The 72,089-nt window shown below is 38.4% G+C and overlaps 5 protein-coding genes across 10 annotated transcripts; 2 read left to right on the top strand and 3 right to left on the bottom strand.

Annotated features, from left to right (window-relative positions):
• Positions 1–7,771: 7,771 nt before the first annotated feature.
• Positions 7,772–14,580, bottom strand: LOC121996722 (expansin-like A2). Its single transcript, XM_042550797.1, has 8 exons — positions 14,451–14,580; positions 14,105–14,333; positions 13,945–13,998; positions 8,943–9,293; positions 8,730–8,839; positions 8,455–8,633; positions 8,239–8,371; positions 7,772–8,157 (listed from the first exon to the last, which is right to left on the bottom strand). Exons 4-8 carry the CDS (start codon positions 9,061–9,063, stop codon positions 7,927–7,929), a joined length of 774 nt encoding a protein of 257 aa, XP_042406731.1. The 5' UTR covers positions 9,064–9,293; positions 13,945–13,998; positions 14,105–14,333; positions 14,451–14,580; the 3' UTR covers positions 7,772–7,926.
• On the top strand, positions 9,808–17,271 carry LOC121996720 (stachyose synthase-like). Of its 6 annotated transcripts, none has more exons than XM_042550794.1 (7): positions 9,808–10,391; positions 11,763–11,822; positions 12,919–12,998; positions 14,353–15,795; positions 15,883–16,060; positions 16,156–16,523; positions 16,592–17,271. In XM_042550794.1, the coding sequence occupies exons 4-7, from the start codon at positions 14,356–14,358 to the stop codon at positions 17,156–17,158; spliced, it is 2,553 nt and encodes an 850-aa protein (XP_042406728.1). In that variant the 5' UTR covers positions 9,808–10,391; positions 11,763–11,822; positions 12,919–12,998; positions 14,353–14,355; the 3' UTR covers positions 17,159–17,271. The 6 variants fall into 6 exon arrangements, with proteins under 6 accessions (XP_042406728.1, XP_042406729.1, XP_042406727.1 ...); XM_042550795.1 differs by lacking the exon at positions 11,763–11,822 and having other exon boundaries at positions 9,808–10,145; positions 10,254–10,391; XM_042550793.1 differs by lacking the exon at positions 11,763–11,822 and having other exon boundaries at positions 12,911–12,998.
• Positions 17,272–17,620: 349 nt separating this feature from the next.
• On the top strand, positions 17,621–17,902 carry LOC121994977 (auxin-responsive protein SAUR64-like). Its single transcript, XM_042548845.1, has one exon. It carries the CDS (start codon positions 17,621–17,623, stop codon positions 17,900–17,902), a length of 282 nt encoding a protein of 93 aa, XP_042404779.1.
• Positions 17,903–54,667: 36,765 nt separating this feature from the next.
• On the bottom strand, positions 54,668–58,889 carry LOC121994979 (GTP cyclohydrolase 1-like). The gene is made up of 4 exons (XM_042548846.1): positions 58,834–58,889; positions 56,022–56,223; positions 55,794–55,965; positions 54,668–55,230 (listed from the first exon to the last, which is right to left on the bottom strand). The coding sequence occupies exons 1-4, from the start codon at positions 58,887–58,889 to the stop codon at positions 54,668–54,670; spliced, it is 993 nt and encodes a 330-aa protein (XP_042404780.1).
• Positions 58,890–60,359: 1,470 nt separating this feature from the next.
• Positions 60,360–60,996, bottom strand: LOC121994121 (auxin-responsive protein SAUR64-like). The gene has a single exon (XM_042548273.1). It carries the CDS (start codon positions 60,922–60,924, stop codon positions 60,517–60,519), a length of 408 nt encoding a protein of 135 aa, XP_042404207.1. The 5' UTR covers positions 60,925–60,996; the 3' UTR covers positions 60,360–60,516.
• Between the last annotated feature and the right edge of the window lie 11,093 nt (positions 60,997–72,089).

Below are 72,089 nucleotides of genomic sequence, written 5' to 3' on the forward strand. Positions count from 1 at the left end.
TAGAAGGAATAAAAGTTTAGCATGCACGACTTTTTAAATTTTTTATTTTCTTTTTCAATTTTTTATTTTTTATTTTTTACTTTGTCGAAATCTTTTAATCGACAAGAATCAACTAAGGTTAATTTTAACTCTTTATTTTCTTTTTCTAACTTACAGCAATTTTTCGATAATAGTTTTATAAACTGAAATGACTTGCTAGGAGGAAGAGACTGTACTCGACTTACCTTGTCGATCCCACAGTATGAAGCTTCTCCTGAAGTGTTACTTTCTTCCGATGTTGCTCCCCCTTCATCGATGCTCTCGATGTTCATTTCGGACGAACTTGCTTCGTCTTCATCTTCTTGGCGACTTGCCACTAGCGCAAGTACAACGAGGGCTTCTGATGTGCGTAGATTATATACTCTTTTATGCATGTTTTTACGCACATTTACATATTTTGAGCATGCTTGATCTATGCATTTTTATACTTCCAGCTTTCCTTTTAGCATATTTACTCTTTTGGTTCGGAGATCTGCTTTTTGTGCATTTTCTGTACACAGGAGTCGATTTGGTGAAGAATCTACATCTTTAGGCATGCATTGGAGGAAACAAAGGGAGAAAGCACCGGGCCGTGTACCTCACACGGCCCTACACTGGTATGGAGCTCGGGCCGTGTGGAGTTTGGCACCAACAGAAGAGGAAGATGACATGGTCGTGTGAACCTCGCACGACCGTGTCAAGATTTGAAGCCAACCAGAGCAGAAGCCTTACATGGCCGTGTGGATCTACACGTGTGAGGTTCTGAGACCAGCGGTGTGGCGTGTGCACCACACAGTGTGTAGTATTTCCAGAGGCGAAGGGTTATGGCGTGTGGAGTCACAGTGCAGCTGGAGAGGGATGGACATGGCCGTGTGAATCTCACACTGCCGTGTCACGGGACCGTGTGGCGCCCGATTCCCTCCTCTATTTAAACTCTTCTTCATGAATTGAAAGGGGATCTCTCCCCCTTTGGGAGAAGGCAAGATTTGGTGGTCTCCTCCCAATCTTGGGAGGATTTCTGGGTGATTCAAGGGGAGCTCTTGACGATTTCGGCTCCGGAGCGAGGATTGGATCCGAAGACGAAGCTTCTTCATAGATAAGTTTTCTCTTTCCCCCTTTTCTTGGTTTCTTGGATTGGGGATTTAAGAAATGCTTGTATACTTTATTTCTTCGGGTTTTCTTCCTCGATTCATGGGGTAGATCTTGTATTCTAGGATGAAGGGAGTATTTGTATGATGGATTGATGTAATCTCTTATGGATTTGTCATTTTCTTATTTCAATGACATTATCTTGCTTGTATCGATTAGATCTTGAATGATTAGTGGTGACTCGTGCTTAATCCTCATTCTTGATTAATTGTTTGGATTTCTTATGGACTTTGTAAAGATAAACTCTCACTCGATCATCCGAGGGATCCACGTGACAGGTGCAAGCCCGTGTAAGGACGTTTGAGAGATAATCTTGAAGAGGAAATAGGAATATTCAAGAGAGTAGGATGGATTTTGTGATTAGTTTATTGTATCTTGATAGATTAATAAGTCATGGGCTTCTACGTTGATATCCGAGGAAGGCATAGTAATAGGTGCACTTTTGTGTAAGGACAACATAGGTTCATGTCTAATTAATCCTATTTAGATACATTTCTCAGTCCTTAGCCGGTTGTCTATTGCAAGAGAGAACCGAAAACTTTCTACATGTTTGGCAATTGAGGGATATGAATTGGTGGACCATTTACATTCGAGAAATCCTACAAAGAAATCGAAACTCCTAGAACCTCCTTTATCATACCCAAAACACTAAATTCTTGTTTGTTGATCTTTAAGATTAGATTTGTTTACCTTACTTTGCTTTTGAAACGATTGGATAGTTGTTTAGCTAATTCGCATTGAGACATTTCTAGTGCTTATTCCAGTACCTGTGGATACGATAATCTTTTATATTACTTGCGACATTTCCGTACACTTGCGGAGACCGAACAGCTTCTATCTTCGATTCAGATGACGTGTCATCCCACGTCGCCTTCAGATTATACTTGGGTTGGGTTGGTTTCTTATTCTTTTCCTTGTCCTTGCACTTGTCCTTCAATTTTGGACAGTTATCTTTGACATGCGCTTCTTCATTGCAGTGGTGGCATTGTACTTTCCTTTTCTTTTTGTACCCTGCACTTGATTAACTTTTTTAGTTTTAAATAATTTTCTAAATTTACTTACCATGAGTGTCATTTCTTCGTCATCGAGAGAAGATTCAGAATCTCGTTCGTCCATCTTTGCTTTTAAGGTAATATTGTGCTTTGGCTCCTTTTTCAAATCTGCACATCTCATTTCATGAACTATAAAAGTTGAAAATATTTCTTCTAAAGTACTTGACTCTAGATCCTTAGATATATAATAACCATCTACTAATGATGCATATTCAGTAGTCCTAGGAAATGCATTAAGTGTGTATCTTAGCAAATCTCGATTGCTTACTTTTTCTCCGAGATTCATGATTCGGTGATGAGTTCCTTTATTCTTGCGTGGAGGTGTGCGACAGCTTTGACTTCTTCTGACCAGAGATTACTGATTTGGTTCTGGAGCAGGTCCCGTCTCGCTAGTTTTGCCTCCGAGGTCCCTTCATGTAGTTCTAAGAATTTTTTTCCAGAGCTCCTTGGTTGACTCATAGGCTATGATCTGGTTGACTTCCTATGGTGATAAGATGCTTAGCAGATGAAACTTTGTTTTGCCGTTTGCCATGAAGTCGGCTTACTCCTTCTTCGTCCATTGGTATTCTTCTTTACCCTCAGATGCTACAAAACCAAATTTCATTATTAAAAGCAAATCAAAATCTATTTTAAAGAATACCTACATCCTTTTCTTCCAGCTCACAAATTCGCTCTCAAACTTTGGTGGGTAGATGCTTGGTCCGTCCATCTCATGTGTTTCATTTGGCGGTTAGTCCTCCTGAAGTTGTTGGGCTCTAATACCACTTGTTGGTCCATTTGGCGATCGGTTGGAGAGGGTGAATAGCCTGCATAATAAAAAGACAACAAAACCTTTCTCGAACTTTTACAGCTTTATAAAATCAATACTTGCTTAAGAAAATAGGAAACTAAATGAAGAAAGGAAGAGGCATAAAGGATTTACTTGGTTACAATCGGAGAGAATCACCAAGAAAAATACAGAAGCCAGTGGTAGATTTGCGATCCATAGGATCACCAACTCAATCAGCATCAGAGTATGCACGCAACTCAAGAGATGAAATAGAAGGAAATAAAAGACTTTGAAATTGACTGCCCCGAAGATATATGAGAATATGAAGAAGAACAACCCAATGAACTGTAGTTGGTGCAGTAATAAATTGACTAACCACATGAACAGCATACGTAATATCTGGACGAGTCACGGTGAGATAAACCAAGTTTCCAACAATAGTTCTGTACAAACTAGGATCCGGCAAAGGTGAGCCATCAGATGAAGAATATCGAGCATTAGTCTCAATAGGAGTATTAACAACTCTATTATCAGTAAGACGAGCATGGTCACACAGATTAGATATATACTCACTGAGATAAAAGATAACCTTTTGGGAATAAGTAACCTCAATGCCTAAAAAATAGCATAGTATACCCAAATCTTTCATAGCAAACCAATGAGCCAACTCAAACTTTAAGGAAGCAATTCCATCAGAATCATCATCAATAATAATCATGTCATCAACATATAATGACAATAGAATACGACCTGCACTCGTACATCTAACAAACAATGCTGAATCATGATTAGTAGGATAAAAATCAAACGAAGTAATCACTGTAGGTAATTTCTCAAACCAAGTACGAGGTGCTTATTTGAGACCATAAAACGCTTTACGAAGCCTGCAAAATTCACCAGGTTTGTGTGAAAATACTAGGAGGAGGTGTCATATAAACTTTTTCGTGAAGATCACCATTCAGAAATGCATTCTTGACATCCATCTAAGATATTCTCCATCGACAAATAGAATCAACATCAATCATAGTATGAACAATTGTCATTTTTGCAACAGGAGCAAATATTTTTCATAATCTATGTTATACTTCTGAGAATAATCTTTAGTAACAAGATGAGCTTTGTATCGTTCGATAGATCCATCAGATTTAGTTTTGATCTTATATACCCAATGAGAACCAATAGTATGTTTTCCTGGTGGTAATGAAACCAAATCTCATATATGACTCTGATGCAAAGCAGTTAGTTTCTCAGCCATAGCACTCTGCCAAAGTGGGTTACAAACAACTTCTATATAGGATTCAGGCTCAGAAAGACAATGAATATATGCAACAAATGAAACAAAAAAATGAGAACAACAAAAGTAAGCAAAATCTAGTAGTTTAGTAGACTTATGAACATGAGTGGATTGACGACGATAGAGAAAAGGATGATCCGTAACCTCAGAAGATAATTGGGTAGTGGCAGAAGGAGGAGCATGTGGAGCGGATATCTCGGGAACCAAAGTACCAGATTCAATTGAACTACCAGTAGGATTTGTGGGTGAATCTTTCTCAATATCGGTATTGAAAGGATTAATGCAAAGTTCTAACTTTGTCATATTATGCAAACTAGTCGGAATAGAAAAAAATGGAATATGCTTAAGAAACACAACATGACGAGAGACATATAATTTTTTACTAACGGATCAAAGCAACAATATCCTTTTTGACTAACACCATAACCCAAAAATATATAAAGAGCAGACCTAGAGGCTAACTTATGACGCTCTGCATGTGGACGAAGGACAAAACAAGTACACCAAAAAACATGCAAAGAGGAATAGACAGGAGCATACCCATACAATTTTTCAAAAGGTGACAAACCTGAATTATGTGAGGTTGGAATTCTATTAATGACATGAGCAACAGTAAGGATTGCTTCCCCCCAAAAGGCACTATGAACACTAGCAGACAATAAAAAATGAACGAACTATTTCAACAAGATGTCTATGTTTCCGTTCAGCCATGTCATTTTGTTCAAGAGTATCTCTATACGAGATTTGATGAATAGTACTATCAGAAGCAAGTAAATGTGAGAATTGATTTGAAGTATATTCACCCCCCAAATTACAACGAAAACACTTTATGATACTAGAATGTTGAGTTTTCACAAGAACTCTAAAGTTATTGAAAATTGTAAGATAATCAGACTTGTGTTTCATAATATAGCCCTAAGAGTAATGTGTGCAATCATCAATAAACGAAACATAATACTTTGAACCCCCCCCCCCCCCCCCTTTTGTAGAAATAGGAGAGGACCCCCATACATCAGAATGGATAAGATCAAATGGAGCAAAAGAAAAAGAAAGACTTTTAAAAAAATAGTAAGACAGAAAATTTGATCAGTTTACAATCACTATAATCAGAAATATTAGAACTTTTTAAAGGTTCTAATGCTCTTGTAGAGGCTAAAAACTACAAACAAAGCGCTGAAACATGACCTAAGCGAGAGTGCTACAAATAAAAATCAGAAGATGAATGACTCAGATGAAAAGACGATAAATCCACACTCAAAGCTACAACTTCTAGTAATTTGAGTTGATCTAAAACATAGAGTCCTCCATGCTTATGACCTGCCCCAATCATCCTCTGAAATTGTGGGTCCTGAACATAACAATTGGATGAAGAAAAAGAGACTATTTATTCAGACTCACATAATTGACTAACAGAAACAAGATTTAAAGTTAAATCGGAATATAATAAACATTAGTAAGAGATAAAGAAAATGTAACAATTGAGCCACCACCTACTAATGACATAGGAATATCATCAACAGGCACAATAGATATAGATGAACTAGAGAAAAATAAACGAAAGATGACAAATTGGATGACATATGATGGAGGGGCACCAGAGTCCAAAATTCACAAGAATGAAGATATACCAGAAATACCAGACGATGACAAACCTATATGAGAGGAAACTGACATGGTAAAGAGCTGTGAAGCAAGGAACTGTTGAAACTGCTAAAACATATATGAATAAGATTTTCATGAAACATCTGCACGACCAGGTATGATGACAGAACGAATAATTCTCAGAATAATTAAATTGTAAGAAAACACATTTGTATGATCCGCAGAAACTGATGTCAGAACGATTCGTGGTCACACAAAGAATTTGAGACAGAAAAGGATGTTAAATGTAGAAAATAATAGCACAGAGCGTCAATGTCAAAATCAGTAGAAAATGACGTCAATACCAAAATCGGCAACATAGGGCTTTGGCACCGAAATCGGAAGAAAAGAGCATCAGCGCCAAAATTGACAGCACAGGACGTCAGTGCCGAAATCGACAGAAAATAGTGTCTGCGTCGAAATCGACAGAAAATAATGTCGGCGTTGAAATCAATAGCAACATAACAGAAAATGGATGTCAGTGCCGAAATCAATAGCAACAGTAGAAGACGACAATGACAATAGGAAATAATAACAGGAGGTGGTAGAAAAAATTAGGTCAAAGAAGAAAAACCACTCTATACTATGTAGAAATTAAAAGAAGAAAAAAATTAACCATATTAATGAATCTTAAAATTGATTCATAGTATAAAATCTTATATAGTTAAATTAAGAAATCCTAAACTCTATAAAAAAAAATAAAAAGTTCAAATTACTCTAACAGATATAAATAAATAAATATATAATCTAACACCATTAATGTGAAACTTTAAATGTAATATTATCTTCCTAAGCTTGTAGATTGCTTTGATCACTGAATTTTGTGAAGCTGCATCATCATGTGAGAGGCAAAGACCAAACATATTTCTCACCATCTTCTTATAAAACTGATTCCATCCGCAACTTCCTGCAATAAATACTTCTTCTCTTAGCTGTCTTTCATAAAGCATTAGATTATGCCTAAAAACACTACTCAAAACTTATGTGCAACAAAAGCTTGATATTGAACAGCATCAACATGTGATTTGTTTTTGAACAAGAGCATGGCAACACACACACACACAAAATCAGAAGGAATTACCAGGTAAACCCACAGGCTGTGAAACTCCACGAGATATACGTTGTAGCGTCTCCATTTGCAATGGTTGAGAAACCATCTATCATCCACCTAAATGGATTTGTTCTCTCGCCTGCCTTCTTCTCTCCACCTTCCTTCAGGTTGATAATAACATACTTGGGTGAAACCATAACTTCCAGTTATGGTAATTCTTTCACTGCGTTTTTTTTGAATTGGATACTAACAGCCTTTCTTCTTATATTCAACTAAACTTTATCATTCTTTAATTATAGCATTAACATCCTGTTGGAAATCTAAAAACCAAAGCGTACTTTGGTCAAAAGTTCCCAAGTCCAAGATTATGTTTTGGGAAGAAACAAAAGGTTTTGATTCAATTAAGTTAAATTTGATTCAATTAAGTAAGTTAGTGGTTAATTAAATTATCTAGAAAAATTGCATTGTTTTCTATGCCATTAATGAACTTTGGCCATGAGCTTTGGCCACTTAGTTATTAAATTTTAGTTTGATTTAAAAGGTTTAAATGTCGATTTGATTCGAGTAGAATTGAATAATAATTTGAAAAGGGGTGGAATTTAAATGCTCTAAATATTGAGTTTAATTTGACAACTTGTGAATAATTTATAAAAATTATAAATTTATTTTCAATTTAAAAAATTATTAAATATATTTGAGTTTAGTTCAAATTTAATAATTTGAACCTGTGCCCAACTGTTCTTTAACATAAGTCAAAATCAAGTTCACCAAGGGCGATCAAAAGCAAGGAGATTGATTTAACGCAAAAATAAAGGGACATTTTATCGACTCTTTAGTGACCCGTGGATCATTTAGCCCTTTTTTTAAGGCATCAAATCCATGTCCTGTTCAATGGCTTCGATCTTGTGCAATTTTACACATGTATACATCTAAAATGGCAATCGAGTCTGGTTTAGGAGCTTGAGCATCCATCTTCAGCAATGTCACTGATCTGAACCCCCAGATCATAAATCGAACCAGTCGTCCAGTCGACCGTCAATGTCTCCTTCCGAACCCAAACCCACTTTCCATCGTAACCGCCAGTCACCACCAATCTAATCTGCAACGGTCCGGTGGGCGCTCGGTAGGTGCTCCACATGGGTCCTTTTACTCGGCTCATGGACTGCCAATGTGCCGACCCAACCTGCGAACCCGAGACAAGGCATTTGAACGCTCGCAACAAATTCAGGCTAAAACTCAGGTTCAGGCTGAGGCTCAGACTCACCTTTGCTATATCCACTGCTACTATGTCAGTTTGACCTCCCTGGTACAGGAACTTGATGGCCAGATAATTAGGCTTCTGGCTCTTTTCCTCCACTCTGATGGACAAATTCTTGTTTCCAAACTCGCATGGAATTCTGCTCCAAGGAATCGATAGTACTGTTGATAAAATGTCAACAAGAAACACTACACGCCTTGGTGTTTGATGTATTGTTGTTACCTCATGTATTCCACATCCACAGTGCCAAGTTTCTTCAGCTCTTTGGCCATTCCGTGCTGCGCCATCGCCATGAACGCCGGTCGACTGAGAATCAACTCTGTGCCATTCCCCTCGTTGAGGTCCGTGAGGATCACTTTGACACCTTCGCTGTGGCAAATCTTCATGTTCTTGCACCTCACCTGTTTAAATCGAACAAGTACATGAATAGTTTTTTTTTTTTTTTTTTTTGGTTTGAATTATTTGTTTGTTTAGAAGTTGGACGAGTGAAATTGAACCTGGAAACAAGCTCCACAGGCAACGCCGCCTCTGTAAAGAGTAGACGTCGCAGCAGCAACGTAGCCACCATTGAAGCCCAAGGCCATGGGGCCATATCCACAAGCTCCAGCTACAGGGAGAAACCAACAAAATCCAACAGTGCCATTTGCCTTTCAGACGGAGCAGAGAATTAAAAGGGAAAAGAACAAGAAGAAGCAGAGGTTGAGAAATACCAGAGAAAACAGATAAAGAAGACAAGTATCCAGCTCTTGCTGGATGCACACAGCCACCGGAAGCCATGGCGGAGGAAGCAATGAGAAGGAAGAAGAAGAAGATGGAATCACCTGCGATCATGTCTGTGTCTTGTTAATGAAATTACGGATGTGGTGAGATAAATAGGAAGAGGAGGGGCAGTAAACTCCATGGTGCTGTGTCTCCCATGGAAAGAAGAGAGCAAGCAGTGCAGTGACGATGACTTCTCGACGCGCCCGCCAACTGTTCTTGCCTCCATTTGTAGGAAAAAACAAGCAAAACCGTGCTTCAAGTCTAAAGTTTTGGCATCTTTCCGTGGCCTCTGTTTGAATCTGCCAATCGATAAAGAACAAAGAGATCAAAGGTTTGAGTGGACTGTTGGATCTCGTTCTTGGTTGCTAGATTGGAGATGGAATATTTAACAATTTAAGATCTAGCTAGAAATGTATGCGTGCACGGTTTGGCAATTGGCAACTGGAGTTTGGACATCCCGCAGTTAGCAGCCTTTATTCTTTAAAAAAAATCAGGATATTTAAAACTGATTAATTAACCATTTTTCCCCTTAAAAGAAAATGTTAAGAAAATTGAATCTATATTTATATAATATATCGTTGCAATTTTCCGAGGAAATTAATACATGTGGAGCTTTCGAACTTCAACAGACAGTCAAACAATTTATTTTGAAGGATGAGACAAATGGAATAATTTGCTCGGAACTTATACATAAAAAAATAATGTCGTGTAAAGAAATTAATATAGTATTTAATACCAATAAATAATAAAAAAAAACAAATTTCTGGATAATTCCTTTTTCTCCCTTTCTTTTCTCCCCTTTTCCCCACAGCTTCTCCTCTCCTTCAACGGCAGAACAAGAGAAATCGCAGCAGCCCACTCTTTTCTCCAGCACGAGTCCTTCTCCTTTCTCTTCACCAACAAGTAAGAGGAACGCGAGCAACAGCCCCTCCCTTCCCTTTCTTTATCTTCTTCCTTGTTCTCCTGCATCTGGGCAAGCACCACCGGAGCTCGCTGGAGCTTGCTGGAAAAGGAGGGGAAGGAACCCTAGCTGTTGCCCTCTTTTGGAAACAAGAGCAGCAAGTTGTTGCTCTCTTTTCCAACCGATCACAACTGCTGTCGGAGCTCCGCCGGAGCTAGCTGTGGTCACGCCGAAATCGCCGAGGCTACTGGTAAAGAGAGAAAGATAATCTATTTCCGTATTCTTTTGTTTTCAGCCCTCCCTTCTTCTCCGATAGCTTCAACAGCAACACACTAGATGTTGCCTTTCTTTTTCCTAGCAAATACCCACTTTTGTTGTCCTTGCTTCTTGGCTGCAACTGTTGGAGCTCGTCGCAACTTGCTGGAGTTGCCAACAAAAAGAGGAGGAGAACCTAATTGCTGTCCTCATTTCCAGCAACCACAACAATCCTTAGAAGGTATACTTTATGTCTTCTATTAATCAATGTATAGTTAGGAGGATTATCTAGATTAGAATAGAGATTTCTTTTAGGAATGTGAAGTGGTATGAGCTAGCGAGATCAAAATAATTCACAGATTTTGAAATATAGACAATCATCCTGTCGGGAAGCTGAGAAGATGGACCTGTCGGCGTGACGTGTCTGGAAGGTTGACCGCATCCCCATGACCCAGTGATGAGCTGTCTCAGCATTGACCCAGTCGTCCTTAGTCCTCGCGTCAACAGTACTTGTATCCAATGACCGGGTCACCCCGGTCCCTAGTACCCCGATGCTCGAGGTGGATCTCACAGACGTATAAGCAGTTGAATAATAGTCGAATAATGAAATAAACACAAAAGGAATACGGCGACGTACCCTGGCCCGGAGGGGCCCTCGGATGGATAGGTAAGCTGATCGGTCGTCGCGACCCTGAATAGTAGATAAAGGTCCACCAGGTGAGTAGCTGGTTTCGGTGGCTCGAAGCCGGACGCGATATGGATCCGCAAGACAACGAATGGTCCGACCACAACCTCGACTCGCAGGCCGAAATGCAACAGCGGCATGAAGGCCGAACACTCTATCGGCTCGTAGGCCGAGATACAATAGCGGCACGAAGGTCGAACACACTCTCGGCTCACAGGCTGGAATATAGGCATAATACGATACTTGAGTCCTCAGACGGCGGATGTTCGGAGGGTGACGACGGCTGCCAGGAGTTGCCGGCGGTTGCGGCAGTGGCTGCCGGAGGTGGCGGCGCTGGTTGCTTGAGGCGGTTATGGCGTGCTTTACGCTGTGGCTCTGGCGCGAGGAGGTGTAGACGCCTGCTGGAAGCATCGTCGACGGCATCCGTTGCCATCGGGGGCGGCGGGAGCCACCAAGGTCGGAGGAGAAGGGAGGAGGTGGCCCTCCGTCGCCGGCAGATCTCTCCGGCGGTAATAGCGAGTGATCAAGAAGAAGCCTCTGCTTCTGTCCCTGATGGTGGCAGCAGACAACAAAAGCGCCCCCTGTGCGCGAGACGACAGAGAAGATCAGAGAGGAGAAGAGCGACGGCGACTTCGGCAGTGCCTGAGATCGTGGCCTCTGACGAGGGAGGAAAAGGGGAGAGCTTATGAGGATGCAGGCGGCGGAAGAGAAAAACACGAACCCCCTCCCCATGCTCCTCTGTGAACAGTGCTCTTTATGAGCACAAAACCCTCAACAAATGAAATGACGAAACTACCCTTCCCTTCTTCCCTAGTCACTCTTATGCCATAAACTATATCCGCATCAGACAATATTTAGATTTTAGGTCATTATTCTTATTAGATAGTATTTTGATTATTTGAGTTATGTTTGGTATTATGTTTGTAGACACGAGCTCGATTGGAGCACGGTGACCTGCCGACATTCGAATATTTTGCTGTATATAAGGTGGGTACATCTCTCTTTGACTCCTATATTTATCCTTGTGCATGAAAAAAGTACTAATGAAATTATATATATTTGTATAATTAATTTCAAAAGGGAATTAAAATGATATTACAATTAGCGAAATTGGTTAAAATAATAAAAATCATGGAGGGCAAATAATTGATATTATTTCTTGTTCACATATGTGTTCATATTGGAATTAATATGGGAAGGATTGTTTTAAAAATTAAATAAATATTCTGAATTATTCTTTTGTTGATACTTGTTTTTTTGACTTACTTGACCTTTCATACTCTATACTTTTGATGTTCTATCTGTTGATACTTGTAGTTTTTATCTGTGAATAATAGGATGATAAATTAATCGATTTGATATGAAGATGTTAACTTAATTGACCATTTGATATTAAAATAGAATAATTATGATAAATGGATAAAATGAAATTCTTAAAGTGAAATAATAAAGATGGTAAATGAAGAATTAAAAAGTGAAGACTATGAACCTAGCTTTATACCAGAGCTTTATATTGGAGTACTGGACCACCCACATATTATTGTGGTAGCGCAGCGGCTCACGGTCGAGAGTATCTGACCGTACACCCAAGGCGTAGTGGCATGATGTAGCTCTCGATAAGTGTTTATTATGTCTTCCACCGGTAAGGGTTGATAGCACGTATGTCAGATGACGTATGCGATATTTTTATACTCTGAGGAGACTTTTAGCCTATACATATTACATTACACTCTGATGATATTGGCTCCAGTGATTTACTTTTTAGTTAATCTATCAGATTTATCCATGTTAATATTATACCATAGATGACTTGTGCGGTTGTTGATTAAATAAATAAGATTTGAGAATTGATCTTAATTGATGATATATGAAGATGATTTTTAATTCTAACAAATAAATGTTAGGTGATCATAAATATGTAATTATGTATATTATCTGAGAACTCAAAGAAGAAATGAAAGTTAAAATAATAAATAATACCTTTTTGATTTCTTAAACAAGATTAAATTTACGCACATCTTTCATGATTATCCACTTAGCCATTTGGCTAACTTTCTACATTCCTTGACCTTAAGTTTTGCAGATACAGGGATTCTTTTGATATTGTAGTTGATTTTGGACTTCCATAGAGTTGTTCAGAGATCTCGACGTGCTGATTTTCTGGTTTGTTTTACTTTTGTTTCGTTGTATTTATATTTTATAATTTTATTTCAAATGTAGGTTATCTGTATAGTAGTTGTAATCTACGAATATTATGTATATATATATATATATATATATATATATATATATATATATATATATATTTTGATATATTTCTTGGTTATTCTATTTTGATAGTTCCTAATATTTCTTTTTATTATATTGTCATCGAGTGACACTCGATATATGAAATGTACCACTGGTTGGAACAAGGAGATACTCTAATTATATGAACCACACCATATACACCATATAAGAAAATTGTTGCATTAGCTCATCAATCCAGTAAAATAGAGGCCAAGGCCTTTTTCTCAAGTATTCTAGGAAAGTCACTGTTTCCAATTACTTTTATACAACTTTCTCGTGCATTATTTGTTGATTATTTGACTAAATATAATTCAACTATTTGCATTGTTAATTTTCATTTATAGAAACAAATAAAGTTATTTATTTTTTCTATGCCAAAATGGATATATATATATATATATATATATATATATATATATATAATTACATTAGGAAGAAAATTCTTTCAGAAATCAATGATACTATGGTAACTAGAAGATATATATAGAAGTATAGAACCAAATCGTTTTAAGATAGAAAATTAGATGAATTTGGGAACTAATTTGTCTTACATTTTCATGTTTTTTTTTATTTATTACCTTAATTTTTTACTTGTCAAATTGGACGTTGTTAGTTCACTAAATTGTGCATTAGCTCCAATTTTAGCGAATTACAAGTGCTAAAATCATAATATATATATATATATATATATATATATATATATATATATATATATATATGTATATATATATACACGGTTGTATAATTAGTAATCATTATAATAGTCATTCAGAGAACACTATTAAATGACAATAAAATTAAAACAAATCTGCATGCATACCAGGATCATCGCTCTTTAAACAATAACTTGATCTTTTGTTGATGTAATCGATACCTGGAAAGTTAGCAATTTAACAGTCAAAAAAGGAAAGAAATATGTTTCCTTCATCACCAACAATCAAATCTCTCAAAATTTGGAGGAAGAATTGTTTCCTAATCACCTTCGTGTTGGCTATATACAAACCACTTGGTGCCGGTTAATTCCTCATCTCCTCTTCGATTCCTGTCTTGTTATTTTCTGCGAGTGTTCTCGATCTTTTTCTTGGTTGAGGTCCGAATTGGAACTGCTTCCGAGGTTTCATTCAGTTCTCAGCTTTTCTACGAAGTTGTTGGATTGATCCTTGTTTAGTGAATTCAAACTTCTAATTTTTAGCTCTGCAACTGCTTCCCCTGTTTGAACATTTTGCAGTTAATGGCGTCACCAAGTGAACCCTGTGAACTCGTCTGTAACAACACTTTCTCTAATGGAGTCGCCGATCTCTTCTCACTCAGCGATGGAAATCTCACCATTAATGGAGTCACATTGCTCTCGGAGGTCCCTGAAAATGTCGCCTTTACGAGCTTTGGTGCAGTAAACCACGCTTCTTCCAATGCGCCACCGTCGCTCGTCAAGGAAGTCCAGTCTCGATCCCACAAGGGCGGCTTCCTCGGCTTCGCCCATCCGGAAGCTTCCCCCTGTCCGACGAATTCTCTCGGAAAATTCTCTGACCGGAGGTTCCTCAGCATCTTCCGGTTCAAGACATGGTGGTCGACCATGTGGGTGGGCAGCCGCGGCTCCGACCTGCAAGCGGAGACCCAATGGGTGCTCTTCGAGGTGCCCGAGGTGGGCTCCTACGTTCTCCTCCTCCCCTTGATCGAGGGTAAATTTCGATCTGCTATCTCCCACGGCGACAGCGACGGCGACAGCGACCACGTACTGCTCTGCGGCGAGAGCGGGTCTTCCCGAGTGCTAGCCGACTCCTTCAAAGCCCTAGCGTACGTTCATGTCGGCGACAACCCCTTCACCCTGATGCGGGAAGCCTACGCCGCCGCTAGGGTTCACCTCGGCACGTTCCGACTGAGGGAGGAGAAGCCGCTCCCGCCCATCGTCGACAAATTCGGGTGGTGCACCTGGGACGCTTTCTACTTGACGGTCGAGCCGATCGGGGTGTACCGCGGCGTCAAGGACTTCGCCGACGGCGGGATTCCGCTGCGGTTCCTCGTGATCGACGATGGGTGGCAAAGCATAAACTTGGATTGCGAAAACCCTAACGAGGACCGCAAAAATCTCGTCTTTGGCGGAGAGCAGATGACCGCCAGGCTTTACAGGTTCCAGGAGGGCGAGAAGTTCCGCAAGTACAGGGGAGGCAGCCTCCTCACCTCCGAAACCTTAACCTACGATAGGTACAAGCCAAAGAAGATCTTTTCCAAGGCGAAGGAGGCCAAAGAAGCGAGAAAGGCCGGAAACAAGGCCAAAGAACTCGAATTGAGAAGAGAAATCGACCAAATGCTCGAGCAAAAAGGTGAAATTTTAGCGGAAGGGAGAGGGGACAGCGGCGAGAGGGTTGGATTGAGCGGTTTGATTTTGGATTTGAAGTCGGAGTTCAAGGGTTTGGACGACATCTACGTGTGGCAAGCGCTCTGCGGAGCGTGGGGCGGAGTGCGACCTGGAAGCACTGACCTGGACTCCAAGCTAGTGCCGGTCAAGCTCTCTCCCGGCTTGGCGGGAACCATGAACGATCTCGCTGTCGACAAGATCGTCGAGGGCGGCATTGGCCTCGTCAATCCGGCGCAGTCAGGCGAGTTTTACGACTCCATGCACTCGTATCTCGCCGGCGCCGGAATCACCGGAGTCAAAGTGGACGTCATCCATGTAAGCCGCTGATGCACACACTACCTGTTCGATGCAATCCTTCTGTGAACTGCTATGCTAATGCTATTGGATTCGATGTTTTGGCAGACACTGGAATACGTGAGCGAAGAATACGGAGGCAGGGTTGAGCTCGCGAAAGCATACTACGACGGTTTGTCGAAGTCAATATCGAAGAACTTTGATGGTACGGGGATCATCTCCAGCATGCAGCAGTGCAATGACTTCTTCTTCCTTGGAACTTGGCAAGTCAACATGGGAAGAACCGGTGAGAACTCGATCAGCTAACTTTGAATAAAATTCTCTCTTCGAAATTTGTTTTTGAATCCAAAAAAATAATTAAAAAAAAAATCTCGATTCCAGGTGATGATTTCTGGTTCGAGGATCCTTACGGAGATCCCATGGGAGTTTACTGGCTGCAAGGCGCACACATGATCAACAACTCCTACAATAGCCTGTGGATGGGGCAGTTCATGCAGCCGGACTGGGACATGTTCCAGTCCGACCACGCCTGCGGCGAGTTCCACGCGGCGGCGCACGCCATCTGCGGCGGACCCATCTACGTCAGTGACGCCGTCGGCTTCCATAACTTCGATCTACTCAAAAAGCTCGTCTTCAACGACGGAAGCATCCCCATATGCCTGCACTATGCTTTGCCGACGAGGGACTGCTTGTTTGCCAATCCCCTATTCGACCAAACGACCGCTCTCAAGATTTGGAACCTCAACAAGGTAACTAAATTACAATTCATCTCCAAGATTTGACACGAAAATATTATAAATCGGTCTTATTTGTCTAGTTTGGCGGTGTGATCGGAGCTTTCAATTGCCAAGGCTGTGGATGGAACCCCGAGGAGAAGAGAGTGAAAGGCTACTCCCACTGCTACAAGGAAGTCACCGGAACAGTTCATGTGTCAGACATGGAATGGGATCAAGTGGAGACTTGCACCGAACTGGGTGAGGCAGGCGAGTACGCGGTGTATCAGCACAAGGCCAAGAAACTATTTCTCATGGCTAGAAACTCCGACGCGATCCGCTTCACCCTCCAGCCTTCCTCCTTCGAGCTTTTCAGCTTCGTGCCGGTGAAGAACATCGGGACTGACGTGAAGTTCGCTGCCATTGGGCTGGTGAACATGTTCAATTGCTGCGGGACTTTGATGGATGTGGAAGTCGATGGGGTTGCTGTTAGGATGATGGTGAAAGGGGGAGGTGAGCTCTTGGTGTACTCCAGCAGGAAGCCAAGTGGGTGCTTCTTGAATGGAGCTGCGGTTGGGTTCGATTACTGCGCGGAGGATGGGAAGATGAGGGTGGAGGTTCCATGGCAGGAGGAGAGTGGTGGTGTCTCTCAAGTCGCATTTGATTACTGATCTCTCAGGGGTGTCTTAATAATGCTCTTTTATATTTAACTAATAATGATAATAACTGGTCCTGTGCTTTTATAATAATGGGCTGAAAGCTCTAATTTTTCTCTTTTCCCATATATTTGGAACGAGAACGAGTTTTGCATGATTTTCTATTGTCTAATTGCTTAGATATGTTTAAGTTGCCTGTGAAATTACAAAATGCATGGGATTTAATTTTAATGTGGTTTGGCCTGACCTAAATAGCACAATCAGTATAGTAAAAATGGCATCCTTCAAAATAATGCTACCACATGATTAATCTGATCACGACGCTTGCCGAACACATGGCTTTGCTCCCTTTCCATTATGACGCATTGAAAGCCATTCTTCGGTATAAAGGATTGCATTGGTAGTTCCCAAGCACAACCAAAGTGTGATCATTCTTGTGATCAGAAGAAAAACTTTGCTTCTGTTCTGCAGTTGACGATGTTGAGCCCCAAGAGACTTGTTGTGAAGGCAAAGAAAGGGATCCCCTTAGCGTTGACGAGGTCCAGTGGCAGTAGTAGTGTGATTGCCGACAAGGGGCACTTTGTGGTGCACACTGTGGAGGATGTCAAGTTCGTGCTGCCTTTGCCATTTCTCAAGAACTCGATATTCCAGGAGCTGCTGAGAATATCAGAAGAGGAGTTTGGATTGCCTGGGAATGGGCCGATTAAATTGGCATGCAGTGCAGCTTTTATGAAGCACGTGTTGTCGCCGTTGTTCTAGAGGCGTGTATGTGGAGATGTGCCTTATGTGCTAGTCATTATTTCAAAGATTAGTAATCGTCCGTGATTTATCTTCTCCGTGTTGGCCCTGGGACGAATTGGCGGGGGCGTTGAGGACGAGCGTAATCACCTTTTGCCACTCGACAGAAAGAAGGTGCGAGTTCGACCAGAGTGACCACAGTCAGTGACGAGGATCAGTTTCATTCAGTAGTTCAAGTAGTCTGGGACCACTCCTATAGTTTGATAGTTCAAGTACTCGTATATAAGATAAGCATTTATTGTTCAAGTACTCGTATATAAGCATCATTTCTAGTGAACTTCGTCTGGCTCGATTCCTAATCTCCGGGGAAAAGGTCTGGGGTACGTTGGTGAGAGGGCTAGAATGAGAGGGAGGTGCAGGGACATAAGATAGGCTACAGTAGTAGATTACGTGGAGATGTGATCATGTGGAGAGAGTCTTAAAGACATAAAACAGAATTATAGAATATCTAATTAAATCATCAAATTAAATCAAATTAATATTTAAATTATTCTAATAATTTTATTATAATTATTAGAATAATTATTAAAATTATTCTTAAAATAATTCTATTATTTATTAATTGGTCAATTGACTAAGTACTTTTTGAACATTATATATTATAGTGTCCTTAAAACAAATATCAATGAATAATAGATTTTATTACTCCCATATTATTTCTTGCTCTCTCCGTATTCTTCTTCTTACATGGTATCAGAGTCATATCTTTTTATCTTCCCTCAACTTCTTGAGATGGAGATTCAATAAATGGTGAACCTTTTTAGTTTTCTTCCGCCGCCAACCCCTTTGTTTCTCTTTCCACTTCCTTAGTCTATGTGTTTCTCTTCCAAAAAAAAAAAAAGTTTCCTTAACGATTATGTCTCTATGATTTTTCTCCACGATCGTCAACCACAAGGTAGAAACTCTTTCTTGTGACGCCATCCAATAGCTGCCGTTGGACATGTTATTTTTACTTTAGATGTCAAATACTCAACGATATCAAAGAGGCCAAAAGTAAAGTTCAGATCGATGTCAAATTTGTCACATCGTTGGTTATACTGGAAATATATGCCCTAAAATACTTGATTGGTCTCGGGTAAAATGTAAAATTTATCTCGGAAATGGACATTTTGATATTCAATGTCCAAGTCCATTTGACTCAAATTTCATTAGTGGTCCTACAACCTCAAGACAACCATCTATTTCGCAAGTATATCCTAAAGTCCTCTCATCTGTGCTTACTTGTGGTAAAACCTCAGAGTTTTCATCTACTGATTGATATATTGACACTGTAGCAACTCATCATGTCACATCAAATTATAATATCCTTATAGACGTAATGTTATATTATGACTCTGATACCATGTAAGAAGAAGAATAGGGAGAGAGCAAGAAATAATATGAGAGAAATAAAATATATTGTTCATTGATATTTGCCCTATATAATATATAATGTTCAAAAAGTACTTGGTCAATTGATCAATTAATAAATAACAGAATTATTCTAAGAATAATTCTGAAAATTATTCTAATAATTATCAATCATCAATAGGTATGGTTTACCTACTTCCATTATCTCCTCTCCATCTCATTCATGTAGGGACTGTATGGAATCTAAAAGTCATAAACTACCTTTCTCTTCATCTGATTATGTTTATAATTTTCCACTTGAAATAATTCATTCTGATGTTTGGGGCCCTGCATCTATTTTGTCTAATCAAGGTTTCCAATATTATGTTACCTTCATTGATCATTTTAGTAAATATACTTGGTTCTATCATATGAGAATGAAATATGATTTATTTGATATATTCTGTAATTTTTAAATTTAAGTTGAACGATATTTTAATTATAAAAACTCTCTTTTCATTCTGATTGGGGAGTCGAATATCAAGCTCTCCATCGTCATCTTGCCTCTTGTGGAATTGTTCATCGTCATCTTCCGCCGCACGATCTTCTGGCTATCCATGCTCGGTGTTGGTGGCACCAACTCCCAAAAGAATGTCGCTAGATATCAGAGGGAGTATATTGCAAGGCCGAGTGGGTTGGCAGCTCTGGTGCCCCCCAATCAGCCAAGACCTCGGTACTTTTGTGTCTGTGTCCGTTCGGCCGTAGTTCCACTTTGTCACTATCGAGCCCTACTGCCGGACCGAGCAGAGTAGCCACTCGGTCGAAGTTGAACTCTGCCCATATGAAGCTCTGCTGACTGGCCGAGCGGGGTAGCCGCTCGGCTTGGCTTCTGCACCTCGTCTCCTCCTCCGTTCGGCATCTAATAATCCTTTGAGCGTCGGTCTTTTGACTACTCCCCACGTCAAAGGTGATGGCAGATCGGGCCTTCTTCCCAGGTAGGGGCATGCTTCGCCCGACCGGCCGATGCTATATGTGTGTTGATCGCCTTGACTTTGACCTCCACCGTGGTCACGGGGTGGGGCCCCTCATCATCACCGCATCAATAGGGAAAATTAATTAGAGTATTGGGAGCATCATCTTATAGAAAACTCCAAAAAATGTAAAGTATACTTCACCAGATATTCGGAAAGATATCTTAAATATTCTTGCCAACTAAATAAGAACCAAGATTTATAAAGAAATTGGTGATGTAAAATTTTACGTTTTAGTTTATGAAGCAAGAGATACATCTAACAAGAAGCAGATGACTATTGTATTGAGATTTGTGGATATTGATGGTTTTTACAAGAGTGATTTTTTGCCATTGTTCATGTGACTTATACAACTATTGCAACACTTAAGAAAGAAATATTTGATGCTCTTGGTAGTTATGACTTGCATATTCATAACATACAGGGACAAGGATATGATGGTGTTGGTGCATGGTTTTTGGAATGGATTATAAGCTCTTTTCTTGAAAGATTGTTCATGTGCATATTATGTACATTGTTTCGCTCATCAACTTCAACTAGCATTAATTGCAACTATTGAAAAAGAGGTATTCATTTGGTTATCTTTTCAAAATTGAATTGTAATCTCATTAATGCATCTCCTAAATGCCATGCTGAGTTACTTTTTGCTCTAAGAATAGAAGTTGCACATATGATAGCTACTGGTGAACGTGTTATCGGTAAATGATGTAATCAAATTGGCAACTTACTACAACCTAGAAAGACTCATCGGAATTCTAATTTTGACTCAATTTGTTGTATGATTGATATGTATGACTCTGTGATTACCGTGTTTGAAAATATTATGGTTGATGGGTCTTCTAACTCCATCTATGGTGAAGCTAGTGGTTTGTTGATTGTAATGAAGTGTTTGGATTTCATATTCATATTACACTTGATGTAAAAGATAATGGGCATAACAAATCTCCTTTTTGAGCATTGCAAGAGAAATCTCTAGATAGATATTTTAAATGCAATGGACTCTGTTTCAACTACTAAAACTTTGCTTTATACTTTAAGAGAAGAATGCTTTGTTATGCTACTTAGTTATGTGAAAGAAGTTTGTGTAGGATCGAAAATAATTTAGATATCTCCACAATTGGATGATATTGTCCACTTTGGGCTTAAGCCCTTATGGTTTTGCTCTTGGGCTCTATCCAAAAGGTCTCATATCAATGGAGATATCTTTTCTCTTATAAACCCATGATCTTTCCTATGTGTTTTCAATGTGAGACTATGTTTGTAACTTTGCAACCCCAACAGTTTGTACCAAGTATGACATTGAGATACCTCATATGGAAGCTTGTTATAAATCTACTACAAGTCATTTTGGTCTACAAATTGACTCAATTATAGTTGAATTCCACTATCGATTTAATATATTTGCAATAGATTTTCAGGTTGAAGAACTTAATAGTAGATTCAAGGATGAGACAGTCGAACTTCTTAAGCTTAGTTGTGCTTTGGAACCTAAAGAAAATCTTAAGCTTCTTAATGTTGATCACATTTATCAATTTGCTGATAAATTCTATCCTCTTGATTTTGATGCACAAGATTTTCACCACTTGAGAATGTAATTGGATCATTATAAGTTTGATGTTGTTGGTCATGAAAGATTTCAGAATTTATCAAATATTTCTGAATTATGTTGAAGATTAGTTAAAAACAAATAAGTCAGGAACCTACAATTTGATTGATAAATGATTTTTTTCTCATTTGTTATAATGTATACATTATAACTATATCATTTACTTATATATTAAATCTAATATATTTATTTAATTGACAGCTTAATTTGCCTTGTTTTAACTCTTCTTGTTTCTATAGCAATAACGGAACAAGCATTTTAAGCTATGAAACTTATTAAAACAACTCTTCATAACAAGATGGAAGAGTTTTTAGCAGATTCTATAGCTATCTACATTGAATGAGAGTTGGTTGAAAAAAATTGATAATGATATAATAATTAATGAGTTTGATTTTAAGAAGAATCGAAGAGCACAACTTCAATAGTGTTTTTTTGCTCTATCCTTTAATTTTAAATGTATTGAATATTAGATACTTTTGTTCTATAGTCTTAAAAAATTATTAATCACATTTTTTTACATATTTTTTAATTAATTAATTTATTATAATTTGACGGTTAGTCCCAGGTAAATTTAGATCCTGGCTATACCTCTACTTGGTTTGTGTAAACTCTAAGCTTCCTCTAAGGTGATGCCTCCAATTCTTTTAGTTGAAAACTTGTTCAATAAATATACAATACAGACAACAACATCTCCCAAAATTTCTTTTGAGACACTTTTCTCTTTTAACATACATCGAACCATATTCAAAATATTTATATTTTTTTCTTTTTGAAATACCATTTTGTTGTGATGTTTGGGCCATTGTGAGTTGGTGAATAATACAATTTTTTCTTGCAAAAATTTTCAAACTTGAACGAGCTATATTCACCTCCTCAATTAGTTCATAGACATTTTATCTAATATCCACTTTGTTTTTCAACCAAAATTTTAAATTGCTTAAATTTGGTGAAAAATTCTTTCTTTTCTTTTAGCATATATGTAAGGACCCACGAGCGAAATTAAGGAATTTATTTACGAAAATATCTAAGTTCACACAAGCGCTAATTAAAGGATTAACTTATAAAATATTCTATGAATTTTAGGAATTTTTTGGAATTTTAATTGAACTTATACGACATATTTTAAGGGGATCGAACTATTAAATTCGAGGGAAGCATATGATACTCAGTTAGGTTGGGAGTTGATTAATTTAATTAACTTAATGTTAGGAATAATAATAAAAAAAACTAGGTATTTATATCTATACCTCTCACCGAAATCGCAGACTCCCCTCTCCCCTCTCCTCTCGGTCTCCGCCGCGTCGAACAAGAATCACCACCAGCCTTTGGGACAGGTCAGACGCCACCCCATGCCGGCGAGTCCTCTGGGGGGCGTCGCAATCGGGATGCGGAGGTCTTCGATCCTTTCACCGGGACACGAAACGGCTGGACAAGGGCTTCCGGCGGTAGAACGAGGACGGGAACGACAAGGGAAATGCAAGTACTCCTTCTATGTAGGTATGAGATCGTTGAGGTATGGGATAAGTAGTTGGGAGGGATGATATGCTTTGTGGTGATGTTCGATTGGCTGCGAACGAGTTTGGATTCGATTTCTCCTGTGAGGTTGATGTTCGAGCTTTCTGTGTGATACTTATTTGTTTAAATGATTGACTAAGATGCCAATTGGTGGAATGAGTTGTGATTTGAGGTTCTTGTGAAGTTCTAGATTCAGTTTGAAGTTCCTGTGATGCCTTTGATTCAGTTTTGAGATTTCCGTGAGGTTTTTGGGCTCGGTCTGTGATTTCCGCGGTGTTTGTGCTCCGAACTGTGATCTCTGTGATGTTTGTTTCGATTAGGTTTGTTGATGCTTTGCTCTTTCCGATTTGCTTCTTAATGTTTTGGGCAAATTGTTGATGTTTAAACTGTGGACGAAGATGATTTACTTTTCTGTTTGGTTCTGCAATGCTGGACAGGGTTGTGAAAGAAGGGATTCAATTCGACGATCATTTGACATTCGATTTTGTATCACCGAATTTTTGTAGGTTGTAAGAACTCGATTCGATGTTGCTCCACCTCATGTTTAGCTTTATTGAATTGCTGTGGATTTGGTGCTTGTGATTGTAATCGATATCGTTTTGTTTTTGTTGGGTGTTCGAGCTCGGGGTAGTATCTTTGGTTTTACTTGGTTTCTCTTGACGGTTTGGGTTCCGGGTCCAAGATCTTGATGTTTTGACTGGTTTCATGGATGATTTGCTCCCTCCTTGTGTTTCTGAAAGCTTCGGACATAATGTTGGTGGCTTAAACCATGATGAATAAGGTTTTTCGTTCTCCCTATTGTTTTTTAAATGCTGGACAGACTTGGAAGTTGTGGATTCAATTCATTGTTAGTTTTCACGATCAATTGGAAAGTCCAAGTGTGATCTTGGCAAAGGAGAAAGTCTTGGTGAGGAGCCAGGCAATTAGAAAGTCCAAGTGTGATCTTGGCAAAGGTTGTAAGTCCAAGCATGTGGTCTTGGCAAGGTAAGTCCTAGTGTGACTTGGCAAGGAGAACTCGACAACTAGGATGAGGCCGAAGGAAGCTCTTGAAGGCAAGACGTGAAGGATGGGGAGATATCCGAGGGACGCAAGGCTGATGGAGGAGGCTAGAAGCCTAGTTCGAGGTTAGTCGGGTGTGGCCAAATACTACGCATGGAGACCCAACAGGTCACGGTTGACCGGGAGTTGGGTTAGAGACTTTGGACTTGAGTTTGAGTTAAGTCCAGGCTGGTCAATTGATCAGGCGATCGATTGAACCAGGGTCCAATCGATCAGCTGATCAATTGGAGTGTGCTGTGAAGGAAGGAATGATCCAATCGATTGGTCGATTGATTGAGACCATAATTCGCGAGCACAGAGGCCTTCCCAATCGATCGAGTTATCAATTGGGAGTTGTCGATCGATCAACCGATCGATTGGGCAGGAAAGTTCTCGCACGATCGCGAGAACACAGAAAGCGTCTGAATCAATCCATCGATCAATTCAGACTGTCCGAATTGATTGGCCGATCGATTGGGATTCGACCGTTGGGCAGGATGTAGGTGATGAATGACTGCGATGGAGCGGTGCTGACGTGGCAATTGATTAGGGATGGATTGGATTGATTGGGAGCATTGTTTAAAGCCTAGGCGGAGCGTTTTCTCCGTAGATCTTTGCGATTTTTTCCTGCAAACTCACAGCGATTTTTCGACGATCTTCTCCGAGCTTCTCCGCCAGTTCTTGAAGGCTCTTGGGGTGCATCCCCAAGGTTCAAGAGGAAACAACAATCAACAAGTAAGTAAGAAGAAGGGTGTATTTCAGTTGTATTTTTGTATCTTCTTCTTGTGTGAGTGTTGTAGTGTTGTGTGTGTTTGTACGAGGCTTCTCGGCCTCCGGCTGCGCCGAGAAGGAGTTGTTTACTAGTGGAGAGTGCTCGAGTGTGTAGATTCATAGATTAGTCACCTCTTCTTGAGGTGGATACCAAGTAAATCCGAATGTTAGCGTTGTGGTTGTTTTTGTCTTTGTATTCCATTGCACATCATCAAGACAAACCAACACAAGCGCGACAAACCGCTATTCACCCCCCTCTAGCGGACACAACGGTCCCAACAATAGGTACCTCTAGGGACATGAGACTGATTGACTGGCTCAAATGGCGGTTACCACTTTGTGGCATTCCACCCTTATTAGCCATGTATACTCTTTTACATATTGTATCCTTCCCTTATTTATTTTGTATTTATGTTTATGTTCTATGCCTAATAATTACTGTTCCTGTTACTTTATGCACGAGGGCACTCCCGACGCTAAGATAAATAAACACGACTTAATTTTAAATGAATTATATAACATCAAAATGCAGGAAAGTGAGACGACGAGCTAGCTGCATGCGCGCATCCAGGACCTCGTTAATGACCTTCATGCGATCGACCAGAGAATAGAAAATCGCCACGTAATAAGGTACACGCTTAATGCCTTTCCGAGGAATACATTATGAGCATCAATGGTAGATACCTACAAAGTTTCCAAGGATTTATCTTTAATTAAACTTGATAAACTTTTTTCTAATTTCGAATTGCATGAGCAGACTAATGCACGCCCGGTCGAGAAAGGTGTTGCTTTGGTTGCAGGTACATGCAGAACCCCGAAAACTAAAGCAAAGCAAAAAACCAAACCCGAAACCAAAGACGAATCAGAAGATGACGACGAGATTGTTTCCGAGCTATTAAGGCTCGTATGAAGGATCTGCAGAAATAAGAAGGCGACTCAAACACACACAAAGGACAAGTCCGTAGTCACCTGCTATGGCTGCAACCAGAAGGGGCACTACAAGCCGAATTGCCCAAACAAAAAGTAACAGAGAAAGAAGGCATTGAAAGCAACTTGGTCCGAGTCATCAGACGAATCCGAGACTGATGAAGAAGAACCGTCGAGCTTCCTCGCGTTACCAGTGCAAGCAAACATCATCGAAACCGAGTCCGAGTTCGAGTCTGAAATCGAGAGCGAGTTAGAAAGTGAGTCCGAGCGAAGCCACGGATCCGCATTTGTTTCCGAAGGACCGAACCCCACTATAAGTTTGCTACTCGCCGAAACTCAATTAGATGAATTAAAGAATTTAGTGCCTTATTTATTAAAGAAATTGGCTAAATCCAACGTCCGGGTCAAGTCACTTCTAAAGGAGGTAACAACCCTTAAGGAAGCGACTGACTCAAGTTCCTTAATTGAGCCAGTTCAAATTGGAAACTCAACTCAAGTCCAACAACTTGAGGAAGAGAATTCTAACTTGAAAACTCAAATTAAAGAACTCAAGGACATGTTGGAACGGTTCGCCCTGGGTTCCAAGAATCTTGATCTGATTCTTGAAAAACAGCGAGCTGTTTTCAACAAATCCGGACTTGGGTTTAAAACCAAAAGAAAATACAAAGCATATCTATCCTTAGTTAATAGAAATAAAAGAAAAATTGTCCAAGCATGGGTGCCAAAGTCCAACTTGGCTAATCAAGTTGGACCTGGTCACTATTGGGTCCCCAAGGGTCAGATCCATTTCCTTGATAGACCATATCGAGGCTATGATCCACGGGGAGCCAATAGAAAAACTATCTCAATAAATAGATAAAATTGATTGATTCTTGTTTATTTATTTTCCTTGCAATATACATGCTTAGACTAGAATAGCTTAAGGATATAGGCGTAATTTACACTTGCTAGTTAAATATAGGAGTTTCAAAAAGAAAATTAAATATATATTCTTTGAACGGTTCTGTCTAGGAAGGGGTGGATGATCTCATACCCAAGAAGGCCTAGAACCTCGCCCTGACCTGGGAACCAATCATGGAAAGACATATTTAATTGACTAATTGGAAAGCCTAAGTTTAACTCAAATATAAATTAATCCTTAGAAATAACCAAAAATCAAAGATAATCATCTCACAAAATTACTTAAGATTACCTGATTGATAACTTAGAATCGGGTGAGATGGACCTAGGGTTAACTTAGTTGAACAAATTCAATTTATTCAATGTTTAATTAAACAATTTAATTTTAACTTAAACAAAATCAATTTCAAAATTATTTGAAAAATCTTTTAAAAATTATTTGAGGATTGAATTCTTAATTTCAATTTGCACAAATAAAAAAAAGGGTAAAAGAAATGCCAAGTTGGGTTTTGGCATTCCTTCAAGAGATAAGCAATCTAGGCTTAATTTTAAGGTTTTAGCTAAGGTTTAAGGATACTTAGATAAATTATCTAGGTATATTTTATTTATGCTAAAATGCCATGATTGATTACATATTATATGTCATGACATCATGTGTTGCAATCATTTTATTATGAAAAATACAAAATACCATGTCATGTCATACATACATCATGTAGCTATAGCATGTTTTTGTTTTGAAAATTGCTTATGTTGATGTATACCATTAATCATCATGCATTATGTCAATTTCCTTGTAATTAAGGACAAAAGACATTTATCATGAATGGTAAATATCCCAATTAGTGGGATTATACCAAATGACATTCTAGGTGAATGATCATAAGTCTTATAATGCCTAGATAGATATGCATGATCCCTTAGTTTAGGGCAAAACTAAATATACATCTCACAAGAACTATAAGGTGACCTGAATATGTTTTAATACACGTTAGATACAAGTGAGATGTTAGGATGATGAATAAAACTCAAGATGTTAATTTAGTGCATCTTGTTGAGTTTTAGGTTCATCAAAGCATATAGTCATGTATTTTCCAATCATTGGGAAAGCTAATGTACAAGTCATGTGCATTAAGCCCAAGGAACATGGTTAGATATTGGTTTTGAAAATGATTTCAAAAGGTTTTTGGAAAACATTGGTGAAGACTATCTTTTGATAGTATTCGTCATTGAAAAGTTAGACACAAACTAGGAGAAAACATTGAAGTTTTCAAGAGTTTTCAAAGTTGTGTCAATCTTTGAAAATAGGAAGTATTTTCATAGAAAACTATTTTTCCTTGATAAAGTATACCCTAAATAATGTCTACATGAGTTTTCATGATTTTTAGATTTTTGTAGAGTTTTTGGGGAGTTTATGAATTTCTCTGAAATTAGATTTTAAAGAAATCAGAAACCCAATCGATTAGCCGATTGATTGGATTGAGTTCAATCGATCAGCCGATCGATTGGGAAGCCAATTCCCACGAATAGAAGGGTAGTGAATCGATCAACCAATCGATTGACCCAGTCTGGATCGATTAGTCAATCGATTCAGAGGGAATTACTGCAAGTAGTAGCTTGCGGAATCGATTAATGGATCGATTGAAGTGATTTCAATCGATTAAGTCCTAACTTCAATCGATTGGGAAGTCTGATTTTGGCTTGAAAAGCCTGGTTTCAGCATTTCAAGTCACTTCGAGTCCCGTTAACCACTCCAAACCCCTTGGAATACATTTGTATACATTTAGGGGGAGTTTTTCATGATGAAAATAAGTATGGATTGGTTAAGAGAAACCAAAGTGAAGTTTAGGATAAGCTTTAGTTTCAATTCTGAATTTGGAACCTTAAAACTTCAAGTTTTGATTTTTAAGAGTCATTAACCATTCCTAACCCTTTGGAATATATTTGTATATACTTAAGGGGAGTTTTCATGATGAAAACAAGCATGGTTTGGTTAATGTCAACTTAGGTGAAGTTTAGGTTGAGGTTTAGTTTAATTATTGAATTTTAAACCTCAAAACTTCGAGTTTTGGTTTTCCTAATTATTTAGGAACCCCAAGTTATTGTTGGTGCAATGATAGGAGTTTGACCATGATTTTAGGGGGAGTTACTTTTTGAAAACATAAAAATCTTTTCAAAGAGCTTGGAAGGAGGTTAACCCTTCGTGATGAATTAATACTCAGGGTCGAGTATTGGAGAGCAATGGAAGATTGGTTATCTTCATTGTTAGGATGATAAATACTCTCAGATGAGCATTGTGGAGTCGATTATTGCTCAAGGGGGAGCATTGGGTTAATAACGGGGATCAGACCTTCATTGGTAAAGTGAAAAATGCTCTTGGATGAGCATTGAGAAGAAGATTACTGCTCAAGGGGGAGCATTGAATACAATGAATGGGAGTTTCATTGGGAAGTTGATGTATGCTCTAGGATGAACATTGTGAAGTAAAGTAGAGTTCAAGGGGGAGCATTGAATACAATGAATGGGAGTTTCATTGGGAAGTTGATGCATGCTTTAGGATGAGCATTGTGAAGTGAAGTAGAGTTCAAGGGGGAGCTTTGGCGGCAATGAAGACTATGAGATCTTCATTGTGGGGTTGTTAACAACATATGAGGTTGTAAACAATGAAGAGTTAACTCTTATGGAGAAGAGTTTGTTTTCTGGTTTTGATGTGTGACAAAGGGGGAGAATTGGAAGTTAAGTTAGGCTTTCATCTCAAGCAGGGGGAGTTTGCTCTCTAGGAAAGGGAGAGAATGAAGGAAACCTTCATTCATGCTTTATCATGGAGGTAAGGCTATGAGATTTGGCCTTGGTGTAAAGAAGAGGTAAGGCTATGGGATTTAGCCCTGTGATAAAGAAGAGATTAAGGCTATGAGATTTAGCCTTGTGATAAAGAAGAGATTAAGGCTATGAGATTTAGCCTTGTGATAAAGAAACGATTATGGCTATGGGATTTAACCTTGTGATGAAGAGGAGGTTAAGACTATGAGATTTAACCTAACTTAGAGGTATTGTCAAACATTAAAAAAGGGGAGATTGTTGGGATAATTTTCCTAGGTCAAGGTTGACCAGTTTGACTAAGCTTGAGTTGAGTCAAGCCTGAGTCAGGATTTGAGTTTTGATGTTTGACAATAGAAGGAGATTAACAATATAAGGAGCTTGCTGGAGCAATCGTCCGGTTATGGAGATGGTCAAAGGGTTGACCAGGTTGATGAGAATACAAGTCAAGTAGGTTAGGGATGACAGGAGACTTGACTGGGTAAGTCCTAACTGGAGGTTAGGCGTATGTAAGTTCTAACTGGAGGTTAGGCGTCTGGAAGTCCTAATTGGAGGTTAGACAGTGGTAAAGTCCTAACTGGAGTTTAGGCAGTGGTGGAAGTCCTTATTGGAGATTAGGCGTCTGGAAGTCCTAACTGGAAGTTAGGTAGTGGTAAAGTCCTAGTGACAAGCTAGGCAGGGGAAAGTCCTGGTGAGGAGCTAGGCAATTGGAAAGTCCTGGTGAGGAGCCAGGTAATTGGAAAGTCCAAGTGTGATCTTGGCAAAGGAGAAAGTCCTGGTGCTCACAGGCAATTGGAAAGTCCAAGTGTGATCTTGGCAAAGGTTGTAAGTCCAAGCATGTGGTCTTGGCAAGGTAAGTCCTAGTGTGACTTGGCAAGGAGAACTCGACAACTAGGATGAGGCCGAAGGAAGCTCTTGAAGGCAAGGCGTGAAGGATGGGGAAATATCCGAGGGACGTAAGGCTGATAGAGGAGGCTAGAAGGCTAGTTCGAGATTGGTCAGGTGTGACCAAATACTAGGCATGGAGACCCAATAGGCCACAGTTGACCGGGAGTTGGGTTAGAGACTTTGGACTTGAGTTTGAGTCAAGTCCAGGCTGGTCAATCGATCGGGCGATCGATTGAACCAGGGTCCAATCGATCAACTGATCGATTGGAGTGTGCTGAGAAGGAAGGAATGACCCAATCGATTGGTCGATCGATTAGGACCATAATTCGCGAGCACAGAGGCCTTTCCAATCGATCGGGTGATCGATTGGGAGCTGTCGATCGATCGGGCGATCGATTGGGAGCTGCCGATCGATCAGCCGATCGATTGGGCATGGAAGTTCTCGTGCGATCGCGAGAACACAAAAAGCGTCTTAGTCGATCCACCAATCAATTCAGACTATCCCAATTGATAGGCCGATCGATTGGGATTCAGCCGTTGGGCAAGATGCAGGTGATGAACGACTGCGATGGAGCTGTGTTAACGTGGCAATCGACTGAGGATGGATTGGATCGATTGGGAGCACTGTTTAAAGCCTGGTGGGAGCGTTTTCTCGGTAAATCTTTGCGATTTTTTTCCTGCGAGCTCACAATAATTTTTCGACGATCTTCTCCGAGCTTCTCCGCCAGTTCTTGAAGGCTCTTGGGGTGCATCCCCAAGATTCAAGAGGCAACAACAATCAACAAGTAAGCAAGAAGAAGGGTATATTTCAGTTGTATTTTTGTATCTTCTTCTTGTGTGAGCGTTGTAGTGTTGTGTATGTTTGTACGAGGCTTCTCCGCCTCCGGCTGTGACCGAGAAGGAGTTGTTTACTAGTGGAGAGTACTCGAGTGTGTGGATCCTTGGATTAGTCACCTCTTCTTGAGGTGGATACCAAGTAAATCCGAGTGTTAGTGTTGTGGTTGTTTTTGCCTTTGTATTCCACTGCACATCATCAAGATAAACCGACACAAGCGCGACGAACCGCTATTCACCTTCTTCTAGCGGGCACAACGATCCCAACAATAGTACCTCTAGGGACATGAGACTGATTGACTGGCTCAAATGGCGGTTACCACTTTGTGACATATCCACCCTTATTAGTCATGTAGACTCTTTTACATATTGTATCCTTCCCTTCTTTATTTTGTATTTATGTTTATGTTCTATGCCTAATAATTACTGTGCCTGTTACTTTATGGATATCATATCTTTCATATTGGATCGTACTTGCTGGGTTTATAGACTCATGATGCCTACGTTATAGGTGAGGGAAATACCTCCCAGAATGTGGTAGGGAGCATGCGGACGGAGTAGGTGAGGAGGCGAGATGGATGCATGCCGTACATCTAGGAGTGATGGGCTGGTGTCCTTATGCGTTTCTTTGGTTTTGAGGAGTCGTATGGGTGTTTCTTCTTTGTAATGCTACTGGTTTGTTGAGTATGTTAGTTCTTTAGGGAGAATTCACTATTATGATACTTTATAGCATAACTTTGGTTGAATGTCTTTGGTTGTGCAAAGAAAAAAAAATATAGGGTTGTTTCAATATATACCAAAGTTTTTCCACTGTAATCATTAGTGAAAGTCAAGTATACCTATTTCCACCAAAAGAGATAGGTTTGATGAGTCCACAAACATCAGAGTGCACAAGTTCAAATTGTGAAAATGCTCACCTTAGATTGTACTTTTTGAATCGCTTCCTCTATTGCTTTCCTATGAATCAATGACACATTTCACATAGATGGTTGGAACTTTCAATCTTTAGGAAACCAAATATCATGTCATTTTTTGAAAGTAGCTTTAATGGCTCAAAATTCAGATGCCCATATTGAAGATGCCAAAGACTAGAACTATCCATAGTGTTTGCCTTGAAGTAATTCCCTTCATTAATGCTTAACTTAAGCGGGAACATTTTGTTCTTGGCCATTGTGACATGAGTAATAAGATTATTACACTTATCATGAATACTAAGAGCCAAGTCCTTCATTTGAATATCATATCCTTTCTTCAATAGTTGACCAATGCTCAAAAGATTATTTTTTATATCGGAAACATAATAAACATCTAAGATGTATACCTTCTTTCCATTTTGCAATTCAAACAGAATGTCACCTTTTCTTTTAATTAACCTTTGTGAGAGATCTTCGAAAGTGATATTGCCTATTGGCCTCTCATCAAACTTTGTGAAACTAATTTCTCCGACACATGTGGTTTAATGCTCCTATGTCTAGGAACCACGTAATAGGTTGGACAGATTCTAGCCCATCATATGCCATCAACAATATTGGTCCTTTATTGTCCACCTCCTCATTAACAAGGTTCACTTGTTCTTCTCCATTGTTAGTATTATACCAACATTCATTAGTGATGATCATACTTATTGCAAATGCAACATTAAGATTTAGTTTTTATCATACTTCCATCTAGTGTTTCTACCTCATCTACGACCTTGATCTCGAATTCCACCATAGCCTCTTCCATGTCCCTTTTGATTATCTTTATTTCCATCATTCTGATTTTGAGTGAGCCAATTGGAGTTAGAAGTACAACCACCTTTTCCTCGCCATGTAGAAGCCCTTCTTCATTGAGGACCTCCTCTGAATGATTCATTCTTCTTGACTGATAGTTTGACTTAGAGTGCTTGCTCTAAAGTCCTTCCTTCATTTTTCTTCAATATTTTTTGTTCATATGCTTAAAGGACCCCATAATCTCTTCCATAGCCATCACCTCCAAATCTTTTAATTCCTCAATCGCCACAACTACGAAATCAAACTTTGAGTCTAAAGACCTTCAGATCTTTTTAACGACTCAACATCTTTTAGCTTCTTGCCATTTCTTCTCATTTAATGAACAATGGAGATAACTTGGGAGAAATAATCAGAAATTATTTCTGAATTCTCTTGTTATAGTGCTTCGAATTGAACCTATAAGGCTTGTAGGTGAATCTTCTTTACTTTATCTACTCCATCATATGTTGTCTTTAATATCTCCCAAGCCTCTTGTGATGTTGCTGCTAGAGAAATCAACTCAAAAGCGACTTCATTTACTCCTTGATAGACAGCAAATAAGGCCTTCTTCTCTCTTTTCTTCATCGCCTTAAGAGCTTGCACAATTCCATCACTTGTTTCGGCTATAGTATAGTCGGTCTCTACAAGGTTTCATATATGAAGGGATCCTGATAGAGCCTCCATTTGTATACTCCATATTCTGTAGTTGTCTTTGATTAACTTTGGCACTTGGTGTAAGTATCTCGTGTTGATTTTGATGTCATCAACCAAGTTAAGTTAAACTCTATGTATTTGATGCCTTGTGTCTGAGTGTGCAGAGACTTAGGAACGCAAGAAGTCAAGCTGAAGACGCAATTAACGAGGATGGCATGGGAATCGAGTTGAGGGGCTCGGTGCATTCGAGGGACAAGAAGCTGCGGAAGAATACACTGGTAGAGCGAGAAGGACGCGCACGACGCTTCCGAGGCACGAGAAGCCGGAGAGACAGACTGCTCAGGGAGAAGGCCGGAGGATTACCCAAATGACCAGAGAAGAAGCCAACGACTGAGAAGACGCTAGATGAGTCAGCAGATGCTTGACTGGTCCGGGCGCCCGAACCATTCGGGCGGTTGGACCATCTAGTTTGGGCGCCCGGATTGCCAAGGTGCCAAACAAGCACCTCATTGTTGTGGATCACTTTTAGGTCCACATCAGCAATGGCCTGGGTGCCAAAATCAGTCTAGGCGCCTGGACATGGATAAAATTTTATCCCAGTGCTGTTGTGAAGTCATTGCGGAGATATAGAGTTTGCCATGTTGGAGGCGCCCTGATCACCATCCAGACGCATGGAGTCTACCACGTCAGCAATATATAGGCTTGACCAGAGCACTATAAATAGAGTCATGATTTACCTAGTTTTGAACAACACTTTCTCTGTACTCGAAGTTTCTATTTTGCTCTTCATTGTTTGAGCTATTTATACGAGATTTCTCCACCTCCGACCTATGTTGAAGAATAAGTCGACATAAAGAGTTTCGTTTGCTTTGGATTAGTAATCGTCCCGATTGCAAACCAAGTAATCTTTTGCCTCGTATTTCTTTCAGTTATTGAATTTATTTTTTATTGTTGAAGTTATAACTGAAAAAAAGAGAAAGGTATGTTGAATCATCACCAGCCTCTAGCCGGCCACCAACAATCCAACACTTAGAGGGAGCTCATACCATTGATGTATATGACAACAATCCAACACTTAGAGGGAGCTCATACCATTGATGTATATGACTCTGATATTAGATTTGTTGAAATTTTAATGGATCTAGGATGAGGAAACAATAATATAGGAGAGACCTTGTGATAGAGTACGAGGAGAGAATGAGAGAGAGACTTTATGAAAATGAATGTTTATTGCTTGTTATTCAAATGATCATACAAGGTTGCTATTTATACACTTAGATTCATGCTTCCACAGTTTTCTACAATTAATGCATACTAATGACTCTTGTAAAGAGTTTTATTAAACTTAGTAAAATAATTGAATTTTACTTAGTTAATGAAGAGTCACATGAAGTCAAATTGATTTTGACAACTTCTTTGCATGGTTGATAAAGTCAAGTTGTTCTTGTATAGTTGAAGAAGTCAATTTATCTTTGGAATGAGTTTACACACCATGACATCCTCCCTCTTGCAATATCACATGGTTGGTTCCCTTTGAAGAAAGTCGTGAAAGATACATCTCAAGCCATGAGTTGCCTGTTCTCCAATTTAAGTAGACCAGTTCTTTGTTCATTCCAAGTACATCCTGATTAACGAGTTTCAGCATCCCTATCTCTTTCTTCAAGCATCAACTTTTAGCCATGTTGAGTCCCAAGAGGCTTGTTGAGAAGGCAAAGAAAGGGCTGCCCTTGATGAGAGCAAATAGCCGGTCCAGTTCTTGAGATTTCAACAACATAGTGGTTGCTGACAAAGGCCAATTTGTGATGTGCGGTATGGACGATGCAAGATTCGTGGTGCCGTTGTCATTCCTCAAGAGCTATATCTTTCAGGAGCTACTAAAGGTTTCAGCCGAGGAGTTTGGATTGACCGGAGAGGGGCCAATCACCTTGGCCTGCAGTGGAGTTTTAATGGAGTACGTAGTCTCCTAGCTCAGGAGAAGCGTGTCTAGAGCTGTGGAGATGGCTTTGCTTGCCTCCATAGATTCAAGCCGGTGATCATATTCCTTGTTGGTTGGCCTTGGTTGTGACCAACAACGAGTAGTAGTATGACGATGTTAAATAGTTTGTTAAATAGGAATCACTATGTAGAGAGATTTATCCATCGGGAGGAACCGTTATGTGTTTTTCTGCCTCTTGTCCAGGGGAACCTTTGATACCTGTTTAACTTCATTGAGGTATTGTCCATTTGTAAATGCTCATAATTGTTCAGGGAAACCTTTGATCCCCGTTTAAATTCATTTATCCTTTTTACCAAAACAGGTTTCCAAATATTAAGATCAGTGCAAGCCATATATTGTCTTGAATCGTTTTGCTCCTTGTCCATACTCAATTGTAGCTTCCTACCAAACACTTCAGTATTAAGTGTAAAGTTAAAATTTAAATTCTAAATAAAATTTAATAATTTCCACTGTAAAAGGATTTTTATAGATAAAGATGGCCTTAGATTATATTTTTATCTAACATCTTCAAGTGAATATGGCTGTTTAGAAATGATAAGGTTGGGAAGAGACACTGATGGTCATTAAGAATATTTATCAAATAACATAGAAATAAATATGCAAAACATAGTTTGAAAATGTTTCAATATTTTCACCTATACTGAAGACGTAAAAAAATCTTGAATACAATTTACGAATCTTGTATGATGCAAAGTGGAAGATTTTCTTCAGTAGAGATAAATGCTCAAGTTCTTACATGTGCTTGGAATCATCAGCTCGAAGTCCACTACTTATTTGGAAGAAGCCGAGGCAAATGACAGAAAGAGGAAGGGGACCAAGGCCATGCCCATGTTCTGAAGGTGGTAATTAAGGTTGGGAACCAAGGCCACTTGGATTCATGTGGCTGGTCCTTCCTTTCCTTCCATTGCAAGATGGCCTGAAGGTGTTATTGTTGTTGGAAGTTTCCCTTTCATGAGATTAGTTTATGAGATTCAAAATGGATCAGCTAATTCATCCATAAATGGACGGAATGAGGCATTGTTATGATGACACAAATTGTATCCTTTAAAATCCTTGACACACTCCTTCGGTCGTCAACACTTCCCTTCAAGTAGTAGATGTACCCTTTCGGTAACACGATTTAATTTTGTTTGTCATCAACTTAATTTTATTAGTAGTTAAATCAGCATTATAATTATGGACAAATCCTTTTGAATTGACTTATTAAGGTGAGGTAAAGTGACGTCAGATAGAATGACAATTATTTTACGGGCTCGTTTCCTCATATGAATCATAGAGAAAGACATAGAAAATTCGATAAATTGAGAGGAGTCAACTCTAGATTTAAATGAAAATAGTTTTATTTACCAAAACAAAAGAGAATCTTTAATATCAACTAAATAATTATTTAAATAGATTCAAAACATCAAGATGAAAAAAAAAGAAAAATCTTAACAGAAAGAAGAAAACCTAACAAAAAGGAATACTATAAAAAAATATTAATTTAGTGACAAAAATAATTCGTTGTAGATTAACAATGACATTTGTGATAAAAGCAACAATCCTCGTTAATTAACAACAAAATTTGTGACTAAAATAAATTTGTCCCTAAATTAACATCACAATTATTTTGTAACAAAATTTGTTGCTAAGATTATATTTGTCGCAAAAATCATTGCCCATTGGCGAATTCATGATTCGCCTGTAATCTGGGGACGAATTATGGATTCATCGTCAAATTTAAAGATTTTGGCTGAACTTATTGTTGGTGCAGTGGGGCCGACAAGAGGAGGGTAAATTTCTTGTACAAAATAAAGCTAAACCCTTCTCAATCTTTCAACTCAGATTAGTAGCACAATTAAATTAAACAGAATTGAACAACTAATAAAATAAAAGAGACTAAAGAATTACTTGATTACAACCTTGGGTTGTTAATCCAAGGTAAAAGAAAGCACTAAAAAAATCACCTTCGTGTAGGCGGAGAAGCCTCTTACACTCGTTGAATGCTCAGAGATGTGCTAGGAAATGAATACAAGAGTTGTTGAATATTTCCTAAGTCCAGGGGTTTTTTTTATAGCCCTCGGAAAATGTTATCCGCAGCTTGAAAGTGCATTCAAAGAGGTCTAAGGCACCTTCCATCGATGAATAGTGCGTCTTCCAAGCCATGGAAGACGCCTTCAATAAGGCATATCAGCTCTCATAAGCTAATCTTTTCGTGTGGGTGATGCTCCGGCTACCCGGAGTTAAGCTTACTCGAACCCACCTCAGACCTTCTCCTTGAGCATACTTCCTTCCCGCCTTCTCATCCCTCGGACGCCGCGCATGTTCTTCTCATTCACCGGTGTACTCTTTTGCAACACCTCGTCCTTCAGATGCATCGAGCCGGTCGACTCCTTTCCCGTGCCATCCTTCTCGCTAGCCGTGTCTTCTGCTCGACTTCTTGTATTCCTAAGCTCCTGCATACTTAAACACAAGGATCAAATACAACAAAACCTAACTTAACTTGGTTGACCACATCAAAATTACCATGGGGTAATTACAATCTCCCCCTTTTTATGTGCATCAACCCAAGTAAAAGTTAGGGTTAACTAAAATAATAACATGATTATGTAAACATGTTGCGATTAGAATAAGATATTGCAATGTAAAGAATTAAGCAAGTTAACAAAATTGCAAACTTCATAAAAAATTAAAAATATCTTTACTCCCCCTTAACTTATATCTATTTCTCCCCCTTTGATCACATCAAAAATTAGGAAAAAAATACGACAAACAGTTAAACATAGTCTATTTTTAATAATTAAGCTTCAGTTTTGACCAAAAATAAATTAAAAATTACTTTTCAGTTTCAAAAATCTTGAAAATTTTTGTTAAATTTAAGCAGGCTAAGTTAGACCAATAGAAAAATTTTCAAAAAAGATATTATGTAATATAATAGAAATGATTTATTTTACTAAAGCAACTCATTACAAAAAATAAATATAAAAAATATTTTGTCAACTCTAAAAATTTTGCTAAATTTTATTGGATATGACAATCAAATTGTGTAATACTAGAAAAATCAAAGTTCCTGAATTTTTATTTTCCTAAATTTTTAATATTAAAAATTAACTTTTAACAAAAAAATTATAATAAATCAAATAAAATCTGAAAAATATTAAAAAAATTTATTACAATAGAAGGCCTCATGTTTTATCTCATAAGAATAAAAGATTTCAACAATAAGTTTGAAAATTATTTTTAATTATCAAAATACCATTCTTTTAATAAATTCATAGAAAATTACAAAAATATTTTCTTTGACAGAGAGTATTATATTTTGCCATAGAATAATAAAATGGAAATTATTTTTAATTACCAAAATATCATTATTTTAATAAATTCATAGAAAATTACAAAAATATTTTCTTTGATAGAGAGTATTTTGTCATAGAATAATAAAATTTTCAAAAACTAAGTCTATGAAATAATTTTAAATTTTAAAATATGATATTTGTTTATAATTTTATAGAAAATAACTCAATGGAAAAATAATTTTAAAAAAATTCTTAACTAACATACTACTGTTCTATAAGTATAAAAATTTTGAATATGAAATTCGAATAGAAAATTTTACTTGAAAAGTATTTTTCTAATTAAAACAATTTCTATCATAATAATTCAAAAATTTTAAAATTTAATCTAAAAAAGATTTTGGAACCCAATATAGATTCTACCTATTGGATTTACTAAAAATTTTAGAAGTACATAATTTCTAGGGATTTTTTTACTTTGTCCTCGGTGATTCCTTTTGTACCAATTGATCCCACCATAATTTCTAAATATTGATTTTTGAAAATCATTAGAACATGAATGGTTATTTTTCAATTTTTCTATTTGTTCTTTCAATTTTTCATTTTCTATTTTAAAATTATCAATCATATCTAAGGAGCATAATTTTGCTAAGTTTAATTTTAACCTAACATTATCTTTTACTAGTTATACTATATTCTTAGATAGCATCTTTATAAATTCAAAAGATTGTTTGGGAGATAATGCACGCACCTCACTTACCTCGTGTTCTAATGTTCCCCCTTCATTGCAGCTTTCTTCTGAGGATTCTCTCCCTTCATCAATACGTATCTCCGAGCTGCTTTTATTTTCTCCTTGGTGGTTTGCCAATAAGGCTAGTCCGACATATTCTTCAACTTCTGATTCCGATGATGACTTCTCCCATGTTGCTTTTAATTTTCTGTGCCTTGATTTGATTGGCTCTTTCTTCTTCTCCTTTGTCTTCAGTTTTGGGCAATCATCCTTGATATGCCCTTCTTCATTGCAGTTGTAGTTGTTAGAGTGTATACTAAAAGCCTAGCTTTTGGTATAAATATTTATCTATAAATAAGAATCACATTAGTCAAATATTTACATTTATGATAAATGCAGTTGTTCAATTAATTTATATTGTAGATAACATGGTGTGTGGTGTCACACACAGAGGATCATGTTATCAACACCCTATAAATTATAAACAGTAGCTCACAACCAAGATGGAAAGGAACAAACCATTGGAAGGTTGTAGTGTAATTAGGTATTAGTTTATCTTAACTATATAATTACGCTAGTACACTTAGAGTGTATTGAGTAGGACCATTAAAGGTCGTTTCTTTTTATACTGACTTTATAAAGGAACAAAGACCTCAGTTATTATGAAAGTGTGTGCTCTTAATCCTAATATAATAACAAACACATATATTTGATATTTATTTCTTTAATTTATCAATGGGTGAGATTTAGTTCGATAAATAAATAAGCCCGATAAGTTGAGAAATGATATCACTTATAGTGTGTGTTGTTGATTATAGAAGGAAATTGTGTCCTAGTGATCTAGGTTGATAATATCCCCAAGAGGAGCTCATAAGGATTGTCATGTTAAACCCTGCAGGTAGACTTAGTCCAACATGACGATAAGGTTGAGTGGTACTACTCTTGGACTAAGATATTAATTAAGTGAGTTGTTAGTAACTCATTTAATTAGTGGACATTCGACATCTTAAACACAGGGAGACTAACACACTCATAATAAGAAGAGCCCAAAATGTAATTTGGGATTGGTGTGGTAGTTCAATAATAGTTCTTTAGTGGAATGAATTATTATTGATAGAATTAAGTTGTGTGTTCAGGGCGAACACGAGAAGCTTAATTTCATCGGGAGACCAAAATCAATTCCTCCTCTCGGTCCCTATCGTAGCCTCTTGTATATATAGATTTATACCCACCAAATACCCACCTTCTTACCCAACCTATAGGGGCCGGCTAAGCCAAGCTTGAAGCTCAAGCTTAGGGCCAACCAAGCCTAAAGGTTGAGCCTTAAGGTGGCCGGCCAATTGCTTGGAGCCCAAGCTTAGGTGGCCGGCCACATCATATTAAAAAGGGATTTTTATTAAAATTATTTCTTATGTGGATATCATGGTTTTAAAAGAAAGTTTGAAATTTAAATCTTTCCTTTTATAGCTTTCTACAAAAGATTAAGAAAAGATTTGAAATATTTCCTTATTTGTAGATTGAAAGGTAGATTTTAATTTTGAGAAAACTTTCCTTTTTAATCATGTTCATGATTTAAAAGAGAGTTTAAAAATTAAATATTTCTTCTACAAAAGATTAAGAAAAGATTTAATATCTTTCCTTATTTGTAGATTAAAAGAGATTTTAATTTTTAGAGATAACTTTCTTTTTATTCACATGTTTAAAAGAAATATTTTAATTTATAAAATTTCCTTTTTACAAACCACCATGAAAGGAAAAATTAGTGGACAAATTTTTTATAAATTTCCGGAAGTAAATAAGGAAGTTTTAATTTGTGTTTAAAATTTTATTTGCTTGGAGATTTGAATGTGGCCGGCCATTGTAATTGGAAAAAGGAATTTAATTTTAATTAATTAAAATTTTATTTTTCATGGTAAAAGAATTAAGGAAGTTTTTATTTAAATTTCCTTATTTGCCAAGACCAAGGATTATAAAAGAAGGGGTAGAGGTGCCTTCATGGCTAACGACTCTATTATTTTTCTCTTCTCTTTTTCTCCTTGGGTGTGGCCGGCCCCTCCTCTTTCTCTCTTCTCCATCTTGTGGCCGAACCTCATCTCATCCTTGGAGTCCTTGTGGTGGCCGGATCTTTCTTAGAGAAGAAGGAGAGAAAAGGAGGCGATATTTCTAGCATCCCTTGGAGCTTGGTGGTGGCCGAACCTCTTCATTTTTTGGAGGAGCTTTTGGTGGCCGAAATCTAGAAGGAAGAAGAAGGTGCTTGGTGATTCTCATCTCGGAAGATCGTTGCCCACACAACGTCCTAGGTTAGAAGAGAAATACGGTAGAAGATCAAGAGGTTATTTTTGCTTACAAAGAAAGGTATAACTAGTAATTATTTTTCGCATCATATTAGTTTTCTTTGTATAGTTCTTTTTGGAAATACCAAACACAAGAAGCATATAATTCTAGAGTTTTCGGATTTGTTTCGAGGTTGTGTTTCTTTTCTTTTATTTTTCGAATTTATGATTCGATTGTTCTTTTTGGTTAACCTAGAGTTATTTAAGGAAATTAAATATTAACTTTCCTTAAAAGACTTTGTTTAGGCAGTGGTGGTTGCTCCCATATCCAAGAAGGCATGTGCCTCGCCATGCAGTCCTGGAAGCCAATTTTAGAAATTAATATTTAATGGAATTAATAACATAGTTGGATTTGAATCAATAGTGTTAAGTTCTGCTTGCGATTCAAATCTAAACAATTAAGAACAAATAAGTTAAATTTGGAATCAATGATGTTAAGTTCCGTTTGCGATTCCTAATTTAACTTCTAAAGAACACAATAGGTTATTTAAGGAAAGGTTCGACACTTGTACAAAATTTTTGTACAGTGGAACCGATATGATTTTCCTAGGACTAACCAACAGTAGTATCAGATCTTCCGCTTGCTCTAAGATTGTTTCTTAGCCTGCGTCTTATAAAATTTATTAGATTTAATAAACTTACTAAATTTTCTTACCATTAGGACCGCTTCATATTCGTCGATTGACGCTTCAGAATCTAGATCGCCCATTCTTGCTTTTAGGGTATCATTTTGATTGGGCTCCTTTTTCAATTATGCACATCTAGATTCATGAAGTTCTAACGTGGAAAATAAACTCTCTAAAGTACTTACCTCTAGATCTTTTGAAATATAATAGGAGTCTACTATAGATGTCTAATCCTGTGTTCTAGGGAAAGCATTTAACGCATACCTTAAAAAATTTTGGTTAGTTACCTGTTCTCCGAGATTCGTAAGTTCGGTGATTAACTCCTTTAGCTTAGCGTGCAGTTGTGCAACTGACTCTCCTTCTTTCAGCTGGAGGTTGGTCAGTTGGTTCCGGAGTAGATCTCGTTTAGCGAGCTTGACTTCAGGCGTACCTTTATGTAGCTCCAAGAACTTCTCCTAAAGTTTCTTTGCTGATTCGTATGCGCTGATTCTGCTGACTTCTTGCGGAGGTAGCATGCTTAGTAGATGGAATTCGGCTCGTCCATGTGCTACGAAGTCTGCTTGTTCCTTCTTGGTCCATTAGCATCCCACTTTTTCACTTCCTTATGGGTCCTTGGGAGCTACACAATTATATCACTATAACAAAAACCCTCATAGACATCGGTTTTCCGCCGGTGTCTATTACATTTTCGACCGATGTTTATGAAGCTGATGTAAAAGGTCTGCCATTTTAGACATCGGGTTAAAACCGGTGTAGTATCACTTAACGACACCGGTGTTCGAATCGGTTATTAATCGGTGCAGTATGGCTTAACGACACCGTTTCATCAACGGTGTAAAACCGATGTAATATTATATGTTAATAACACCAGTTTTGGCAGCGGTATACGACCGATGTAATATTAGTTAATAACACCGGTTTTGCAGCGGTGGAAAACCGATGTAATATCGGTATTTTTTAACAGCACATTGATTTCCGAAACAATGAATACAGTAACAAAAAAAATACACAAATATTCACAAATTACACAAATATTCTTCATTCAACAATATCCATAAAATATACAAATATTCACAAATTACATAAATAATCTTCTTACAACAGTATCTATAAATAACACAAACATTCTTTTTACATCAAAAACTAATAGATATCAAAATCAAGGTAGAACATTCTTTTAACAACACATCAAGGTAGCTAGAACCGCACTTCAAATGTAATCTAGCATGCATTCAGCCCACTCGAACCAGACTTCATCAATTTCAATTCTGGAGTACTTGAGATTTGTAAACTGTAAAAACACATAAATAATATATTAGTAAAGATGCAATTTTGAAAGCTGGAAATGGTAAAGATGCAATTTTGAAAGATGGAAATGGTAAAGATGCAATTTTGATTTATTTATTTTTTTCCAAATATCTGCTATAGCTCTAACGAGGCCAGTCTAGTTTTTCTGATCTCTATCCTTCTAACACTTCAAATCAAGCATTTTGAAAGCTTTTGAGTCTGGTTTTGCAATGAGAACTACCAATAAACTAAATTTGGAATGCAAAATATCTAAACCAAAGAAAGTCCCTTTCTAATTGATACTTGCAACAAAGATAATCTACAATACTTTATACAAAGTTAATTCATGATCAGGACCTAATAATCCACCATATGTCAAATAACTAAAACAAATGTGTACATGTATCAAATAAAATAGAATACTAAGTTTTTAAAGGCTGCTGTAGAAGACTATTGTTCATAATGCTTAATTCATTGAAGGATAATTGCGCACATCCGCATACACACCGATACACATATACATATACATATACATATGCATATAATATGCAATTTAGAGGCCTACCAAAATGTATAAATGGCAAAGGCCACTGAACATACATACAAAATTGTGAAAATTTGGCTGACTAGAAACTCCCCAAGTCAACCTTATTTTTGGAATGTATATGTGAATTCTTCAATGGCAATGGGCACAGGTTTCCTCCTGTTCGGAAATGATAAAACAGAAACTTGGATAGTATCGAGAAACACTATAGATTGAGATGATAAAAATACCTTGCAGAGGAAGAAGAATTTTGAACGTCTTTTAGAGGTGCACGGAGGACACTTGCACGGGCACTTGATTCAGTGTATCTGAAAGATGACATGAGCGCTGCAAATCTGTCCATTGATCTCTCCGCTACAGTTGTGTAGTTGTTCACATGTGAAATGTCACAACCGAATTTTCCTCCTTCCCTTACCATGGCGCCATTGTTGTTCAAACGAGACACTTGATTATCTGCAGAGTACCGGTATCATTAGTTTTATTTAGCATAAACCTTTTGACTGTGATTACTGTCTCCTTCGCTCGTTATAGAGTATTGCAAGCATAACAACTTTATCATCAACTGATGTGAAGAACATAAACTTGGTTATGAAAGAAGTAGCTCGAACCTTCTCCATGATGAACTGAAGTCCTCGCATTCTTTGATTGCAGATTTTCCTGATTCATTACTAAGATGGGTGGCTGATTTTCGTTGTCCTCAGATAGTTTTCTTTTCTTGACAGGGTAGCCACCAGGAATACAATCGTTATTTTCATTACCATCTGTGGCACCATCATTGGGTCGATGGAGACTATTGACATCTGATGGCTTATGCTTGAAGTATGAGCTTCTCACAATGACTTTTCTGTTTGTAGACACTCTTGTCTCGTCGACCACAGACGTTGCCTGGTGGGACGTCTTTTCCTTGTGTGATGTTAAAAATGGCTTACATCTGGAGGAGGAAATTTGCGGACCTGTAAAGCCACCTGAAAGCCATGATCTCAGGCAAGTTTAATTATACTTACAGCTGAAATCAAAACTAACTTACCATGTACAGTTAGCCTATTTTCGTCCTGTTTCTGGATTGGATTGAGGAACTTATCTTCCATCTGGTAAAAAACAAAGAGTTATACCGATTTTTTTGTTGAGAGAGTACTAAAGGAGCTCAAACATTATACCATTTCCATTGCTGGTTCTGTAACATGACCTTCAGGACCAGAGCCATCCTTGTCAACTGCTATTTCCGATAAGTATTGCATAGTGCAGCGTGCAGAGAACTTCATCACGATGCAAGAAAATCACATCGTAACTCAAGCTACAAACACAATTAAGAGGCAAGATCATAAAAGAAAATTCCCGTCTTTACAACCAACCCCACCCATCTCTGAACAACAAACATCTAATTTGATCTGGAATTAACATAGACACTAAGGATAGTAGCATCCAACTTCAGTAATCACAGAACCCCCAAATTTCTCAAAGAGTAGGAACCAGGAAACAAAAGAACAAGCAATCGATGAAACCAAACAAAAACAAAAACAAAAACATAGAGGAGAATATGCCGAAACAAGCATAACATAAATTTCAGGCATGCACGTCTTGTATAAACAAGCATAACATAAATATTTATTTGGTACTAACATTATGTCTGATAGAAACAACATAAGGTACTAAAAGGCTCAGACAATCACCATTAAAATAATATTACAATAGAGGAGAATATTAAATTAAGAATTACTAATATCAATACGTATATATAGCAATTGTACCCTTAATCAATTAAAACAAGTTCACAATCATAAACAAACAAATCATAAAGCACCAAACACATAACAACAATAGAATACGACGACCAACAAATGTTGGTGCAATATCCCTCAGGTCAAGGTTGACCTGGGTAACCAAGCCGAGTCTTGGTTTGGGTTTAGATGTTTGACAATAAGATATTGATTGAAGAAGAGTCAAGTAGGTCAAGGTTGACTGGATACTTGACTGGGAAGTCCTAACTGGGATGTTAGGCAAAATGAAAGACCTAGTGAGTGAAGCTAGGCAGTATGAAAGTCCTGGTGAGTGAAGCCAGGCAGAAGGAAGTCCTAGTGAGTGAAGCTAGGTAGGTGAAAGTCCTAGTGAGTGAAGCTAGGTAGATGGAAGTCCTAGTGAGTGAAGCTAGGCAGATGGAAAATCCTGGTGAGTGAAGCCAGGTGAAAGTCCTAGTGAGTGAAGCTAGGCAGATGGAAATCCTGGTGAGTGAAGCCAGGTGAAAGTCCTAGTGAGTGAAGCTAGGCAGATGGAAAACCCTAGTGAGTGAAGCTAGGTGAAAGTCCTGGTGAGTCAAGCCAGGCAAGGGAAAATCCAGATGGATCAAGGATGATCGGACATCTGGTGCTGGGAAGTCCAAGTAGGTCAAAGGATTGACTGGATACTTGGCATGAAAGAAAAGTCCAAGTAGGTCAAAGGGATTGACCGGATACTTGGCACAGAGAAAAGTCCAAGTGGGTCAAAGGGATTGACCGGACACTTGGTAAGGGAGTCCTAGCAGGTCAAGGGAGTGACTAGATGCTAGGCACGACATACCAACAGGTCAAGGTTGACCGGATATTGATTTGGGAGGTTTGGGACTTGGTTTTGGACAAGAATCAAGTGCTGGATCGATCAGTGGATCGATCCAGACCTGTCCCAGCGAACAGAGAGCCTCTGGATCGATCCGTGGATCGATCCAGAGGTCCCAATCGATCAGTGGATCGATTGGGACGCGGCTGCTTCACGCGATAAGCGCTGGATCGATTCGTGGATCGATCCAGGCGCGTTTCCAGAGCACAGAGGCGCTCTGGATCGATCCGTGGATCGATCCAAAGCCTCCCCGATCGATTGGGAACATTCGAATCGATCGGGATCCGACCGTTGGCATCGTTTATAGCTGCAGGCGTTCGATGGCTGCGATACATCTTCTCCGATTCACTCCAGATTACTCGCGAGCTCCTCCACAGCGCTCTCAAAGATCAGATCGCCAGTTCTTGAAGGATCTTGGAAGCTTTCTAAGTCAAGAGGCGGATCAAAGGCAAGAAGAGAAGCTAGGGTTAGGGTTTTCTGTACTCATTGTAAGCTTTGCGCTTGTATTTTGTTTCCCTTTCCTTTCTTCTTGTACTGAGAGTCTTGTAGGGCTTCTTCGCCCTCGGTAGTTACCGAAAAGGAGTGTTTTCATAGTGGAGGGTGCGTGCGTGGTGTGAATCCTTGGACTAGTCACCTCTTGTGAGGTGGATACCAAGTAAACCAACCGTGTTAGCGTTGTCGTATTTGTTTCTGTATTTTCCGCTGCATATTCTTGAAGAAACGAGCAACGCCGAGCAATGCCAAGCACCGAGCGAACGCGACGAGCTATTCACCCCCCCTCTAGCTACTTTTGGTCCTAACAAGTGGTATCAGAGCAAGGCCGCTCTTCACCGGAATCATCGCCGGAAGGGTCAAGCATAACAAGAAAAGCTAGAGGGTGAAGAAGTTGAAGCAAATTCTTCAAGTTCAAGACTTTATCAAGCTCAACTTCAAGATGCAATTCCAAGATGGACTTGGATTTGACACAAGGGTGGCTCCACCATACACATCGGCAAGCTTCGATTCTTGGAGATCAAGAATCGAAAACTTTCTTATGATGGAGATAGAGCAATGGTTTGCTCTAATGGAAGGCTTCAAAGCTCCAACGAACTCCAAGGGCAAGCTTCTAAAGAAAAGCAGATGGAGCTCAGAGCAAATTCAAAGGGGCGAGGCAAATGACAAAGTGACCAAGCTTCTGGTCAACTTATTGCCTAGCCACATCTTGGCTCGAGTTGGAGAATTCGAAGATGCCAAGGAGCTTTGGAGCAAATTGGCCAAGCTTCATGAAGAGATCCCCTCCACTGTACAAGATCATGAAGAATCCAAAGAGGGTGACTCTTTGGAGCAAGACCAAAAGGAGGATTCCGAGGTTGATAGATGCTCAACCTCCGAAGAAGAGGAAATCCAAGATGCTTCATCCTCAAGGGAATGCAACGAAGGGAACAAGGAGGGAGCATACTCCTTGTTTCATATTCAAGATGATGAAGCCTCCACCTCTAGGATTGAGGGGGAGCAATCCTTGGTGACACCGGATCAAGAAGAAGGAGAAGCTTCTACATCCGGGTCAAGAGAAGAAGAGGAGGAAGAAGCTTCTACCTCCACAAGTCAAGAAAAATCAAATGGAGGAGAATCAAGGTCCTATCAAAAGGAAGTTTCTACCTCTGGATCCAAAGAAAAAGATGCCACCCCTACAAGCAAAGGTATGAATATTTCAATTAATAATAAAAATCATATAATATGTTTTGAGTGTAGGGAACATGGGCACTACAAGAGCAAGTGCCCTAAATTGACCAAGAAGAAGGGCCAAGTGGCACAAAAGGGCAAGGTGAAGCCCAAGGAGACCATCCCCGGAACGAAGAAGAGCAAGGAGCATATCATATGCTTCTCTTGCAATCAAAAGGGGCATTACCGAAGTCAATGCCCCAAAGGGAAGAAGGTGGTCACGGCTCAAGGAGGCACTAGTCAAGGGAGAGCCTCTAAGGTAAAAAGGAAGGTAACTTTCATTGAGCCTATTCCCTTACAAAATGGTAAAAAGCATGCTAGGTCAAATTTTTATCATTTTAATGCAATTTACCATAAGAATAGAAAGCATGAGGGCTTTAAGGAAAAACATGTGGCCCTACATGCCAAAACTACCCAACCTAAGGTTAGGAAGGTAGATAGACACTTGGGCAATAACTCTAAAGATTTTAGATACAAGCCCAAAAACAAATATGCTCATGAATCAAATGAAAAATCTAAGACTAAGGACTTAGTGATAGAAAATCAAGTCTTGAGGTCAAGACTTGATAAAATGGAAAAGACCCTAAAAAGGATGGAAAATATCCTATTAGGGCAAAATGAGCATAACCTAGGTTTAGGGGTACAAAAGCCATCCAATGGCCATAGAGGTTTGGGATACAAACCAAAGGCTAAGAAGGATGTGCCCTCTTACCATAGAGTTCCATATAGTTATGGAACAAACCCTAGGTCTAGTGGTCAAGCCAAAACTACTAGGGAAGTCATCCCTAAGAGTATTTTTGCAATAAATGTGACTAAGACTTCTAAGAAGTCTAAGAAAGTCACAAACAAGGTCACAAGGGAGGTTATCCCTAGAGTTGACCTAGAAAATGTGACCAAGGCTTCTAAGAAGCCCAACAAGGTCACTAGGAAGGTATCTAGGGAAGTTATCCCTAATGAGTACCTAGAGCATCCAAGGAGCACCAATAGGTGTTGGGTTCCTAGGAGCATCTTCTCTACCCCATAGATGGGTTAGAGAGTGTCAACTCCGATTAGAAGGGTAGTTAACCCAACTTTGAGGAAATTGACACTCAAGGAGCATTTTCAAGGTTTTAGTTAACCTTTGAAAATGAAATGGACCTATTGATTACTCCTTGAAAGAGTAAAATGTGCCTAATGGTGGAAGAATTGATTTTAATCTTAAATGACACATATTGGGAAATTCATAAGAACTATCAAGTTGGGATTTTGGTATGTTCTTAGGCAATTTAAGGCAATCCGGGCCTTAAATTTAAAAGTGCTACTCTTGAGGAAAAATGGAATATGCCAACATTTGAGGACATGTTTATTTTCAATTGGCATACATTAAATCAAGAAAATTAGAAATGCCAAATTTAGGCTTTGGCATTCTCTTGTAGCACTTTAGGGCAATCTAGGTTTAAGTTGTAAGTTTAGCTAAGACTTTAAAGATACTTAGATAGTTAATCTAGGTATATTTTATTTATGCTAAATCTTGCCATGATTGTTTGCCCATAATATGCCATGACATCATGTCTAGTTTTGCATTCATGTTTCATTATGAAAAATCCAAAAATACCATGTCATGACATTCATACATCATGTAGTAATAGGATATTTTCTTTTGAAAATTATTTTCTTTTGATGTATGCCATAACATAATCATGCATTAAGTTTAATTCCTTGTATTAAGGACGAATGACATTTAACGATACTTATTGACAAGTGACATCCTGGGTGGATGTCTAATATCTCTAAAATGCCTAGATAGATATGCATGATCCCTAGAATAGGGCAAAATCAAATTTTACATCTCACAAAGACCTCTAAGATGACTTGTATGTGTTTTGTCCACAATAGATACAAGTGAGATGTTAGGAAGATGAACAAAACTCAAGATGTTGATTTAGTGCATTCTTTTGAGTTTTAGGTTCATCAAAACACATAGTTATGTGTTTTCCCATCATTGGGAAAGCTAATGTACAAGTCATGTGCATTAAGCCCAAGGAATGTGATGGGATATTGGTTTTGAAAATGTTTTAAAATGTTTTTGGAAAACCTTGGTGAAGGCTATCTTTTGATAGTAATCACCATTGAATAGTTAGACACAAACTTGAAGAAAAACACTAAAGTTTTTGCAAGTTTTCAAGTTTGTGTCAATCTTTGAAAATATGATGTATTTTCATAGAAAGCTATTTTTCCATGATTAAGTATGCCCTAAATAATGTCTACACGAAATTTCATAATTTTTGGATTTTTGTAGAATTTTCTAGGGGTTTCTGAAGTTGACTGAAATGGAATTTCAGCAACTATCAGAGCTCCGATCGATCCATGGATCGATTGGAGTTCCTGAATCGATCCATGGATCAATTCCCGCGAGCAGAAGCTCGCTGGATCGATCAGCCGATCGATCCAGGGAGTCTGAATCGATCAGTGGATCGATTCAGAAAGGTTCAATCGATTGGAACCCAACTTCAATCGATCCAAGTTGCTGGTTTTGGCTGGGAAGGCCTGATTTCAGCATCTTTGAACCTATTTTAGTCTAGATAACCATTCCAAACCCCTTAAATATATTTGTATACATACAAAGGGTTTCGAACAAGGATGGATTGGTTAACGAAGACTAAGTAGAAGTTTAGGTTGAGGTTGTTTCAAATTTTGAATATTTGAACCTCAAAACTTCTAAATTTGGGTTTCCTAATGTTTTAGGGATTCCAAGTCATTGTTGGTGCAATGACAGAAGTTACCACCATGTATTTAGGGGGAGGGACTCTTTAAAGACGTGAAAATTATTTTTCATGAACCTTGGAAGGTGGTTAACCTTCTGTTGTGAACTTGCTCAAGGTTGAGCATTTAAACTTGAAATGGGGAGAAATGGGGAGTGGATATCCTCATTATTTCAAGTGGACACTCAAGTGGTAGATAATGCTCAAGGTTGGGTAGTTGTCTACATTGAGGGAGAAGTTAAGGATAAATGAAGGGTATGGGACCTTCATTATCGTGTTAATCACAACGAGTGATTTTGTGAACAACGATGAGCAACTCTTCAGGGGGAGAGTCTTCAACAAATGGATTTGTTGAAGTGTGCCCAGAATTGGAGCATAGGTTGATGTGTGTCCAACGATGGGTTGATGTGTGCCAATAGGGGGAGAATGTATGGTTAAGTTTAGGCTTTCATTACCTATGAGAAGGTCATAGGGGGAGAATGAAAGGACTCATGAAAGGGAGTAAGTTAGGCTTTCATTACCTAGAGGGAGTTTGCCCTCTTAGGTGGAGAATGAAGAGCTTAATTTATGCTTTCATTACCTAGTGGCATGAAGAAGGAGGCTATGGGATTAGCCTAACTTACATATGGGATTGTAAGTGTTATTGTGGTATTGTCAAACATCAAAAAAGGGGAGATTGTTGGTGCAATATCCCTCAGGTCAAGGTTGACCTGGGTAACCAAGCCGAGTCTTGGTTTGGGTTTAGATGTTTGACAATAAGATATTGATTGAAGAAGAGTCAAGTAGGTCAAGGTTGACTGGATACTTGACTGGGAAGTCCTAACTGGGATGTTAGGCAAAATGAAAGACCTAGTGAGTGAAGCTAGGCAGTATGAAAGTCCTGGTGAGTGAAGCCAGGCAGAAGGAAGTCCTAGTGAGTGAAGCTAGGTAGGTGAAAGTCCTAGTGAGTGAAGCTAGGCAGATGGAAGTCCTAGTGAGTGAAGCTAGGCAGATGGAAAATCCTGGTGAGTGAAGCCAGGTGAAAGTCCTAGTGAGTGAAGCTAGGCAGATGGAAATCCTGGTGAGTGAAGCCAGGTGAAAGTCCTAGTGAGTGAAGCTAGGCAGATGGAAAACCCTAGTGAGTGAAGCTAGGTGAAAGTCCTGGTGAGTCAAGCCAGGCAAGGGAAAATCCAGATGGATCAAGGATGATCGGACATCTGGTGCTGGGAAGTCCAAGTAGGTCAAAGGATTGACTGGATACTTGGCATGAAAGAAAAGTCCAAGTAGGTCAAAGGGATTGACCGGATACTTGGCACAGAGAAAAGTCCAAGTGGGTCAAAGGGATTGACCGGACACTTGGTAAGGGAGTCCTAGCAGGTCAAGGGAGTGACTAGATGCTAGGCATGACATACCAACAGGTCAAGGTTGACCGGATGTTGATTTGGGAGGTTTGGGACTTGGTTTTGGACAAGAATCAAGTGCTGGATCGATCAGTGGATCAATCCAGGATCTGGATCGATCAGTGGATCGATCCAGACCTGTCCCAGCGAACAGATAGCCTCTGGATCGATCCGTGGATCGATCCAGAGGTCCCAATCGATCAGTGGATCGATTGGGACGCGGCTGCTTCGCGCGATAAGCGCTGGATCGATCCGTGGATCGATCCAGGCGCGTTTCCAGAGCACAGAGGCGCTCTGGATCGATCCAAAGCCTCCCCGATCGATTGGGAACATTCGAATCGATCGGGATCCGACTGTTGGCATCGTTTATAGCTGCAGGCGTTCGATGGCTGCGATACATCTTCTCCGATTCACTCCAGATTACTCGCGAGCTCCTCCACAGCGCTCTCAAAGATCAGATCGCCAGTTCTTGAAGGATCTTGGAAGCTTTCCAAGTCAAGAGGCGGATCAAAGGCAAGAAGAGAAGCTAGGGTTAGGGTTTTCTGTACTCATTGTAAGCTTTGCGCTTGTATTTTGTTTCCCTTTCCTTTCTTCTTGTACTGAGAGTCTTGTAGGGCTTCTCCGCCCTCGGTAGTTACCGAAAAGGAGTGTTTTCATAGTGGAGGGTGCGTGCGTGGTGTGGATCCTTGGACTAGTCACCTCTTGTGAGGTGGATACCAAGTAAACCAACCGTGTTAGCGTTGTCGTATTTGTTTCTGTATTTTCCGCTGCATATTCTTGAAGAAACGAGCAACGCCGAGCAACGCCAAGCACCGAGCGAACGCGACGAGCTATTCACCCCCCCTCTAGCTACTTTTGGTCCTAACAACAAAAACAGTCAATCTAGATGAGAAAAGAGCTAAAAAAATTAATTGGACCACTTGTTTCATCTTAGACAAATTATTCTTCATAGAAGATGGAGAAAAAAAAAATCTTTGTATCAATGTGGTGAGGAAACTTATAGATTGGTATACTCCCACCCATAATTTGTAAACAAGCATTCAGAACTTCAAACAATAAGCGAATCGTGAAGGTTGTTAAGTTTCTTTGCTGCTGGTATGATGACACAAGGAGTCCGAGCTGAAATTATTAAGAAAAAACTATAAAAAATTTAAGAGAATTAAGTTTTTGTTCTGATTCTCGTGTTGTATGAAAAAATAAGGGGAAGTATCAACTCACGGAGGAGCAAAATAGGATCCATCACTATCATAACCATCCCCATTTACGTTGGCAGCAGAGACATGCAAAGGTGTCATATTTTCACTGCTGGAGCTAAAGGACGATTGGCTTGGTCTAGTAACTTGTATTTTTATAGAGGGATTATCAATAGCTATTTCCGCGGATATCAACAGCCTTTCCTCCTTGCGCACCACCTGCCGTTGATTTAGCTCGCTAATTTTTTGCCTTCCAACAGAAGCGGAGATGATTCTAAAGAACAACAAACTTCATTTTCTGCCGTTGAGAATGGTTTGTATCTCCTCCTTCGATGATTGCACCACTTAGTATCAGAAGAGAAGTGAAATCATCCCACAAAGAGTTCTTCCCTTCCTTAAAAACTCCAGACCTGGAAGAAGCTAAAACTGTTCCCCAACTTTGCATATCTGATATGGTCGAATGAGTAAAATTGGTGTCACACAAATGACTAAATTTCATGTGCCAACATTGAAGAGAGACAGCAACACCGGCCGGGTTAATGCTGTTATGCAATGCTGCACAAACTTCACTTGCTAGTCTTTTAGGATCCTGAAACCTCCTTGCAAATACATCTGCAGCTCGCGACAGCTTACGCAGGCAGACGACACGCCCTCCGGATGGCACATAGCCAACATGGCACTTGATGCTAAATGGAAGCAAGCAAGACTCACAGTAGGACAACAGGTTGATGTCGCGAACAACCACTAGCCCACCAACCCCTCCTGCATGGCCGACTCCCGGATTCAGTCCAGCTTCTGGAAACAAGGCACCCTGCACTTTCGCCTTTTGTTTGTACCCTATTACAGAAAAGATTGGCTCAAATGAAGAAATTGATTGAACTATGCCATACACCAATACAAGCCACCAGTTCCTTACAGATCTTTTTATGCATTAGTAATTCAGTAATTTGTAACACAAGTAACAGAGCAAATTGTAGGATAAGAATGCTGATAAAATGGATTTTATTCTCGGGTATGAATTGAAGTTTTTGATTCGAATAGTGAATCCAAATAACACAAGTTCTGAAGATTTCTTTACCAAGTAGAGAGAAGCAGAACATTCCTTATCTAAAGCGGAATAGAAAAACTACTCAGCTTTGTCTTTATGATGTCAACATTGCATACTACTAACTACTTATCCTTGTAAAGAAAGCATTTTGGTTGCTAACAACTACACAACAATCTACTCACCAAATAAAGGATATTGGGAAAGCGATGGCAGATATCTAAAGCGAGTGGTTATGTTTTCTAAACTAAAGAAACGGAAGATGACCGACAGATCGTGTGAAATGCAAAAGGATGGAAAAAAAGAGGGGGGACCAACGGAGTAGCAACAGATTTACAATAAAGTGATCGCAAACCTCTGGTTCCTCCGCGGAAGGCCTCGGCCATGCGATGCGGCGTCCTCCGGAGGCCTTCTCGCTCGTGATCCTCTCCGAGGCCCTGCAGCAGCGCCTTGACGGCCTCCTCGATCGAGAGCGCGCGCTCGGCCTCCGACGCCAGCAGATCCGTCGCCTCCTCCTCCTCCCCCCACTCGCACAATGAGCGGGTGAGCGAGCAAATAAAGAAATCAAACCCTATTCACTGACAGCAGCGAACAACACAATCTGCTCTCCTTCTTCCTCGTCGGCTGTTGCCTTCGCCGCCGCTGCCAGCGTTGGGCTCCGCTTTTCTGGTCTCCTCCGTGACGAGATGTCGAGATCCTCGAAAAAATGAAGATTGAAAACTTGGAATTTGATGGAGAGGGAGAGAGAGGAAAGAGGGCAACGGTGGAACTTGGAAGATCGAAACCTATATCGTGAGGTTATTGCAAAGTTAGAATTTAGAAATAAAAGGCACGATTTGATTGTCTTCATCGGATCGGTGGAACTTAGTATCACCTTTCCCCCTAGTCGTCTTCATCTTGCCTCCCTCCGCCGCTACTACTCTGAAACCCTAGAAAACAAGACCAACTTGTCACGATATAGGTTTAGGTTTGGAGTATTGGGGGAAAATAAATTATTTTATTTTATCATAGACACCGGGTTTTAAAAGCCGCTGTTAAAATCGATGTCTATTAACGAAAAAAAGACGCTTATAGACATCGGCTTAAAAAGCCGATGTCTATGAGCGAAAATCTGCGCTCATAGACATCGATTTTTGGAAAAATTGGTGTAAAATACTCAAAGACATCGATTTTTGCTTAAAACCGTTGTTGTTCCACCGATGTCTATAAGGGTTTTTGTTGTAGTGTATTTAATTATTAAAAGTAATTCAAAGTTTGTTTTAAAGAATACCTCCATGCGTTTCTTCCATGTTGTAAATTCTCCCTCGAACTTCGGTGGGTAGATGTTTAGTTCGGCCATCACCTCAGTGCTTCAGTCGACGGTTAGTCCTTCTAAGACGTTCTGACTCTGATACCACTTGTTAGTGCAGCGGGACCTACAAGAGGGGTGGTGGGTGAATTGCGTGTACAAAATAAAGCTAAACCCTTCTCGATCTTTCAACTCAGATTAGTAGCACAATTAAATTATATAGAATTGAACAACTAATAAAATAAGAGGCTAAGGAATTACTTGGTTACAACCTAGGTGGTTGTTAATCCAAGGCAAAAGAAAGTACTAACAAGTCTCCTTTGTGTAGGCAAAGAAGCCTCTTACACTCGTTGAGTGCTTAGAAATATGCTAAGAAATGAATACAAGAGTTGTTGAATATTTTCTAGGTCTAGGGGGTCTTTTTATAACACTAGGAAAATGTTATCCGCAGCTTAAAGGCACCTTCAAAGAGGTCCAAGGCACCTTCCATCGGATAGAGTTTATCTTCAGTTAAAGGCTAGGGAAGGTGCCTTTCATGGGTTGGAAGGCGCCTTCGCACTGTTCATCGAAGATGCCTTCTAAGCCATGGAAGGCGCCTTTCATAAGTAAGATTAGTTCTCATAAGTTGATCCCTTCGTGTGGTTGATGCTCCGGCTACCCGGAGTTAAGCTCACCCGAACCCAACTCCGACCTTTTTCTCGAGCAGGCTTCATCCTTGGCTTCTCTTCCCTTGGATGTCGAGCACATCCTTCTCGTCCACCGGTGTATTCTTTTGCAGTACTTCGTCCTTCGGATGCATCAAGCCCGTCGACTCCTTTCACGTGCCATCTTTCTCGCTAGCCGTGTCTTCCACTCGGCTTGTTGTGTTTCTAAACTCTTGTATACTTAAATACAAGGATCAAATATAGTATGACTTAACTTAGTTGACCACATCAAAACTATCATGGGGTACTTACACTTATAACTAGGTCGGAATGTCAAATTTGGCAATAAATCTCGGATTCATCTCCAATTCGACGATGAATTCATGATTCATCGCTAATTAGACAATGAATCTTGGTTTCGTTGTTGAATTAGTAATGAATTCAGGATTCATCTCCAATTTGGGACAAATTCAAGATTTATCACTAAATTGAGAAGCTTGAGCAAAGTCGCAAATTAACCCCTAATCGATTGGCTACCAATCGATTACTCAATTGATTCCGGGTCATTCTGTGATCCCGAATAAGATATACTAATCGATTGTCCTAATCGATTGGTTTTGGTTGATCTGCGATGAATCTCAAATTCATCCCAAAACTAGCAACAATCTAGGATTCTTCGCCAAATTTGAGATCTCGCCCATGGCGATGATGTTTAAATTTGGCAACGAATTGTAATTCATCACGAACAACCCTACCCACTCACCACTCTCATTTGCCAAACCCCATACTCCCTGAGGGCGGCTGGCCAGGTTGAACAAGTCAGTGAGGTTGAGGAACAAGGCCGCTCACAAGGGATGTTGTGGCCGACCACTGTGGTTAGTCGGCTACTGAGCCAACGCCTTGAATTTCTTTGGTTCACTACAAGAAAATTCTTATTCAACAACACTCAAAACATAACGGTTTTATGTCAAAATCATTATTATTTTTACTTTTTTACAATGATTTTAACCAAAACTGTTGTCTTTGAGCATTTTTTTAATCAAATACAATGGTTTATGAAAAATCATTGTTTTTGAGTGGTTTTTTGGGGCTACTATAATGGTTGAAAACCATTGTCTATGTGCCTTTTTTTTTGGGAGTTACAATAACAGTTTTTGAAAATCGTTATCTATTTGTGCTTTTTTTGGGGCTACGATTGTCTATTTGAGCTTTTTTTAGGGCTACGACAACGATTTTTAAAAATTATTAGTTTTTGTGAAAATCTAATCCCTTTATTATCTTCTCACGCCTAGTATCTCAGGCAAATTTCATCTCTTCCACAATAATCTTGGACGCGGCAACAACCCCTCTTCCTCTCTTTCTCCACGAAGTCTGGCGGCTCCACCTCCTTCCTCACCGCTGGTGGCCATTCATCTCCTCTCTACCCCTCTCCTCAAGCCTCCACTACATCCCTTCCTCATCACCTCTTACGCCAACACAAGGAGACACTCAATGCCAAGCTCTTGATGCCACTTTCCATCCATCCTTCTTATCCATTTCCAGCCATCTCTTCTTTTCAGGTTAGAAGAGAGAGATCCAGCCACTTCATCCCCACCCCATCTTTGGGTTAAAAGAGGAGATATAGCTACTTCATCATCTAATAACCCTTCATTGTCACCAGTATTCCCCTCTTCTCTTTGGGTTGGAAGAGGAGAGTTTAATTCATCTCATTCACTTCCAGACATCAACTATTCTCCTCTTGGGGTTAGAAGAGGAGGGTAACCCTTTTCTAGCGATTCCGACATTAGCCCCTTTGCAAGCGCCTACAATTGCCATCTACTTGTGAAATTGGGTTGATCTCTTTGTGTGTGGTTTATGTTTCTTAAATGTTGATTGTTCATTTGTGTGTTAACGCTTGTATTGAATTAATCTCCCATGATTAATTTGCACACACTTTGATTAATTTGATTCATACCCATAATGTGTTCGACAAAATGTCTCTTTACTTAGTTAGACTTTAATTGTTACAACTAGTTTAGTTTAATTTCATGCAATACTTTTCTTGTTGAATTTAGTTAGGATGTTTATTCTTATTCATAATTTTGGAGCAATTATGTTAGATTATATTAGGTTTCATTCGGTTGTCGGGTGACTCATATTTGGATGAGGTCAATACGATGGATACTGTGAAAGAAAAATCTGTTAGGATTTTTCGTGGTAAAATTCTGTTACGATTTTTCAGAACAGAATTCTGTTGCGATTTTTCATAATAAAATTCTGTTATGATTTTACCGGATTTGGGGTTTATGTATTATTTATAGGCATCATTGTAAACTTATTGTACAACAACAATCATAAGAATCATGTAATGCGATTCTCTTATATAGAGAAAATTCTAATAAACCTTCGGCATTTTTGTGGAGTAGGCACGCCATCGAACCACGGAACTCTTCTTCTTTCTCTTCTTCTCCTTCCTCGTGTTTATTTTCCTTTTGTACGTCTTTATCTTGTTGCTCTGCACGATCTCTTTTCTCTCTTTCTCTTCTTTCGCACGTTAGAGGTTGAGAGATGTTGCCCCTTCTTTGCGCAACACATTCTATGTCAAGTTTATATCATGCTTACTTTATGTTTTTATAAATTTTCTTACAATTCTAGTTTAGGATTAGATTAGATTTGCATTACATATATTATCTTTTATTTATTAGGATTATATTTTATTACATTGATCGCTATTTCATTTTCATTACCATTGCCCATGATATTAATATGGTAATCCATGTTTCATGAAAGATAATGTACTATATTTTTTTTTAAAAAAAATGTACAGTGCAAATTAAAATTTTATTTAGAATTGAAATTCACTCTTAATACTAAAGTGTTTGGCAGGAAGCTACAAGTGAGCATGAAAACGATTCAAGACAATATATGGCTTGAACTGATCTTAATATTTGGAAACGTGTTTTGGAAAAATGGAAAAATGGATTTAAACAGGGATCAACGGTATCCCTGAACAATTATGAGCATTTACAAATGGACAATACCTCAATGAAGTTAAACGGGCTTCGAATGTTTCCCTGAACAAGAGGTACGAAAAACACATAACGGTTCCTCTCTATGGTTAAATCTCTCTACATAGTGATTTCTATTTAATAAACTATTCAACTTTGTCATACTACTACTCGTTGTTGGTCACAACCAAGGCCAACCAACGAGGAATCGGAGCACCGGTTTGCATCGATAGAGACAAGCAAAGCCAACTCCACATCTCTAGACAAGCTTCTCTTGAGCAAGGAGACTACATACTCCAGGAAAACTCCACTGCAGGCCAGGGTGATTGGCCCCTCTCCGGGTAATCCGAACTCCTCCGCTGAAACCTTGAGGAGCTCTTGAAAAATACAGCTCTTGAGAAATGATAATGGCACAACGAATCTTGCATCATCCATAGTGTACACCACAAAATGGCCTTTGTCAGCGACCAATATGTTGTTGAAATCGCAAGAACTCGATCGACTATTTGATCTCATCAAGGGCAGACCCTTCTTTGCCTTCTCAACAAGCCTCTTGGGACTCAACATGGCTAAAAGTTGATGCTTGAAGAAAGAGCTAGAGATGCTGAAACTCGTTAATCAGGATGTGCTTGGAAGGAACAAAGAACTGGTCTACTTAAATTGGAGAACAGGCAACTCATGGCCAGAGATGTATCTTTCAGGACTGTCTTCAAAGGGAACAAACCATGTGAGATTGCAAGAGCGAGGATATCTGACAGCTATTTGGTTTAGATTTTACTTGGACAGTTCCTTTGTGGATTGGATGATGTTTTGTTGTTAGCAGTGTGGTTCTACCTTTCTATGTGGGTGATCCAAAGACATGTAGGCTCCATTGCCTTAGTCACAATAAACCCCTTGTCCAACTCGATCGAAATGGATATCCTACTTGTGACCACTAGCCAGTCTTCATAAATGATTTCAGATTATGTCATAACTTGCATTAAGATTTTGATAAAGCTTATTCTTGAGTGGTTTTCTAGCAAAGCACATGATTTTAATTTGGATTATAATGTTGACGTGACAATTCATAAAGATTGAGATTTTGAAGTGAGATTATGGAAGAACAAGAACTAGTTCATCTGCTTTTTATGCAGAGATTGACATGAAGACCTGGACTTCATGGGGACCAAGGCCATTTTCTTGGGTCATGTAAGAGGATAATAATTTTTCTAGGTGAAGGGATATAGTTTTTAATTTACTTGCAGTAAATGGATTGGCGGAGCATACTTGTTGGAATGACCGCACAAGCAAAACAGTTCTATACTGTAGGTTAATGTTTAAGCTTCATATAGCACCAGATTTATAGAGCTGAAATTTAAAATATCAGTGTATAGTCGGAATATTATAGGACTTACTATTGTGTATAGCACCAGTTGTATGATTACAACCGTACCCATTCGAAAAATTGCTCATTTTCGTTTGATATCAAGTTACAAATCAGATAAGGAAATTAAAGACATGAAACATATATGCATGTCAACTGAACATTTCCTGCCCTCTCCTGTTTAAGAAACACTTCCCGCTACGTGTTCTTCTTATCTAAACCTTCCTGTTTATAAGTCGACCTGAAGACCTGAAGGTTTTGTTTTTTTTAGAGTTATTTTTCTCGTATTTTTAATTTTGAATCCATTTAAAGTTTTTAGGATTTTAAATTTTTTTAAGATTTTTTTTTTCCTTTCTTTTGTGCATTCGGATTTTGGGTCTATCTAAACAATCATCAGTTAATATTTGAGGAAAATTTTAGATAAATAATATTTTGAGTCGTGTCATTTATTTCTCTTTTACCTATTTCCTAATATTTTTCTGAATTAATAGCTCTCGGAAGATTGTTTCCAGTGTTCGTGTCTGAACCAACAAAATCAATACAACTCGTAGTATAATCGTGATTCCATTCGATGCCAGTAGATATTAGAGCTTTTGATCCCATCGAGAGTCGTCATGGTCGTGGTTGTGACAGGCATGTTTGACTGAAGAAGTTTCGCATAGAGAGTAGTACCTATGAAGAGATATTTAAAGATCTTATAGAAACAAGTTACAAAGTTATCTTAGCGTCTAGCGACACAAGATTTTAAAAGTTGTAAGTTTCCTTATCTTAATTTGGATTCTACTTTTGCAAAACCCTTTCACAATCGCCAGAACTATGGTCGAGATGAACTGTGTAAGAATTATATAATAATTGGATAAAATAATTAAACACTTATAGTGATCTCTTGTAGATCTGCAATCGACGACGGTAGAACTTACTGTCGGAAGAACGATCACAAAATTAGAAAACTCTTTATGGTTCATAAACCAAATCCCTCTCTAATGGATGTTCTCATTCTCTGCAAGATACATAGTCTCGGTAGAATTCTGACAGCACTTTTTTTGTGCTTCGATCTCATCTACGTACACAACACAGTAACCTTTTCCTGATGCATGCACTTCTTTCTCATCATACACCAATTGCCTTGGACGCTCTTTTATATAGAGGAAGATGACTCTTCCTCTACCTCCATTAATGGAGGAAGGTGAAATGATTGGAAGATGAAGGGGAAGAGACACCCTTTTATCTTCTTAACACCAACATCTTCCACTCGTCCAAGTCAATCCTTAAAGGTTAACTGGTCACATAGACCATGTCAGTCACATAGACTATAAGGTGCTCATGTCATAATGCCAAAACCAAATATTAATTGGTCACAAAAACCGATTAAGTCATATAGGCTATATGACAAGCAAATCACAAAGACCAGAGCAAAATTAATTAGTCACAAAGACCAAATAAGAACATCTATTCCATACATTAGGGAAAATGATTCGTGCAATAGTAAAAACACTCAGCAATTATTGCTAAGAATATTATTACACCTTACATAGTTGCTCCTTGAGCGATCAATGCTAACAAAGTTGTTACACTTTACTGAGCTGCTCTTCCAAATGAATTAGAGACACTCTCATTATGGCATATAGCCTCTCTCCTGGCGGAACATATCCGTTACCCAGGAAATATTCATATAGCCTCTCATTATGGCATATAGCCTCTCTCCTGGCGGCACACAACCATTATCTAGGAGATATCTATGTCTTGCTATTTACCTAGATTAAATAATCTTCATTTACATCAATATGAACATTTCTAATCCCTCATAATTGCTATTATGTTAAGAGCATGTTCCATATTCAATATTCACAATCATTTCTATACATAACAAAAATGCGTCAACCAGTGAATAACATCAAAAGATGCAAATCTATTTAATCTTCCTTTTTTAGCTAGAATCTATTCAATTTAATCAGTCGCTTTCCTAGTTATACTCCATAAACCGAATCATCCATAGCCAATAGGAAATATTCTAAAATAGCAGACACTATTATAACTTCGAGTAGACAGCTAAATAGTCACTAAGAGTAAAATTAATATTAACTTATAATCTCAAGGGTCTCACATAGTAGAGAAGCAGGGATCCATTCTCTTACTACCCTTCTTGTCGCTATAGCACATGTGGTATGAATCATATGCTGCAATGTTATTCTTTTTACTAAAAAGAGCACATGTTTTTCTTAACTTTTAACATCGTACAGATTTCGATCTAGACATACCTAATGTCTAATCCTGAATTTAACATATGAATTTCAAACTGGCCTTTAAACAGATTCAGTAAATGATGGGTACATTTACTCCGATCATTACATAAATGATTTCATCTTGATTCAATTATCAAGGTGACCTTAACTTATAGATATGTCTCTATTTACAACTACATAAGCTGTCCTATAAGTAATAGTCTTACCTCTATTTATACTTAATAAATAGAGATGATTATTTATGTGAGTGGACCAATCTCAATCTGCCAACATGCTCATTGAGACTTTAATCCAAAATGTAACAATATATATACTTTACGACGTGTTACATTTTACGAAGTCACAAAGACTTCCCACATCCTTGAAATGACTCTTTAGTCAATGACTTAGTAAAATAATCTTCAAACATAATATGTGTAGGGATATACTCAAGAATTATTATTTTCTTGTCCACAATATACCTTACAAAATTATGCTTAATTCTATATGCTTGCCTTTGTTGTGATATTTGGGATCCTCAGTTTGATCGTTACAGTACATTGTAATAGGACTCCCACTATCCTCAGCAATCTTCAAATCCTTGAGGAACCTTTTCAACCAGACAGATTGTTGCACAACTGATGCACAAGCCACACAGCTTCCATTGTCGACAAAGCTACAGAAACCTGCTTCTTGCTATTCCATGAGATGACACCATCATTTAGCAAGAACGGATAGTCAGATGTGGATTTTCTGTCATCAAGGTCTCCTATCCAATCTGCATCTGTGTACCCACTCATGTTCATCTTAGATCCTTGAAAATAGATACATAATCTATTGTCCTTTTGAAGTATTTTAATATCCTCTTCATCACTTTCCAGTGTCTCGATCTTGGGTTTAACTAGAAACGATTAACTAAGCCAACACCATAGCTTATATCAAGATAACTACACAACATAGTGTACATCAAACTACTAATAGAACTGACATATGGTATTACCTTCATTTTGGCTATTTTTATAGGAGTCTTGGGATACATGTTGCAATCTGACGTATTAAAGTGTTTAACATCTTAGTGATATAAGCCTCTTGAGACAATTCCAAAAGTCTTTTTGATCAATCTTTCATGATCTTCACTTCTAAGATGTACTTAACTTCTCTTCAAAAATAATACCCTCCATATATCCTTTTGTAACTAGTTGAGCTTTGTATCGATTAATCAATCAATCCTCTTTCATCTTGATTTTAAGAATCAACTTATTCTCAATAACCCTTCGACCCAGAGGAAGATCAACTATAATCCCAAACTTGATTCTTTTTCATCGACTCCATCTCTTCAACCATTGTAACTTTCTATTTTTTCTCTAACTCTACATCCCAATGCTTCCTATTGAGGTTTATCATTGTTAATTGGAAGTGTTATGAATGCCTCATTCTCAATATCAAACCTCTTCTTAGGTTTGATTTTACGAACACTTCTTTGTAAATTAGGTCATTGAGAAGTCAACTCATGACTCGACATATCACTCTCACTCGGTTGACTAGATTCAGACATCCCTTTTGACACCTCTTTTGTTGATAATATCTCATCCTCCTCAAATAGAGGAACTTTTTTTTATTAACATCACCTCTGATTGGGAACTTTATTTCGAGAAAAATCGCATCTCTCGAATCTATTTCAGAGATGGTTTCATCTAATTGATCACTTATGAAAACAGAATCTTTGGAGATCTCATGATATCTAATAAAGATACATTTCTTACCCTTAGGTCCTAGTTTTCCATACTTGTGAGAACTCTTATGAACATAAGCAGCTGACCTCCAGAGTCTCCGATTTCTTAAATCCGATTTTTTATCTATCAAACGTTCATATGTGGTAGATGGAACTGACTTTGAAGGTACTTTGTTAAGTATATAGGCTGCATTTAATAATGCATCTCCTAAATAGGAGATTGGCAAATTAGCTTGCGCCATCATAGACCTTTCAAGAAGAGTCATATTTCTTATTTTATTTATCTCATTTTATTGTGGAGTTTCAGAGATTGTCAGCTGTCTAATAATCCCTCTATCATTACATATTGTCTTGAACATATCAGACAAATATTTTCCTCCATGGTCAGTGCGTAAAGTCTTAACTTTACGTTCCGTTTAATTCTCAACTTCGTTCATATAACGAATGAAGCAATCCAATGCTTCAGATTTGTGAGAAATCAAATACACATGACCAAACCGAGAGAAATCATCAATAAATGTAATGAAATAGGAAGCTCCATGTCTAGCCTTCATATTCATTGGACCACAAATATCTGAATGAATTATTTGCAATGGTGATTCAAATATAATAGCCTTACCAAATGGTTTCCTAGTTGCTTTTCCAGCAAAACAATGCTCACATATAGACAAGTGAATCTTAGCCTGAGTACCCAATAGACCCTCTCTAGCCAACCGATTTATACGTTCTTGTCCTATATATCCTAATCTAGCATGCCAAACCTTATCAGTTATATCTATATTACTAGTTAGAGCAATGTTCGAAAAACAACCTTCAATTGCACAATTGACATCTAGTTCTACTTCAAGAACTATAAAATCATTTGTTAAAAAATCATATCCGATTAACACTGAGTCAATCTTAAGTTCAACACATTGGCTGTAAAAATTAATACAGTACCCTAAATCAAGAAGACATGTAACGAAAACAAGATTCCATCGAATTTCAGGAGCATACAGGATATCATGTAGAAATAAAACACTACCACCACAAACGTTGAGTTTGCAAGTGCTGATTCCTTTGACATCAACTCTTGTATTGTTTCTAACATAGATCCATTTATTGCTAGCTGGTAACCGATGATACTCAATAAATGTAACTCATTCTCGAGCTACATGGTTAGTTTCTCCCAAATCTATAATCCACAAAGGATAAGAATCAGCTAATAATACTGAACTAGCAACAAAATGCTTAGGAAAAGAAGACACACATGGATTTACCTTTTTCGGCTCAATCCACTCCCGAGCGAAGTGACCTTTCTTGTCGTAATTAAAACAAGTCAACTTATTTTAAGGTTTATTTCCAATCTTCTTTCCTATCTTCTTAATTGGGCCCTATCCCACGACAGCAACTTCTTTCTTCTTTCCCTTCTCTTTCTTGTACCATTTCTTTTTCATGGATCTAGATGATCCAACAGAACCGATAGCCACATAGGCTTGTTCAGAAATCCTTACGGATTCAACTCTCTCCACCTCTAATTCTACATGGCGTGAGACATTAGTAAAAGTCTTGATACTCTCACTATGAGTCAGGGTCTGCTTCATGGTGTCTTAAGAATCTAGAAGGGAATGAATAACCACTTGAACCTATTGTTCATCGGTCAACTCATGACCAACAGTTTTAAGCTCCTGAATCATGTTCGACATCTCCCTAAGGTGTTGAACCATTGAAACATTTGGACGCTTCTTGTAGCTGTCAAACCTGATTGTTAGCTATCAAAGCTTGCTCAAACTTCCTTCACTGTATTTTTTCTTTAAGGGCTACGTAGACTGCATAAGCCGAAAGATAGGACCCATACTCAAAAGCTAGGTCATCTACCATTGAACTAATCAATATGCCCTTTATAGTGAGTCCTTTTTCTTCCATGCCTTATAGGAATCAAGATCTCATCTGTGTTGTGCAGTGGGACCATCTACATGTTCTACAATAACCTAATTTACAACCTCTAGAACTTCTTGTTCCTCAAGTATATATTGTATCTTGAGCTACCAGATTTTGTAGTTATCCTCATATAATTTCTCTCTGTTATTGAGTTTAGCTATGATGTTGTTATTTGCCATGATCTAATATAAATAAATATATTATTTAGTATTCAATGTAATTCACATGCATGCAATTTATGATTGACTCATTGTTAATTTGAATTGGTTTACAAAATCAAGTGATAACTACGTTTCCACTCATCCTTTGTATGATCCAATCAAAACAACATTGATCAATACTATTACACACATCCCAACTAATGAACTTAATAATTATTCTATCATGATTTCTTTAATTAAATGAACTAATCATTTAATAAAATGAACTAATCATTTTTTCATGACATCATGTAGAGCAATCAACATATGAATGAACATATCATTAACATGAACATACTGCAGTTTGTTAATATATAACAAGATGACATGAACTAAATGGACTAATACTGTTCATATATAATGACAGTAACAATAATAGAACTTTAATTAACTAGATAAGCTACTATCACTCCCACTAGGATAGACACTAGTGCGGTGGCCAACATTATCCCTTTCAACCTGAACTCATTTGGGGTAATATCAAGTGGGACTGCTTTGGGATTCTCCATCAGATCTCTAATTGGATCCTTCTCGATCATTTTCGGGTTCTCTTCGAGCTCTTCAGGATCCTCTTCAGTCATATGGTGAAGCAGTTCCACACATAATTCTGAATATGTGACATGTCCTTAATGGCACCCCCAAATATAATCTGCTATCATCCTTGGATTCTCTAGCAATGAACGTATCAAAGCCCATATCCTATAACTGTCTAAGACTGAAAATTCTTCTAGCTCAAGTTTCCAAAATAGATCATTAAGTCGTCCAACGTGTTCGTCGACTCCATAAGCAGAGTTATACTGTATCTCCTAAATTTCTTCCCTGAGCTAATTTCGTCGCACTTCACGATGAGTCAATGTGGTAATCATCCGTGCCATCTGAAAATTTGAAATTAAATAAGTCAGTACAAAATTGACTAACCAATACAAAACCGACTTAATTCAATTTATATAGGCATAATACCAACATAATAAATCAAGAAAGAACAAATCTTCTCGATTTTCAAGAGTCTAAGTCGACTGACCCATTGGACCGGTTGATTAGGAATCCGGATCCTAAGCTTGGTCCTTTGTCCTCGTTAGAACTAATCTAATTTGACAGAGATTTATAGTACCTATGTTCTGTTATTGTTTAATCTAAGTCCATTTCAAGCAAACTTAGACTCATTGATCAAACTCAGGTTCGTTTGATCAAACCAAGACTCATTGGTTTAAGTATGATCAATTAGAACAAATCTAATCATTTTGATCAAATTTGACCCAATAGAACAAATCTAGTCATTCGATCATATTTGGTCCAAATCCAATTAATCAATCCAAATTTCCAGTTTTGATCAAACTGATTCAATTAAACCAACATTTAATCTAAACTGAGTCTAAGTGAACCAAACTAATTAGCCCATTAATTGAAACAATTTTCCAATTAACTACTGTATGCAAAAATTAATGCTACAATTACATGCGTTGACAAAAAACATGCATCGATTTATTGAGACAAAAAACATAAAGTTTAACTTTATAAACCTACTATGTCCTTGATTTCAAGATGGATGAAGTAACGAAATGTTTATTATTATTATTAGTCATTTTCTAAAAACAAATTTTTTCTTACGAAGCACTGTGCTTCGTGCTTATCCTTCGTCCATTTTCTTCGCCGCACAATACCCACGCCGCCTCAACCGTTACCTCCATGCAACCACGACAAACATGATCGTCAGCCATGAAGGCCAATCTCCAGCTTATTAGGGTGGTCGCCGGTCCTATCCTGCACCGGAATCCAGTCACTTTTGGCCTAACGAGGTCGTTGTTGGTTGTTCTGCCTGTCTCGGCCACCAACACATCGCCGACCATCCGAGACGCCATCGCTGGCCATGGAAAGCCTTCGCCGGCATATCCCTATGGCCCGAGCCCTGCTCTGATGGAAATCGTGACCTTGTCACGATTTTAGCGCAGTGCGCTGCCGAGCGGTGGTGTTAACACCGATAAGCGACGCTTACCAACTACCCTATCGTCGGCCAGCGATACTTAAGAGCGACCCTATCACTAATCTCCCTGAGACCCTACTGTCGACATCATACAGCCGTGATGCAGTCACCGACGCTTGTCTGCTACGACACATTAGTCGTGCAAACGGCGATGAGAAATCATAGCTAGGTATAATTCCTAATGCTTGATACCATTGTAGGAATTATATAATAATTGGAGAAAACAATTAAACACTTACAGTGATCTCCCAAAGATCTGCACTCGGTGATGGTAGGACTTACTGTCGGAAGAATGATCACAAAATCGGAAAGCTCTTTATGGTTCAAAAAACAAATCTCTCTCTAATGGATGTTCTCCTTCTCTGCAAGACAGAAAGTCTCGGTAGAATTCTGCTAGCACTTCTGTTGTGCTTCGATCTCATCTGTATGCACAACGCAGTGACCTTTTCCAGATGCATTTACTCCTTTCTCGTCATGCACCAATTGCCTTGGATGCTCTTTTATATAGAGGAAGATAACTCTTCTCTACCTCCATTAATGGAGGAAGGTGAAAGAGTTGAAAGATGAAGGGGAACAAACACCTTTTCACCTTCTTAACACTAACAAATTGCATGTAGATATCGGATTTCTAGTTAAACTTCCCGAGTTTTCTAGTACGCTTCATACCAAGGAATTCTTTGATTGATTTGATGAGATGAAAGAATTTTTTATTATAAACAAAGATGTGGACAATAAAATTAAAATAATCGATCATCCAATTTATGATGTTGATGAAATAGAAAAAGTTATTGATGAAGTTGGTGATGACATGCTGTAGATTTCGAACATTGAGAATTTCCACATCATTCTCTTATTTTTCCTTCTGGTTTTGACATCGATCGCAGTGGCCGAGCAAACAACAAAGTCTTCACCATGTGTGGAATTCTTGTGGTTCTGGGATGCACTGATACCCATTTGCCAAGAGATCCTGCATAATTGAATTCTCTCGAAGGTTAAGGCATAGAGGCCTTGACTGGAGTCGTTTGCATTGTTTTAAGGATTGCTACCTTGCACACCAGTGTTTGGCCATTGTGGATCCTACCTCTACATCTGGAGATCAACCACGCTACAATGAAGACAAGTCAATTGCTGTTACAGTCAATGGAGAAATTTACAGCCATGAGGAATTAAGAACCAACCTTGAATTTCTTCAATTCTGGACTGGAAGTGATTGTGAAGTTATTGCACACCATTATGAAAATTACGAAGATAAAACCTATTTTAATAAGGAACTGAAAGTCCAATAGCTGTAGTAAATTTTACTGATTTGATGTAGGATTTTACTCTGAGCTACCATACGATATTATTTTAATTTCGAAGATGAATTTTTTAATACGGGATGACTGATGTAGAAGGATCTAAAGATTATTTTTGTTTAGAGTCATATTCCTCTTTGTATTTTATATTTTGAATTCGTTTAGGATTCATAGGATTTTGAGTCTGTTAAAATTTTTTTCTCCATGTTATGATTTTTTTTTCCTTTTTCTTAAGAAATTTTTCTCTTTCTTTTACATCTTAAGGTTTTGAGTCAATTTAAATAATTGTCTTGTTAACATTAGAAGAAGTTTCTAGATAAATAATTTTTTTTTGACTGTATCGTTTATTTCCCTTTTATTTATTTCCTAATATTCTTCCGAATTAATATATTTTAGAAAATTATTTCTGATATTTATATTTGAATCAATGAAATAAAACTTTATCCGACGCCAAATATCCTTTGAAACTTTATATCTTCAATTCAGCACATTGTAAAGTCATCCTGTCCTTGTATAACGTCCTTGTAAGTACCTCTCATACCTGCTAAAAAATCATGCAATGAAGCTTAGTTTAAGTACTTTTTGTTTTCGCAATCAATTGTTAAAAGTAATCTTTAACCTTTATAAAAAATTCCAATTTTTAAGCTAAAATTCCAATTGTTAATAAACTATAAGAATCCAAATGAGGCAATATCATCTTAAAGACCTCGACCTTACACTAAGTCAATTCAAAAGTGTGTGTGTCGGTATTCATATGGCTGATTTGACTATTGATAATATTAATTAGTGACTACCCAGCGACTCTAATGCATGAGTGACTCGAGTATTCCCTCTAGAGTGCTGAGGCGAGAGTTAAGGCCGACTACTGATTGAATTGAGTCCGAGTGAGAATCTGGGTTGAGTTTTATCGATGCCGGTGTTAGCCATAGTTTATTTTTGAAATAAATTTTGTGGCTTCCGGTGTTACTTCTAGGTAACATTGAATAATTATCATTATTCGTCATTTTTCTAGTATTTTA

This window comes from Zingiber officinale, chromosome 6A (genome assembly GCF_018446385.1).
Source record: "Zingiber officinale cultivar Zhangliang chromosome 6A, Zo_v1.1, whole genome shotgun sequence".
Classification (NCBI taxonomy): Eukaryota; Viridiplantae; Streptophyta; class Magnoliopsida; order Zingiberales; family Zingiberaceae; genus Zingiber; species Zingiber officinale.

Bases quoted from the DNA above. Each gene is read 5' to 3' on its own strand.
- LOC121996722 (XM_042550797.1), bottom strand. From the start codon at position 9,063: ATGATCGCAGGTGATTCCATCTTCTTCTTCTTCCTTCTCATTGCTTCC. The intron at 8,634-8,729 runs GTTCAATTTCAC...CGATTTAAACAG, and splicing joins CCTGTGGAGCTTGTTTCCAG to GTGAGGTGCAAGAACATGAA. The intron at 8,158-8,238 runs GTGAGTCTGAGC...TCGGGTTCGCAG, and splicing joins TAGCAGTGGATATAGCAAAG to GTTGGGTCGGCACATTGGCA.
- LOC121996720 (XM_042550794.1), top strand. From the start codon at position 14,356: ATGGCGTCACCAAGTGAACCCTGTGAACTCGTCTGTAACAACACTTTC. The intron at 15,796-15,882 runs GTAAGCCGCTGA...ATGTTTTGGCAG, and splicing joins TCAAAGTGGACGTCATCCAT to ACACTGGAATACGTGAGCGA. The intron at 16,524-16,591 runs GTAACTAAATTA...TTATTTGTCTAG, and splicing joins AGATTTGGAACCTCAACAAG to TTTGGCGGTGTGATCGGAGC.
- LOC121994977 (XM_042548845.1), top strand. From the start codon at position 17,621: ATGTTGAGCCCCAAGAGACTTGTTGTGAAGGCAAAGAAAGGGATCCCC.
- LOC121994979 (XM_042548846.1), bottom strand. From the start codon at position 58,889: ATGGAAAGTGGCATCAAGAGCTTGGCATTGAGTGTCTCCTTGTGTTGG. The intron at 56,224-58,833 runs GTGATGAGGAAG...CTCACGATATAG, and splicing joins TCCTTGTGTTGGCGTAAGAG to GTTTCGATCTTCCAAGTTCC. The intron at 55,231-55,793 runs GTTTGCGATCAC...TTTCTGTAATAG, and splicing joins CTTCCGCGGAGGAACCAGAG to GGTACAAACAAAAGGCGAAA.
- LOC121994121 (XM_042548273.1), bottom strand. From the start codon at position 60,924: ATGTTGAGTCCCAAGAGGCTTGTTGAGAAGGCAAAGAAGGGTCTGCCC.